The sequence below is a fragment of the Drosophila montana genome, unplaced genomic scaffold (genome assembly GCF_035044405.1).
Source record: "Drosophila montana isolate Dmon_TW-CO22-7 unplaced genomic scaffold, ASM3504440v1 contig_2667_1, whole genome shotgun sequence".
In the NCBI taxonomy this organism is placed as follows: domain Eukaryota; kingdom Metazoa; phylum Arthropoda; class Insecta; order Diptera; family Drosophilidae; genus Drosophila; species Drosophila montana.
Window position 1 is genome coordinate 104285 of NW_026997534.1, and position 69678 is coordinate 173962.

Sequence of the window (69678 nt, forward strand, 5' to 3'; positions counted from 1 at the left end):
TTTCTGTTTGTTTATTTTTCAAGAGTTTTTCTTCTTCAGCAATTCGACAGCATTGGTTGTCGCCGACGACAAAGATAGAAATCGCATGACACGATCTTGTAGCCCGAAACAGGCGCCAGTAACCCAGTTTTCAGGTTTTGGCAACGGCCACAACGACAACGCCAGCAACAATAACAACAACAACAGCAACAACGAGCGACTCCCTTGGCCAAATGAAAATGAAACGTTTTGGGCATAAATAAATAATGACAATACTCGTACTCGTACTCGTACAACAGCCACCAAAACAGGCAACAACAAATGATCGCAGTCTCTCTCCCTCCCTCTCTCTCTCGCTCTCTCTCTCTTTCTCTCGCTCGTATTTGCATTTGTTTTTTTATACCCTAAAAAGGGTATAATATGTTTGTGCTTATGTATGTAACAGGCAGAAGGTTGCAGCTACGACCCCCTAAAGTCTGTCTGTTCTTGATCGGGCTAATGAGCTGACACGAAATATGTCCAGGTCTGTTTGCTCCACTGTGTGAACGCCTTGGTTTCGGCAGCTTCAAAAGCTAGAGACTTTAAATTTGAAATATATATCCATACGCATTTTTATATAATACTCAACAATAAGTTTCTACTTCGAGACAAGGTTCTTTTTAAAGATTATAAGAGCATCATAAAAATAAAATATCTATATATACATATATGTATATACATAGTATTGTATAGTATATAGCATAGTCTATTATAAAATGGTATAGGTAAAAATGTTGTCAGCTATTGGTATCCAAATACCTTCCAGCAATCCCCCAAAATTTGACGAGAAAAACAACAAATTCTTCAAGCTAGAGCAATACGCTTTGGTATATACACAAATTTAAGTGCCATATGTAAATTTCCTGAAAATTTCACCAAGATCGGACTATAAGCGCCGAACTTAAGCAAGAACAGACTTCCCACAGTATAATGAGGGGCACAGGTAAGAAGAAGAAGCACCGCTGCCCCATTAACTGCTCAGTAATATGGTAAAGGGAATCTTGAGTGCTGGTAATTGCAGCTTATGGCTGTATACAGGGCATCTGCTAGTCGTGCGTACGCGACTAGAGCACTCTTACTTGTTTTTGTTATTGTTTGTTGTTGCTGCGGCATTTGCTTGTTTGTTTCAAGTTGTTGTTTGAGCCCAGGCCTAACAAGCCGCACCAACGTCTGCCCATTGTGTGTTTTATTTCATTTTTTTTTGTCTCAACTCTTTTGGCTGGCATTTTTCTAGATTTGCCAACCACCCCCAAAAAACATGCGCTGAACTCTGACATCGCACAAACTAAAAAAAAAAACTGCCAAGCTGCTCCTGTTCCCTGACTGCACACACACACACACAACTGTATGTGTGTGTGTGTGTGTGTGTGTCTACACTGGACAAAATTGACTTGCCTTGAGCCATCCAGTTCGGGTTAGTCGAGCCATTGAGTGGGTGCATTGAACTTCAAAGCCAAGCCCATAAATTGATTGATTTCGCTAACAATGAACACTGATTTATTGCCATCGCCTTTTGCTCAATTCTAAGTTTCACTTTCGTTTGGCAGTTGTCCGTCACCCACTCGGATAGCCATCGGATAGCTGGGAAAGCGTTTTCTGTGCGGATGCACCCTACGCGTCCGCGCCGGTAGCCGACGGACCATCGTCATCGTCAGCGCCGTCGTCGCCGTCAGACGACAGCAGCGATGCCAAAAGTTGCATTTTCTACAACAAATCAAGGTGACTGGACATCAAGATAAAAACATAACAAACGATTTGACTAAGCCAAACAGTAATAGGCAACAGCAACAACAACAGCAACAACAACAACCGCCGACCGTTATTGTTATTGCAATTGCAATTGCTATTGGCCTGGCTTGGCCTGGCCCGGGCTGGCTCTGGCTCTGGCTCGGCCTGGTCTGGCTCCTACTCCTTCTCCTTGAGCCGGGCGCACCAAATTTGGTGCGAAACTGAAGCTGCGTTGTCGCGTTCGCCTATTTTCTTCTCTCCTCCTCCTCCTCGCAGGCTGTCATGGACATCGCACAGTGGTTAACATGCCAAACATTTGCCCAACTGAAGAATATTTCGAGCTGAGCTGAAATCTAAAAACATGAGAAGTACGTCTTGAAACAAGGCTCAATTCCAGTCTAAGCAATGGACTTGAATTTTTTGGGATTTTCTTTGATGGAAATTCGACTTGGTATTGTTTACATCGAATATTCTAAATATAGCTTTGAATTCAACCAAGATGCTTGGAAAATGCTTGAAATGACAACTTATAAGTGAGTAGCATGGACTCAAGCGAAGCAGTTTTTCCTTAGTCGTAATAATATAAACGTTCATTTTTCTAAAACAAGAATGTATCCGGCATAAATAAAGCGCTTACAAAAAATATAACTACTGAAAAATTTGAAAAACAAAAACGTGAAAAATTCCATCCCACTCATATTAGCATTTAGAAAGGGTATCTAAGTAAACATATGCAGATCTTAACTCTATTTAATATAAATATATAAATATAAATATAGTGTTTTATTATGTTTATTAAAATATATATTTATTTATTTATATATATATTTATTTATTATATGGAATTCTGACTCGAATTGCGTCGCATTTATGTCTAATTTGTAAGCCATATTTTCTTCTATATATCTAAGTATAAATAAATATTGTATATGTAATTCCAAGTTTATTAAAAACCAGACAAATTAAATAAGTTGTTTTCTTTTCTTGTATTACACCCCCACAAAGGATTTGTTAAGATGTGTGCACCAGTGTGCCAGAGTCGTGGCTGTCGTCGTCATATTGAAATTGAAAATAAGAATCGTATTTGGTAATTGCAATGAAAGCGAAAGGAGTGAAAACTTTTTTGTAGTAAGTACGCGAGTGCGACTTGGACTATGTGTATACATAGTTTTTTGGTCACAAAGATAGATCACCAAGGATTGTCGCGGCAGCCACTTTCTATACACACAATTAGATGTACGCACACACACACATACACACAGATACAGAGTGCGGTTCAATGACACACGGCAGCAGCAGCAGGGATCAAAGCTGGCAATCTGAAGTGGTCTTGTGCTGTTGGCCCAACACTTATCGCAGCTTAGCCAGGCTAAATAGCAATAACAACAGCGAACGAAAAAATACCAATCGAAACCTTTTGACATTTTTATCACGCACAGCCGCAGCCGAATGCTAATTGACCTTGACATGCGGAAGATTTTGGTCGAATGCGTGCGGCGATGTGCGGCTGATGCACTTCAGAAATAAACGAAAGACTCAGGCAACGAACTTGAGCGCGCTGTTAGCCAAGAGCAGGCCCTGGCTGCACCTGGTAAGTGCCTGTGTGTGCGTGCGTGTGTGTTTTGTTGCAACACAGCGCTAACAAAACGCCGATCACCTAATGTTAATTGCAATTGAATTCAGTGTGACCAGATTGCGCAAAGCGGCCAGCCAAAAAGGCAACTTTTACATTTTCCATCGCGTTGTTTCGTTTTAATTTCTTGGGTTAATTCCCATTAACAACAGACAAACAAATTTATCGATCATAAGTAGCTGTTAATTTGAGCCATAATTAAACGGGATGGGTTGTTTTCATTCCTCTTGTTAATTATAGTTTTTAGCTTGTGTTTTTTTTGTTTATGAGCGTGCGGTCACACTAATTAACATATACAAAAAAAAAACAAATCTTTGACAAGTGCATATTAAAAATGTGTTAAATAAACAAAATTGTAAAAGTGCAGCGCGTCGGAAGGCGGCGGTAGGCGGGGCCATAAAAATGACACCAGTCGGCGCGGCAGGCGCTCAAGAGGCGACACTTCACCTTGAGCAGCGGCGTGGCAAGTTGTAGTTGTTGCTGTTGTTGTTGATTTTACTTTATCGCCTTTCGGCTACAACTTTATTTTGTTTGCCGACTTTGAATGTCTGGCACTATAAAATGAAATTTTACACACTACGACGCGGCATTTAAGTGAAATACAAACAAAACTGCAGCCAAGGTTGCCACAAACTTGCCACAACTAGCATCCCCCCTCCCATCCCCTGGACACTCTCCCACTCCGTGTGGATTGTGTCCAATTTGGCGACACATTGTGACACATTGGCACTAAAATTGATAACTCTATTGGCCATTTTGGTGCCGGCGGGCGCCCGTCAATTGCTCACCTGTTGATTGATTTCGCTGATTGCCAACAAGTTTTCCATTTGCATTTCACGTGCCGCATGCAGCACATACATACACATGCATGCATTTATGGCGGCCAATTATAATTAATTTCCATGCTTCATTCGGTGCCAACGGCTCTGGCTGCGGCTCTCACCTGCCGCCTGTCGCAGCATCACAGAATGCGCTGCATTTTGTCAACATGCATGCAAATAACAAAACGACCAAAAAAGAAAACGAAAGTCAATTGACCAACTGACTGACAGCAGCCGCTCTCACAAAAGACCAAACAACGCGGCCTGTTTTACTGTTTGTTGTCCAATAAACGACCCCGACCCAGACCCAGACTCCGACTCCGACTCAGAGCCAGGCCCACAACAAGTGCGTCCGCTTAACCCATCAACGGGCTTTAAACGTTAAGTGTTGCGAAATTTCTATGCAGCTGTTTAAAAACCTACAATTTAACAATGATTATTTGTTTCATTTATGTAAAGAAGTTCCAATGCGTTGCATGAAGCTTTGTATCACTGTCTACAAAATTAAACAACACTTTAAAGTGTTGGAAAATTTAAATGTATCAGTTTTAATCAAAAAAGATCAAATTAATTGAAATATAGAAATATAACAACACTATAAAGTGTTGGATAAGACTAATCTAACGTGAAAATTAAATAAATAAAAATATAGAATTTTGACAACACTGTAAAATGTTCAAACATTTTAATGTATCAATTTTAGTCAGTTTATATATATTTTTACTGCACTGTCAAAGTTTCTTTAAAGAATTAACATAAGCTATATCAGCAAAACTAATGTACTTTTTTACTTTTACAACATTGGTCGTAGTCAGAATATCTTAAAAACACATTAAAGCTTCAAAGTAACTTTTTGCATTACGCTAAAAGTTTTTAACTGGCCTTTGAGCTTGTCCCGTTAAAGGCTGGCAGCATTAGATAAAAGAAATCATATTCCTGTGAGTTTAATTCTAAGTTCTGCCTCGATCAGGTTTAGATTTTAACTTAAAGCTTAGACATTATCGCACAAAGCATTCACCTAATGGGTTAAGTTTGAAGCTCTTTGTGTTGGAGCTGCCACAAATATTTTCGCACGCTCCGAAGAACTTTCAATTGCAGTGAAAAGCAAACAACAACGGGCCAAGTCGCGACGCAGACCTTGTCCGTCAATCTACAGTTGGCTGCAGTGAATGTGATTGGATGCGAGTCCGATCAAATTGGCAGGAGACTGGAACGCAAAGGTCGCCACATTTTGCGTAGCTATTGCATTTGCAAATTGCAATTTACAATTTAAATGCGTTGTTGTCTATCGGATTTGTATTATGAAAGTTGCAAGTTATCAATGAAACAAATGTTGTTTTTAGTTGAGACTCGAAGTCTCGTGCATGTTGCTGGCAATTGAATTAAAACCCTTTTCATGTTGCCACAACATTTGTTTGGCTCTAAGAAATCAGCAACAACAACAATTGCTTTTGGCGGCGCTTTGGCTTTGTACTTGTCTCTGCTGCAGTTTTTGTTGTTGTTGCTTGTTTGTCTGTTTGTTGTTGCTGTTGTTGCTTTAGTTGTTTCCTATTAACGATAAAATCACATGACACGAACTGGTTGGCGATTTGGCCTCGACTGCAGCAACGTCTGTTTGCTTATTTTGTATTTATTTTGTTTTTTATATCGATTTTGGCGCCGGCGCCACTAACCCACTTAAGTCCTCCGCGCAGATTTGCGTTGGCCAATTATGCCACATTAAGCGCAGTCGCCTCTTATCGCACAGGATAAGCGTGGCCAAAGGGGTCGAGGCATCGAAGGGGGGGGGGGAGTTTGAGGTTCATTCAGGCTGCTGCACATTACGCAACGCCAGCGTCAATTAAATCAGTTTTACTCCAAATATTTTATGGCAATGTCAACATAAAGGATGCAGTTAAACGGTCCCCAACATACAATATATACATATATCTGCCTCAATATATTGACAGGGGCCGCCCGCCTTTGGCCGGCCACGCCTGATTGAATTTATGGCTGCCCTGCATTGCACTCCAATTGTTTACACAAAACTTTCACAAATTAACCCAAGCCCAAAAAACCTGTGAACTAAAATAAAAGGCTAAAAAAAAACAACCTCCGTCATGCTGCATCGGCGACTCGATTAAAATGCTGCACATTTAATTGGAAGCAAACGGGTCGCGTATTCTGGGTGGCCGAACAGTGGAACACTTTGCAGTTGCGCTGCTCAAAAAGTTCAACTGAAATTCGAATATTAACAACTTTTCATATCAACTACAGAGAACAAGATATGATCTCTTAATCAGAAAAGTTTTACAGTCTGATCTCTGAAGCAGACACGTTTTGGATTCTGTTTTAGTTAACAGCAATGAATTCTAAAGGGAATTGTTTATTGGAATAGCACCTAAAAACTTAGCAAGAAAAAACGAAGCCAGCTTTCGACTTCATATATGACATATACGAAGTATTGCTCAATTGAAAAGTTTCAAAGATTGTTTGAAAAAAAGATTGTAAATGTCAAACGCAATCTTTAAAGGAATATTTATAGTGTATAGATATAAATATATTCACAAGTCAAACAGAATCAAAAGCTCATTTAGACAATATAAATGGAAAATGTAATTTTAACCCCAACATTTACCCACATTCCATAGACTAAAGCATAAATAGACAATATAAAAAGCAAAATCCCAGATTCTAAGTAATTTTTTCTTTATAACTATTAATTAGTATAGCTTTTAACCTATATTCCCCATATGTTATTTTTGCCAATAATTAGTCAATCCGTCCCACTGTGCAGTGTTTCAAATTGGTTTTTCGCCGATCGGTCAAGTGCAAGTGGTAATTTAAAGAATCGGTTGAAGAGCGTCGCATCGAGTGTCCAATGTTGGCGCCCCCATATGCGCATAATTTCGATTGCCTGTCCAGTCGCAGGTTTTTTTCTTCTGTTTTTTTTGTTTTCTGCTTTTTGTTTTTGGGGAAGAAAGTTGAGCGACAGTGGCAGCAACAGCGACAGAAACAGAGGCTGCGGCAGTGTTTCATGTGCTGTTAAGTGAAATGAAAAGTGCATAAATAAATCTGCCGCCTCGCGTTGCAGGCGCAGCTTCAACAACAGCAGCGGCGGCAGCATTCACTGCGCTTGCAACGCGACGATGCGACGATGCGACGACGCGACGATAAGAATCGAAGCTGGCCAAAAAGCAATGCAACACACAAAAGAACTTTCGCTTTCGATTGGGGCACCTTTTGGTTATTTGCTTGGCAGCAAGTAAAAGTGCGAGTGCATTATTTAAGCCAAGTTTGGTTATGGAAATGCAACCGGTCGCCCATGTGAAAATTGTCAGGCAGCCCGGACAGAGGCTACATACATACATATTTCTCTATCTATATATGTGAGTGTGTGTGTGTGTGTGTGTGTATGTGTGTACCTACAAGCATTTAACAACAATTATGTGCAGTTTAATGAGCCGCTGAAGTTGCCCGTCATGCGGTTGACTGATGTGATTGCATAAGCTGCGCACAAGGCACAACAATGTCAACATTGTCCGGGACCCCACACACCCCCTCCCATTCCCCCCCCCCCCTTGCCATAACCCAATCACGATCGCTTTCACTGTAGAATCGCTTAGAAGTGCAGGCTGGAATGATATTCGCTTGTTAGGTTTATGTGCGCGCTCGTTTGTGGGGCGCAGGCGACGAGTGATAGTAAAAGTGATAGTCGTTTTTCAATACCAGATTATTATGGCTTAAATATTTTACGACTTATATAACCACACACAAACGCACACACAACCACACACAAACACCTGGGCACATCCCATCCAGTTACACACGCAGTCACACACGTCAAAGCAATTAAGCTACCAAAACACACACACACTCTCACACGCACACGCAGACGCAGGCACTTTTCTAATTAATTTCGAAATAAAAAAAAATCTCAATAAAATTTCATTTTCATTGACAGCCGCTTTTCAACTGCACTCGCCTGATGAGGCCTCAACGACAGCAACAACAACAACAACTTTGGTACACTTAATTGACAAGTGTGAAACTTTCGATTTCTATGTACACCCATTGACATACAAAACAAGTAAGAGTGCTCTAGTCGGGCGTGCCCGACTAACAGATACCCTCAACCTAACGCCGCGCTGCAGTTAGAAGCTGACTTCTTTACATATATTCACAAAATAGTCACACATATACTGAGCTGTTTATGCGGCACCTGTGCCTCTTCTTTCTTTGGCCCCAGACCATGCATGGGTTGATTAACTTTATTAACTCGGTACTTAGAGTCCGATCTCTGTTAAATTATCAGATCTTAAATGTAGAAAAGTGTGCGCATATCAAAGCGAAAAGTTCTAACTTTAAATTTTGGGGATAAGCAGATAGTTATCAAAACAGAATTAAATATTCTTTATCTGTATATAATATATAAGAATCTACGTACCAGGTCTACCTCGTTTATTCTTTGTTTTTGATCATAGTCGATATTGACTGTTATTATGCGAATGGAAGGAACTATCGAGCAAAGATGACAAACTCCTTCTGTATCAACCGAGTATTAACCAAAGTATTCAATACATAAGAATAGAAATATTAAAAGCTAAAATTCTAATCAGAACACAAAAATTTCCAGCATAATGGACTTTTTTAATTGATCATCCGGACAGCTATGCTCCATTTCAAAGCTTATCTGTTAGTAATGTTTGATATATGTGTGAAGATATATTTCAAACATGAAGTCTCTAGCTTCTATAGTACCCAAGATGGACACAGAAGAACAAACAGACATACTGTCAAAGCTGGATCAACTCAGTTCTTCAATCTGACACAGACTATATTTATCTTGGATTTAGAAAAACTTTTCTGCTGTCTGTTACACACATTTGGACAAAAACCTTATGCCCCTATACCCCTTTTCTCAATTTTTACAGGGTATTTAAATACCAAGCAGAGCGGCAACAACAACTACAGCCAAGTGCCTAATGATGCCCGCCTGCTATGATTTGTTGTGTCTAAATGTCACAATTTTCCAAAATGACGGCTTGGCACAAACACACACACAAGCACACACACAGACACGCACACTGAAGAAAAATAGCGTTAGGCAGCGGGCGGGCGGTTGGCTACTTGCAACAAGGTGTGCTGCCTGCCTGGCTGCCACACTGACTCGCTGGCTGGCTGGCTCTGCTATCTGCTATCGGCTCGTCTGATGGCTTTGCTGATAATTATTGATATGGCTGGAACGGGTGTTAAACTGGCTGCTCCCGCAGCTGCCGAATCTCCGAATCGGACTTGACAAAAAGCCGGCGTGCGCGCAATGAAATTAAATGATTAACTAACATTGCCGCGACGAGGTCTCTCGTTTTGGTTACGGCTTTGGCTTTGGCTCTTTGGCTCTTTGGCTATTTGGGCTGCTGTTTGCTTTGCCGCCGTGGAACGTGCAAAATGGGTGAAATTTCTGACTATATGTCGCGCCCGGCTTTAGTCTCGTGTCGTGCTCGAGTGTGGCTCTGGCGTGATTTTTATGCTACTACAAAATATATGTTTCAATTATCGCTGGCGGCGGCACAAAATGCTTTTGAAAATGAAAGTTGCCATATTTCAATTGAACAGCTTAATTGTGACCGAGCAGCTGTCTCTCCTCGGTCTTCGTATCCATTAAATATGAAGAACTATGGGAAATTTGTTAAATAAGACTTTGTCGGTCTCTGGACCCATTAAATATGAAGAACTATGGGAAATTTGGTAGATAAGACTATGTCGGTAAATATGAAGAACTATGGGAAATTTGGTAGATAAGTCTCTCTCGGTCTTAGTGCTCATTAAATATGAAGAACGATGAGAAATTAATTAGATAGACCTAGTTATACATTTTATAATTATTATCATTTTTCAAATAAAAGACTCTTTGGAACTACCTTAAAAGGGAAAATATATGTACAAGCAGCAGATAAATAAATATTCCAACTAAAGAAATTTCTTTGTTCTGTAAAAATGTGTATTAAATTTTAAGAATTCATCATCAATTGATCTAGTCTTTTTAAAAATACTTGCGACTTTTACACATCTTTGTCTTTTTCTCGCCAATTTTCCACAGTTGTCGGTGGAATTGACATAATTATTGAATCACGTCAACAACTCCTTGTATATAGCTTTGCAAATAAGCTTGAAACCAATCGGAGAAATATTTGAATGTAAGATTATAACATTTCATTTTCAGAATTAAAAAGAGAAGGTCTTTCATTTTATTTGGGGAAGCTACACGTAGCTTTAATTGACGCTTCAATCGAGATAAATAAAAATCCCCTTGATATTACATTCGGTTCATATATAAAGCCACAATATTTTAACTACACCTCCACAACTCCTTTATATATATCTTTATTTATCCTTTATTATATCTTACTACTTTATATACACAAGAAATTTCCCATCAACAAAATGTATATATATTCCGGATATCATTAGAAGACACGCGATTTAAAGCCTGTCAGATCTACCTAAAGCCTCTTTAGAATATTTCTATTCATATTTGGGATGAGAAAACGATTTGCGTCTTTTGTTTTTATTGTCTACTCAAGCGAACAGCGCACAGCTTGCGAATATGCTCAAGGATTGATTTCCCAGAAATGAGAACAGCAACTCGTTTATATTTCATCTTTTGACAAGCCATAATTAAAAATCAATTTGGCGCGCTTAGAAGCGGCTCATGTCAGCCGCAAACAAACACACAAAGCGTGTATTATGCAACAGTTGACAGGCAAGCAAGATTAATAAAAAAAAAAACTAAGAAAGAACGGCTAGCCGAAGTGTAGATACCCTAGAATACAGATATGTGGGAAGAACTGTGTAGAAATAACCGACTTTTGGCTAAGATATGTTGAACAATGGGGAAATATTGACTAAAATTATGAGCGATCGTTCCTATGGCAGATATATGTTGTAGGATTCCGTTCAGAATGATTCCGAAACAGCTTGCAACAGAAAAGACCGACAGCTTAACAATCGAAAGACAAGTTTGCACAGATGGACAAGCCAAAGCGGACATTGATGCTGATCAGGAATATATATACTTTATAGGGTCGAACTTATTTCCCTTTGTGCATTACAAGTTGCATGCCAAAATTTGAGTACTCTCCACAAGGGTAAAACAATATATATACAAAATAATAATAATCGAGTTCGTTGCCTGAGTCTTTTGTTTTGTCAAAGGTGCAGGCAAGATGCCTAGCAGTCGCATCAGCGTGAGCTGAACATATCAAGCCAAATATCTCAAACATACACAAACATGCATAAAGCACACACATATCTATATATATATATATATTTATATTCGCTTAGCTAGTCTGTCGTATGTGCGGAGTTCACGCTATGTCAAGCATGATTTTGTTGCTGCTTCGGGGCTGAGTGGTTAAGTGCAGCTGCCGTCGCCTCCCAACTGCCATAGAAACTCATTAATGAGCCCGCAAACTGGCATTTGACAGATTTTTTAATTAAAGCATACAAATTGCAATTTCTCATGGTTTTCAGCTGAAGACTGCTGACGGCACAAAATAGTTTTGCTTGCCATTTCATATTTATAATCGCAACGCGAGCAGGCATCTGCCCTATTTAACCTTAAAATGTTATGCTAACCAAATGTTATTCATTTTATGCTTAATTAATGTTCAATATGCATAAGCATTAGCTGAATATAAGCAAAAGCTCAGGCGAGCTTTTAGTGTGCATGCGTAAAGGTCACGTTAATCTTGAATCTATCAACTTACAGCGAATTCTGTTTTCGCTTTATACTCAATTCAATTGTTTATAATTGTTTGCTTAATTAAAGTTTAATATGCATATATATTAGCTAAATATCAGCTAAATCTCATCTCATCATTCAGCCTACATTTAAAAGAAATATCAGTTTCTTTCTGCTTCCATTTAAGATTAGAACCTTACGCCCAGCAAATGTTATTAATTTTATTATTAATGATTGGCAAATATGCATACACCTTAGAAAAAGCTCATGCAAGCTTTTAGATTTTACTATTTTAGCTTAAAGCTTAACAACTTTAAGTTTGTTTTGCTTAAAAAGCAGCATTGCTTTCTGTCTAAATATGACATCAAAAGCTTCCGACAGCTTTCAATTAATCATCTTAAAGCTCACTTAAAACTTAAAGCTCTATCATTTACCTTTTAATATCTATGTTTATATAGATAAACTCAATTTAAGAGCTCACGAAAGCTTTCAATTTGCATGCTTAAAGATCACTTAAAGCTCTGCTGTATGTATTTCTCTCTCCCCAAAAGACTTAAAGCTGTTCTGTGGACTCTTAATGATTACTTGTTACTTTTTTAATAGTTGCATCGATTGTCAAGGATGGAGTCCCGCTTGGTAGTAAAAAAATATTTACACACGCATCCAGCTAATGAATTACGCTATATTTACATAATCATCATCATTATTATTATCATTATTATCATCATGATTGCATCCAGGCTGTGTTGCTCCTTTCACTTTCTGCACAGCGACTGCCTAATTATTCCTAGCCGCCTACACAGCTCCTATGCCCCCCCCCCCTCCCATTCCCCGCCAACCCCCTGCCCACATGCATTGTCTAGCTGAGATTTCGCACATAATTAAATTGCGCAAAAATTTACATGAAATTAATCGTTTTATTGTTGTGTCTCGCTGGCATGTGCCATGCGGAAGCGGCGCCCTACCAAAAATGGCAAAAAATAAAATAAAATAAAAAATAAAAAAGAAACAGTAGCCAATGTCCAACTTCAGCTCCTCCAGCAGCAGCAAAAAGCCAAACACGCAAGATTTATGCGCTGGCAGCGACCAATTGCCAGTGGAGCCGAAATTATTGAGGAATTTGCGCAAAAAGCGATAGAAAGAAAAGAAAAACCAAAACGAAAAAAATTCATTAGATTTCTGGCTTGCCACATTTCACTTTCGCGGCCAATTACATCACCCGCAGATAGACGCAGAAGTTGAGCCACAAATTAGTCGCCCCACCGAAGTGTGCTCAGTGGGAGCACGAAGTAAAGGGATCGAAGCAAATAAACATATTATTAATATATGCAGTGCTTCAAATGTGGAACAGTCACAAATTATAATTAGCTTAAGCTGCGCGGCGCACAGGTCGAAAGTTGAAATTCTGCAGACTGTTCTGCCAGTTGCTCAGCGAAAGTCGCGCGACGAGGATCGACCATGCTTCGCAGTGGACTACTTGGCATCTGTGTGCTGCTCTTGCGGCTGCCTGGCGGCACAGCTCAGCACTACACCGACACGGGCACACACTTTGTGGACATGCCATACGGGCGGGTAACACCATCCGGACTGGGCAACATCTCCAGTAATCCGCACATCAATGCCATTGAGAATCTGGAGGAGCCGCCGACGCGCATTGTGAACGGCATACGCATACCCTGCGAGCGTGCACCCTACCAGGTGGCGCTGCGCTATGAGGGTCGGTTCATATGCGGCGGCAGCATATTGTCCCGCTATTGGGTACTCACGGCCGCCCACTGTGTCGTCGGCTACAGGGGCAAATATCGGGTGCGTGTTGGCTCCGCGCTGCAGCCAAGCGGCGGCCAGTTGCATCGGGTCGTATTTGCTGTGCCGCATCGCCGTTACAACAAGAAGACCATGCAGAACGATCTGGCGCTGTTGCGTCTGGCCACGCCCCTGCGCTATGAGCGCTGCGTGCAGCCGGCGCGCCTGCCTAGCAGCAGCCGGGAAAAGCAGTCGCCGCCGCCGCGCTGTTTCATGGTCAGCGGCTGGGGTTTGCGCAAGGCGTCGGCACAGAATGTCCAGCGGCATCTGCGCGCCACTGTCGTGTGCAGGGTAGCAGAAAGTCGGTGTCGCAGCATGTACAAAAAGGGCGGCGTACGCATCTACAGCCAAATGCTGTGCGCCCAGCGCCTGGGCCACGACAGCTGCTCCGGCGACTCGGGCGGACCGCTGGCATTTGGACGCACGCTCTACGGCGTCGTCTCCTTTGGCATTGGCTGTGCCAACAAAAACTATCCGGGCGTGTATGTAAATGTCAGGCGATTCAGGGGCTGGATACGCTATGTCACTGAGAGCTTCTCTTAATATTTAGGTACGTTTGAACAGGAAAAATAAAATACGCTTGCAAAACTCATAAATGATTTTCACTTAAGATATAACTCGGAAATAGAGAGAGGAGGAGAGATGAGAGAAACAATGTAAAACCCGGCGGATGAGAAGTCGAAGTGACGCGGTCAGCGAAAATCCGGGTTCGAATCCCAGACTCTGGTATTATCTTAGCCTAAGTTCTTATGATCAGTGCTATTTATAAAAAGTTAGGCTTAGTTTGTAACTATATCCTATAATGTTTGTAACAAAAACATCTTATACGTTGTTTTATGGGACTTGCTATAAAGTCCTAACAATCAAACATTTCAACTCGCTGAAGCCTAAGGTTCAAATCCACGCCCCTCTTTTTCAGTTGGCTGCTCTAAATTTAACAACTTGATTTAACTATTTGCTGCTATTTACAAATCTTATAAAATTAATAAAAAAGTATAAACCAACCTTTTTTTATTCGATTGGTTTACGGCTAAGATATATGGTCAAAATGCATGTGAAAATGGTACCTTCAAGTATCCCAAGTGGACACAGGTCAAAATTTCCCACCCCCATAACTCGGCCAAAACTCAACCAATTTTCATAAGGTTTTCTTTTTTGTTCATTATTTGGTCTCTAGAATAATCTGGCATCTAAATCTGGCAACATTATTTTTTGTCGAAATTCATGAGAAAATGGTACCCTCAAATACCCTGTATAGTCATAGGTGGAAATTTCCCACCCCATAGCTCAGTCAAATCTCATCCGATTTTCACGAGGTTTGGCTTTTTGTTCATGGTTTGGCGTCTAGAATAATTTGTCATCTAAATGTGGCAACATTATTTTTGGTCAAAATGCATGTACAAATAGTACCCTTAAATATCTTATATACACATAAGTCGAAATTTCCCAGCCCCATAACTCGGTCAAAACTCAAGTGATTTTCATAAGGTTTGGATTTTTGTTCATGGTTTAGCCTCTTAATAAATTTGGCATCTAAATCTGGCAACATTATTTTTGGTCAAATTTCATGTGAAAATGGTACCCTCAATGGTACCCAAAATGCCTCTAGATCAATTTGGCATCTAAATCTGGCAACATTATTTTTGTATATTTATATATTCAGAATCAATAAGTAGAGATTTGTGACATATATATATTCAGAATCAGTTAGTAGAGATTTCGGACGTATATATATTCAGAATCAGTAACAAGTCTCTTCATTTGAAAGCTTTGCTTACAGAAGGGACTCATGTTTTTGTTGTAGGCAGTGCATATTTAGGACTCGGGTAAATATACTAGGCCGATCCCATTATAAAGCTGCCATAGATATGATTGGTCAATAAAAAAGTGCCTTCTAACATATGAGCCAATTCTTAGGAAAATCAAACAATATATATTTATATTTGTACAGAAAAATTATATAAAAAATTGATCGTCCTTTTACTGGAAGGGTATTTCATGTTCGAAATACCCAAGTAAGTTATTTATACACGTTTTTAGACTTAAGAGTTATAAAACAGTTATAAAACTTACCCTCTTTGATGTTGTCATCTTCCTTCCTTGATCTAACATCAATATTCGGCAACTCCGCAGATATTTTGTGTTGTCTTAGGTTTTCTCCCCTCTCACACTTGTAAAGCTGCTGTTGCAAATTTGTGTAAATTATGTATTTGTGCACTTTTGATTTCATTTAAACGAAGTTTCCTGATGGCCCCCAGCGCATGTCAAATATCAAAACCAAATCGCGTCGGGCAGCCACTTGCGCAACACCACATCCACATCCACATTCACGTACCATCCCATCCCAGACCAGGCTGGCCAAATATCACTGCCATATGCGGTGGGCGTGCTCCGTTAATGCTGCTGCTGCTGCTGCTGCGACTGCGACTGCAGCTGCCTGTCGCCTGTTGCCCCCTCTCATGAAATTAACATAATCGTGCTCAGCCTCTGCCCATTGCCGCCCGCCTCCCGCCTCCCCCTCCACAAACACACACAACAAAGTGTTGAGAGCTAGCGCTGGCTGTCAAGTGGTGGCTGCCGGGCATACGAGATGAGGGTGAGGTGGCTGCGCCGGAGGATCGTTTAGCACTTTATTCGTCCCACTGTGTTGTGCAATGCGAGCATCCAAAATTGTAGGATTTGCGGTTTGTTGTGTTTCGTTTTGTTTTTGTTGTTACAATAAAGTGTTTAATTTTATGAAAATATGCTTTAAAATTTTACTTGTTTTAGCACGTGTATATATGTATATGTATATATGTATGTGTGTGTGAGTTGTGTATGTTTAGCTATATATAAATATATATATATATAGATATATATGCGTGTGTAAATCTCTTAAGCCTTTCCACATCAGTTTGATTTTTGTTTTTTTTTTTTATATTTGTTTATCATTAAGTTACGCTTATACAATTTTTACGTATTCTAACCTAAATGTATACCATTCTCTTTTAGCTGTTTGTTTAATAATAATAATAATAATAATAATATTTTGTTTATGTTTTGTAAATTTTAAACTATGCGCTATAAAAATGTTCAACAGCAAAAATTATATGCATTGCATTTGGTTTTTTTTTTTGTTTTTTTTTTTTATCGAAAGGTGGCCCAAAACACACACAAAACGCACATAAATTCTATTTTGAAAAATTCCATAAAAAATGTGTTTTAAAAAATTATTATTATTATTAATTTTTGTTAGCGTTTTTTTTTTGCTGCTGTGCACGCCACAAGAAACAAGTATCGCAAAAAACGTAAATAAAAATTTTAAAAAAATTTACAATTACAAAGCACATACACAAAAAATGTTTGTTGTTGTTGTTGTTAAATGTGAATATCTCCTTCTCTAGACAATGCACAGATTTTTAAAGCTATATAACAATTCAATTTTCTTATCGCACTGCGCTGCATTTACAATTTAGTTTTTGTATTTTGTATTGAACCTTTGAATCTTTAAATATTGTTTCGTTTTCTTTTCTTCTCTTTTCTTTTCTGTTGTTTTTGGTTTCTACAACAACGTTTAACAGCTATGAATTAACTTAAATGTGGGCTGCCAATTTGATTAGTTGGGCATTTGACTTGCGTCTCAACTTGAATGCGTTTCGTTCGCAGTTGAGCTCAGGCTGCAGACCCTCAGTGCTGTTAATGCTCGTATTATTATGATTAACTATACATTTGGAGCTGTGTTTTTTGTTTTTTTCGAAGAGCTATTACAATTAAAAAACCTTTTAAAACTGTTGAAGCCTACACATTGCACGTAACATTGTTTAAACTTTGTGTTTTAGTTTCTGCTGCAGCTGTTGTTGTTGTTGTTGTTGTTGGTTGGTTGTTGCTCAATCATACAACACATCACATATTTTACAGTTTAATAATACTTTCTTACACATAATTTTGTTATCAATTAATTCATATTTTCAGTTTTGTTGTTGTTGCTGTTGTATTTGTTGCTGCTGCGGCTGCTCTCAGCTATTTGTTATTGTTGTTGTCGCTCGATGCACCACCCCGTCAATGTGTTGTTGTTGTTGCTGTTGTTGTTATTTTTAGCTGCTGCTGCTGATTGATTGGTTGATTGATTGACTCCTTATGACAAAAACGGATTTGTAGCTGCCGCCTCCGGCTTTATCCACGGCATGTTGTTGTTTTGCTGCAAGTATTCAATATGAAAACATTAGTTTAAACAAATTCCCAAAATTATTTGCACATTGGAGCTAAATTAAGCAAAACTATCTACATGCAGTTTCTAGCAGCTACATTTGTTAATGTTTAATAATTAGTTTGTTAGCTTTAGTGGGCATATAAATATATATATGTATATAAGATTGTGGCTAGGTTCTAGGAGTTATATTAAATGGATAGCAGAGCATGCACATTCGAAAAAAACATTTTACCCATTTGCATTGTATTTTGCATATTTGTATGTGTTTTATTTAAGCGTCCAAGCCTCCATTGTTGGCTACAATTAGAAAATATTATGATCAACTGTGTTTGGCAACGAGCAGCTGCTTGTTAACATGAGTACGTTATTATTAGGCGCATTTAAGAGTAGCAGGGAATGAAACCGTATAGTTAGAAATTAAAAGAAATAGAATTTATAAAGAAAATGTATTAATAAAGCTTGAGTGTCAGAAATATCTATCAGTAACCATCAAGTTGAGAAGTCGTTTCTGTTTAGTTATGGAAAAAAGTGAGCTTTAACTATTGAGGATGATTATAGTCAGCAATATTGGTATGATTTTTGGAATATAGTCAGCATTTTTGGTTTAAAAAAACTGTTGTTCAGATTAATGAAAAAATCATCTAGGTGATCCGATTTTGTTTCTTGTTTCTTGGTTAAGTTCATTCATAGTCAAAATTTACGGCAAGAGTTTTGATAATAAAAATATATATAGTCAAATTTGAATGTGGAGTTAATCTAGAGATTAACCGAAATAGCACATTTCCTGAGAATCAAATCAGTTTGAAAAAGGTATGGAATTTGAAATTTAGAAGGAGCTTTTACTATGGATCTAAAATTTAATCTAGAGGGTCAACCATGGCCAAAATGGTTTTCATAAAAATCGGTTAAAACATGACAAAATAACGGAAGTTTTAAGTCTACAGAGAGGTTTTACTATGGAACAGGGATTTCCTCTTATGAATATTGACAAATCAAACTATGTAAGACTTAATCCGGTTTCATTCCCTGTGGAGCAATGTAGCACTTGCTGGCTTTAAAATCATACAAGGTTAAACGAAAAATTAATAAAAAAAATCAATAAACAAACAAACAAACTAGCTAAAAACTCAAGCAAAGCAACAACAAATCACAAATCTGTTTCTGGCAATAACAACAGCAGCAGCAGCAAATAATTAACAGCAACAAGGACAACAGGAGAACGACGAGCGACAGGATTCGAGCGGCTGCTCCTCAGTTTGCACTCACTTCCAGTTTGCAGTAGTGGCCAGCGGATGCGCTGGAATTGCCGTAGAAGCTGCCAGTTGGAGTTGCCGCAATGTTGCTATCGTAGCCCAATGGTGAAATGCTGATGCCCGGCGTATCGGCCAGGGAATCGGACAGGGCGCTGCTGTAGCACTGCGTGTAGTTGGAATAGCCCGGAGTGCTGTAATTGCTATATGGGCCAGCGGGTGCCGAGGGGCTGGGGAAATAGGAACGCGGCTGTGGCTGCGCCTCGCTCATGATATCCAAGTTGCGTATGTTGTCAATGGACGGACTATTATTGTAGCTCTGGCTGATGCCATAGCTATAAATGTTGTTGTTGTTCTCGCTCAGCGGATTGTTGAAGACCTGCTGCGTGCTCGGCTGTGGACGGGACAGGACGGGTTTATTGAAGGCGCCCAACAGATCAAAGTCGTCGATCAGCTTCAGGCTGGTCGGACGCAGCGGTTTCAGCGGCTTTGGCTAGGTTTGCGGTTACGAATGTCGATTTGGATTTCGATTTGGATTTGGATGTTGCATGCAACAGTTGCTCAAAATGTAAGGTAACGACAATAAGGCAAAGCAAATAGAGGGAAACAAAATGCAATGTTCAGAATGGAAACGATAAAGTAAAATAAAGAGTACCAATACAAATTATTAGAGAGATCAGAGGTAACCTCAAACAATAGAAATTTATATATGCATTATATATATGGTAATATATAGTAAGTAAAAGTATGAGAGAATTTGTTTTCAATTAAATACCTAAACGTACTCCGCCCAGACAAACGATAAAAAAAAAAACAAGAAAGAATGACTAACTGCGGCACGCCGAAGTTTGAATACCCTTATAGAAGTACAATTTTGATATGATGTGATATGTGCGGCAAATAAAGAAGCTCTGGCAATTGCTGTGTTTGTTTAAGATGTCTTGCAATAGCTCTTTTAGAGATATATAGAAAAGTGTCTTGAAATACAAAACGTTATTCATACAATAACTTTACTTTCAACTAACTATTTCTATGACACATAAATGATATAGTAATTCGATCTGGTCGGCTGCGAAATATATACTGCCGGCAACAGCAAGACAAACCTATGCGAAGTTTCATGATAAAAGCTTTAAAGCTGAGTGAAAACTTTGCATTGAAACAGACGGACGGATGGCTTATAGACTCGACTGTTGATACTAATCAGCAATATATATACTTTTTGGGCTCTTTAGCTTCTAGGTATTACACATTTCATGATAATTACAATACTCTCTATAAGGGTATACAAACACTGTCCGCTGCACACACACATGAACACACCTTACACACACTCACACTCACCTGAGAGGCTGCACTGACGCCGCCGCTGGCAGGCGCCCAGGGATCCTGATTCATGTTGACGGGGAAGGGCGGCTGCTGTTTCAACTGATTGATGGACGGCACCTGAGCGAAAAATGCAACAGCAACAGTTAAACAAATTAAACAACTATATATTATACAATCCAGTACTCACGGCTGGCTGCTGCTGCTGGAATAGATTCGTTTTGGGTGGCATCACATTGTCCGCAAACGGATTGTAGGCCGGCACAAGGCCAGACTGTGTCTGCGGCGTATTTGGCTTAATTAAATTATCCAAATTGACCAACGCCGAATTCTCGCCGAGGAATGCAAGCGGATCCCGATAGGGCTTCTTGGTGGTGGCACCCGTCGACGGATGCACCGAGCCGCCGCTGTTGCCGTAATTCGTCGAAAGCGGATCCATATCGTCCAGCAGCGAAGCTATCGGCAAGATAAAACTAATTAATAAAAAACGCAGCAAACACTTGGACGCACTCGGTCTGCTCACCATTGTTGTTGTTATTGGAGGCATTGGAATTGTTCTGTTCGGCGCTTTTATTGCGATTGGTTATCAAATCGAACTCATCAAATTCGGGCGATTGTTTCTGCAAGCGCAAGAGATTAGCTTCAAGAGCTCATTTGTTTTTAATTGTTATTAGACACTCACCTTGATGGCGCCTGTATGCATTGCCTTCCAGGGATCATCTAGCGCTCCGGTGCTCGGCTGCGCTGCTGCCCAGGGATCTGCCGGAGCGGCTGCCGCTGCTGCGCTGGCTGCTGGCTGCGCTTCCGCGAGCCAAGGATCGGCTGAGCTGCCATTGCTGGCCGCGTATTTCGTAGGAGGTGCTGCCAGGGCGGCGCTTGCTGTTGATTTCGTCAGCCAGGCATCGACGGGCGCAGGGGCGGCCATACGGCCATTTTGGCTGGCATTGCCGTTGGTTTGCAGCCAGCCCTCGTTGGAGGAGCCCGATGCGACGGATGGCGACTGTGTACGCAGACCCCAGGCATCGCCTGGTGCCGCCAAAGGCTGAGCCTGGGCAGCAGCTGCGCCCAGCGGCACACCGGCGCTCATAATAGTACGCGGCGCGGCCGAGGGATGCCAGGGATCTACATGCGGCGAGGCGGCGCCTGCCCACGGATCCGATAGCTGACTAGCTGCACGGCTAGACGGCGTAGCCCAGGGATCAACAACAGCAGCGGGAGCACCGCCTGCAGCGCCCAACGGTGGACTTGAAATGCTGGTCGCGCCCAGCGAGATATCCAGCAGGTCCAGCAAATGGCTCTGTTGCTCTTCCTTTTTGGGCGCCGCAATGGGTCGTCCACTGGTGTCCCTGTCATTGCAGGGTCTAATTTAGAAATAGAGGTAGCTGTACTTTAATTGCGAGCACTCACTTGAAGTCCTGTTCGCTCTGGCTGAGCGCTAATTGGAGACGCACATCGTCGCTGCGCCGCTTGGCCTCCTCCTGTTCGGCCTCCTCGCGCGACATGGCCATGGCCAGCTGCAGCTGTAGCTCCTCCTCGCCGGCGGTTTGCGGCCGCACCATTTCCAGCTCGGAGGCGTTTTTGGGCGGCTCCTCTTGCCAGCCCGGCGGCATGTCGCGCTGTGAGGGCCCATCGATGTAGCCATCGCTGCCAAAGCCGCTCGGATGCAGTGCGAAACGCTCTTTGGCTTTTAGCGCCTTCACGCGCTCATTCCTGAGGCGCTCGTCGTCCTTGAGCAGATTGACCAGCTGTTTGGCCTTTTCGCGCACATGAGTGCCCTGATCCTTGCCCTCCTCGAAGTAGACAAACTCGCGCAGCGTTTGTATGGCAAAAATATTCTCCTTGCATTGCTGGGCGACCTTTTCGGTGCCTGTCTTAATCAGATACTCGAGCAATATGAGCGCCTTGTAGACATGACGCCAGTTCTTGCCGTGATCGTTGAGACGTTTCCATATCATTTGCATTATCTCCGAGAAGGCAACCACATTGTACGTTAGATCGGCTATTTCGGCCATAATTGTGGCCGATGGCCCCCATGGATCATTGGAAGTAGCCTCGCGCACCTTGACCTGCAAATTTAAAGAGGAGATGTGAGGCAGATTATGGATATTATATACTGGACGTGGGTTTACCTGTGCATCGGAATAGTTGTGCGCGAGATTCTTGATGTTTCTGCGTAGTCCGGCGACATTGACCTGCATATCGTCTTTTTGTTTTCTCACTGTGTGACGAGAAGAGTGAAGAGAGGTGTTAACATGGCTAGAACTAAGTTGAATTAGCTGCGACTACAGATTATGTTTGTAATTTAATATATCTGTTCTATATATCTTCGGTTTCTTTATCTTATTCCGATTAACTGAAATTTTTGATTGTTTTAATTTTGTCTTTACGTTAAACGCTACCAAAACAAAATGAATTCTGTGTTGAAATGAATGTCACGTTACAATATATATACATATATATATATATATAAATTTGTATATATATAAATGTTTAGAAGGAAAAATAATCAACACAAACACGAGAACACAAATAAATTCCAATATATCGCACAGGGGCGCATCCGATTTCCGAGACTGTGCTTATTTCAATATTTTGATAAACTATTACGTGTGTGTTTGTATGTGTGAGAGTGTGGGTGTATCTGTATCTGTGTGTTGTGTTGTGTTCAAAACTCAAAAACAAATGCGTGTTGTTTTTACTTTTCAAAACAAGGCAAATACTTGGCTACTTTTGTATATTATTGCATGTGACTTGAGTCTAAAGATTAAGCTTAAAGCTCTGCTTAAAGTTCCATGGAAATGCGTGCCATTCGAGCTTTTTGCGTGAATCTTCTGCTTGAACAGGCACTTGAATTAAGTGCCTGTGAGCTTAAAGCTTCTTCAGACTCGTCGCATAAGCTTCTGCTTGAACAGACACTTCAATTTAGTGTCTTTCAGCTTAAAGCTTCTTTAGACTCGTCGCATACAAAACATAACAAGCCACGTTCACATTAATTCAGTGTCATTTTACAAGTAGTTTATTAATATGTATACAATTAATCATAGGCGGTGTATTTTTTAGTAAATGATTATGCAAAGAAAACATTAAGACTTACTTTTCGGTTTGTTTTTTGTTTTTTATTGCGTTTGACTTATACAAGTAGATTTGTTTTCGGTAAATATTTTGCTTTGCTTTCTCTATATGCTATATATAGAAGGTGTTTTTTTTTAATTGCTTGAATTTGTTCTTTAGCTTTATATTTTGTTTTTGGTTTTAGTTTTGTTTTGCTGTTTAAGTGCTCCAAAGCAAGCTAAGTATGAGATACAAGATAATACAGTCAAAATACGTAGTATAAAAGTACATATGTATATATAGTTATGTATATATAAGATAAATATTTTGTTGTTGTGGTTAAATATACATATGTGCACTAGTAAAGCACACCAAAAGATAAGTTAGAAATATATTTCAACTGTGCAACAAAAAGATAAATATTTAAAAAATTATTAATAACGAAACCAAACAGAGCCCGCCGTAGGATCCAAGTTCGAGTCTGGGACAGACCTCAACAGAGCGAGAAGAAGACTTTTACTAGGCAGAATAGAGGAGGAACTTGTAATTCAATTTGCAAGGAAAATGAAGGAAACAAGTAAGATGGGCAAATTTAGAAAAGCTGCGAAAAAGGTCGCATCTGAAATACTCTGCACACTGATAGATAAAATCTGACTGATATGCTGCACTAGCCTACAAGAGAAGAGTCGTATAAAAAGGAGAATGAAAAGATAAATATCTGCCAGCTGATTAAATATTTAAGTAAACACACTTCTAGAACTCACGACCCTGCTAATATGCGATTTCCCTATGCCTCCGGCTATGCAAATTTCTAAGAAGCCACAAAAATGCCACGAGCAGACTGCAACAATGGGGAAGGGTATTTTTAAGTACCGGAAATAATGGAAAAACATGTTTGGAATAGGCAAAATTGCAGCTAAGCGTCGTTATGCAAAATGCAAAATTATAATAATTGCACTTTTAATAAGTGAAAGAGGAAGAAACTATGCAGAAGGCCTTCAACTTTTAATCAATGCAAGAACCAAATAAAAAAATCAAAGTCCAACAAAAAGTTCTAATTGGGAATACATTTTAAAAAGTTTCCAATCGGGAATGTTTTTGAAGAACAGTAAAAAAAAAACAGCTCAAGCTAATCGAAAATTATGTACGTCACAAATCTGCAAATCTGAAAAACACACACACCCACACACACGCACAGTCTTTATGGCGTAGCTCACTTTAAGCTGATAAGATATCAGCGAGCATTAAGAGTTTATTTTATTTATTTCACTCGCAGTCAGGTAAACACTGATATTTCAACATTGAGATTCTAGAACGAGTTGGAATGCGTAGTTGCCACCGAAGTGTGAGGAACGCACTTGACACATATTAAAGCCGGCTTGAAAAGAAACTACGTGCAGAACTCGAACTCGAACTCGAGCTCGAAAAGCTCAGTTCGAAACTAGTCGAACGGGTATTCGTATATGTATATGCACAGTTGTATGTGTTTGTGTTTTTGTGAATGCTGCGGGATTCATTGACCGCTGCCGAGTTGTAATAATGGGCCGTGCGTGAAGATCAGAGAGAGCGAGCTTTAAATGCGGGCCGGTCGTTAACGGTTTGTTTGTTTTGTTTGTGGTTTGCTCTCAGTCTCCGGCTCTCTGCTTACTGCAGCAGAAATAGATGTAAAAGGTAACACGAATAATTCAATTAAATGTCGCACAAGGAAAACAAGCAAGTGAAGTTAAAGGAACTGAAAATGAGGGGGAGGTGCATTGGCCCGAACTTGAGCAATTGAATGCCAGACGCAAACAAGCAATAAACTAGAAAGAGAGAGCAAGCGTTACGAATCTGTATGGTGGCAACGACGCGCACTTTCTTTGTTGTGGCGCTTTATTTTTGCACTTGACTTTTCAGCGACGGCGACGTTTTTATTGCCAAAAATATATTAGTGTATACGTGTTTGTGTGTGTGTGTGGATAAACTGAACGGCTTGTGTTGTACTTTCTGCCAAGGAGAGCCTTGAATTTAACGTCAAGTTCAATGAACGTAGACTAAAAAACAATTCGCGCAGCGGAAGCACACTGCAGCAGCGGACGCGAGCTTTGCCGAGATCGAGATCACAAGCGAGACTGAGCGAGCGACTGAGTGCGTGATGCGAATTGATACGAATGTGATTTAAATGGCGTTCAGCAACAACAACAGCAACAACAACAACCACTTGCACACATTAGAACAAATTATTATTATGTGCTCTTTGTTTGTGTTGTGAGCTGTGTGCTGTGTGTTGTCTAATGCTATTAGGAACCCCCTTTGTCTGTGCGGTTTGTCCGTTTTATCGTTTAGCGCAACGTTGCGAATGTGTGGAATCGATAATGGGGGAATGTCTAGTCGAAGGTCAGCGCATTTGCATAGCGCACAGCCCACTGTGCAGGCCTCTGATCTTGCGCGCGCTCTCTCTCACTCTCTCTCTCGCTCTGTCTCTCTCGCATCTTCAATTCTAATGTTGCATTTTGGTGCATGCAGGCGTACAATTTGGGGCGTGTGCATTCTGTGTGTGTGTGTGTGTTGCTGCGAGCGTGTGTGCGTGCGTGTGCCTATTTGATAACAAATCGAAAGGAAAAATGCGATTAGATTTCATAACTACTTATTTGTGCGCATATTTGTATACATTTCCATGTTGGTATGCACTGACAACTGATATATGCGACACCTTCATTCATTAGTCACTTCTAATACGGCGAAATGGGCAACATAAACCAGTTCCAAATGGCCCGGCTATGACTAAGCCGCGGCGCGGCGGAACGGCGAAACGAGCCGGCGAAAATACAGCAGCAACTGTTATCAACAAAATGATAAATACGAAAAGAAAGAAATAGAACTACAACTACTACAACTACAACTAATAAACCCACAGTTTATATATTTTTATATACAAATAATAACAACTTCCGTTTAGTGAAGTATAGTATAAGATGACGTACACACACATACACATACACATATGTATATGTACAATATGCTTGGCATACGCTGCCAAATGCATAAACAAATGGCAACTATTTCGAAATCAGTAATAACAAAATAAAAACACAAAAAAATAGTTGCTGCCAGTTGCCAGCAGCAAATACAAATGAAAGAAAACTAAAGAGAAATGCTCGCCCCAAACGCTGCCCACGTCCGCTTACCTGCTGCAATACTTCTGACTTCTCTCCGCACTGCGCGTTGTGTTGCCTGCAGTTAGCTAGTCCGTGTATATGTTTGTGGTGTGCGTGAATGTATGTCTATGTGTAGGTGTGTATGTGTATGTGCATGTGTGTGTGTGTGTGTGGTGTGATGTGTGTGGGGCTCCAAGAAACAACGACAACTACTCCTCCCAGCTAGTTTTATATTTTTACGACTTTCTTTTTAAATATGCCCGACAGTCACAAGACGATGACAACAACGGCGACGTCAACAGAATTGCAGTGGAAACTAATTGTATATGTCGAAGTGCACGCGGGGGCGTTATTTACACTTTTTGCACGGAACACGAATATTAGCCAAATATAATATGAAACAGAGCAATGATTTTCTTGTTTTGTATGGCTTTTGCGTTTGCTTTCTTTTTCTGCTGCTGTTTTGCTCCGTCTCCACTCGCTGACGATGGTATTACTAAAACAAAAGGTAAAGAAACGATACATCGATATAAAGTCGAGTAGCAACTACGTGTTGCCAGCTATCGATTGCAAAGCATGGCTGAATTGTCGATTAAATAAAGCTAAAATGATAATTGGCCAAAAAAATATAGCTAAAAATAGTGCTATATTTTTACTAGTATTTTATATAAGTTTTGTTATTAGGACAAGTTAAAACTTGACCAAAATATAAGATGTAATTATTTCAACGACTGCAGTTAGATAACAGCGTGAAAGGCATGTTGTACATCTATAACGTTATGCATTAACATACCTCTGCTATAACGATAACATCAATAAGTCGATTTACTTTACTCTGTGCATTTTTAACACTACTTTTATTTCGATTCGATTTGAAGGCGGTAAGATTTGAAATATGAATCAGCCTTTAGTAAATAAACATAAGCTATATTGGAATTTCGAACCGATGTTATTCTGTTTATTTACGACTTTATTTAGAATACCATTTTCATTTTTTTGTTTATATAATTACGTGCTACAAACTAAATTCATTTGTTAACCAACTGATAACAATATATATTTTTCTTTCGTGTGTATGTGCGTTGCTACGTTTGTGTGAGTGTATGTGTGTCTGTGTTTTGCTCGTTCTTTAACATTAACTCGATGTTTGTTTTCTGTTTATATATATTTTTTTTTGTTGTTTTCGCTTTTTCTTTTTTTGTTTAATTCTAAGTACCTACTTGTAAACTTTTCAACGTACATATGGTGTATACAGTTATTAAATATTTATATTCGCTTTCACTTACTGGCCAGACAAGCTGCCCCCGCGCCCCCTCACTATTCCCCCCACACCCGCCCAGCAATCAACTTAAAACTTAAGCCTGTCCCCGGTCGCCGTTCGTCGATCTGTCCTTGGGTCCACGTAAATTGCAAACGAATTTTCCGATTTTTCTTTCGTTTTCGTTTTTCGTTCTGTTTTGCTACTTTTGAAAACGGAAACGCTCGAAACGCTTAAATCGAAAATCATAGAAACTAAATTAACTTAAAACATACAATCCAAATTGTTCGTTACGCTGCTCGATGCATGCCACGCCCCCACACCCTACGCCCACGCCTGCCAGCGCCTATTTCATTTAAATAATTGTTGTGCGTGCTTTTTTTCTGTTTTTTTTTTCATTTTTTTTTTGTTTTTGTTTTTTTGGCACACTCTCCGCTCCGCTCACTCCTCCGGCGGCTCCTCGGGTATTTGGAGATTCTGTGCCGCATGCTCCGAGTCGCCGAGCAGAACCGACGGATACTCCTCGTGCACCGAATTGGACTGCGAATCGGCGAGCTCCTCGAGCAGATTCGATTTGCTCGTCGGCGGCGGCGTCGTCGTCGCCAGCAGCACATTCGGTATATACTCGACTGTCTCATACTCTGTTTTGGCCACCGTATCGGCGACGCGCTGCTCGTGCTGCTCGGAAACGACAGCCGGCATCAGCGGCGGCTGCAGCTGCTCCTGCGCCTGCTCCAACTGCTTCTGCTTCTGCTTCTGCTTATGCTCCTCCAACTGGTCCAGTGTGCCGGGCAAATCGCCGCCTGTGGCATTCATGTGTCCCGGCTTAACGGATGCCTTCAGATTGGGCTCCTCTATGTCCAGGACGACGGGCAGCGTATCGTTTGGTTGCGGCGTCGTTGTGCTCGTCGTGGTCGTGGTCGGCGCTGTGGTGGTCACCATTTCCGGCGTTGCCAGTGGCTGACCTATGGGCGCAGGCGTTGTCGCCGGACTGATTACGGGCGGATTCGTTGTCGTCGTCGTTGTTGTTGATGTGCTTGTCGTGGTGTTGTCCAGCTCCAAGTGCAGCACCGGCACCGGCACCGGCGGCGTCGGGGTGGCCAGCAGCAGCGGCGGCGGCGGCTGGGCAGCTATTATGACCGGATTGATCAGCGGCTGGCCCAGCGTCGCAATTAACGGCGGCAGCAGCTCATCGTTGTTCTTGATCAGGATGGGCGAGGGCACCAGCATCTGGACCAGCGGCTTGGCGTCCTCGGCATCGCCGATCTTCAGGTTGGTCACCAGCAGCGGCAGATCGAAATTGTACAGCATTGGCAGCACCGTGCACACCTCCTGGTCGTTCTCGAAGCACTGCGAGCGGCCGCGGATGCGCGCATCCTGCGCGGCCATCAAACGACACAGCTCGTTCAGGCGCACATCACACATGATGGGATTGTCTGAGCGAAAATAGTACAACACGATATAATTTATAAATTAAATATAATAATTATACAAATATTATTAATTACGTTTCTAACTTGGTGTCCCTCGCTCTTTTAGTTCCCGAGATATGCCCAAGAAACCTTTTTACAAACTCGATATTTATCGATGTTACGAACACGGGCGTGTAAATAAGAAAAGATATACGCATTCTGCCTATGGAAATGAATTATATTTAATTCAAGCAGTTCTCGGTGGATTATTTCACCAAACGACTCTCATTTGGGCAACATATTAAGAAGAATCCCGGTTCGAATCCAGCGCATGGGCCAGAACCAGGCATTCTCTTAGCCAAAGGCCTCAGTAGTCAGCTCTATTTACGTTCCTGATGATAGTATGGAACCAGATCTATGCTTCTTATAATCATAATAATAATATTCCAAATTCAGGACTTCAGCTCTTATAGGGTCTTATATTGATATATCCTGTATATCCTATATATACGTGCCTCGATACCTTTGTTTAAAGTGGCTTGTTCCTCATTTGGCATTTCATCCATCATACATAAGCCCAATAGATAAAGGCAGGAACTACTACATAGTCAAGCGAATTCCACACACGATACTCCCACAATGGGGCCTACCTCAATGGGCAGTTTTTGAGAAGTGCTCATCTCGTGGTACCGACTAAGGGAATTGGCTGGCCTATTTAATCGAATTTGAACACGGATTTGGAGTAACAGTAAAATGTTTCTCTTAGTCGCCTAGTAAAACAAGTCGTGGACATACTGTGGAGGTATTCCAGTATCCGCCAACCACACGGCTGGGACAGACAGACATGGCCACATTGACTCAGCTCATCTACCTGATCAGGAATATGTATATATATACAAACTGGTATTGAAGATGATATCTGAATACCTTAATACTGTTTTTTTACTCTTTTTCCTAAACATTTTCTATGAGTAGAAGGCATAAAATTTATGTTGACAATTTTTGTTTGGTTTAAAAAACTGTGGATTCTTTCGAAATTTCCTACTGCAATTTTTTTAAATACACTTAGGAAAAATTCTAGAATTTAGTACCAAAATCATAAAAACCCCGATTTGAAAATGTAGCTTAACTAAATTGAAGTATAAAATGCTTATTTTAAGTACAATTTGGTTTAGTACGAATAAACTTGAACTATTGTTGTTTTTCCTCGAACATGTTTTTAAAAAATTGAATTAATATAAAATATAATTGCAAGTAAAATGCATTTTTTACTTGATTAAATCATTTCAGACTTATAAGGATATAGGACTTATTTAGATTGAGAATAAGACCATTTAGAATTAATCTTAAATAACCTACGTTTTATACTTAAATCGCAAGCTTTTATCTTGATTTTTGCATAACTAATAAAGTACACAAAAGTTTGTACCTTGGTTTTCTCTCAGTGTATTTGGGGTACTCACCATCGAGATGTATCTCCAGTTTGCCGGGCACATTGTGATTCTTGCAGCGCGTGTTGGTGACGAGTTCGCTGGAGATGGTCGAGATTTGATTGTTGGTCAAGTTGACCTGGCAGAGCACGGGCAGCCCATAAAAGTCGTGCTCCAGCTTGCTGATATTGTTGTAGGCCACCTTCAGGATCTTCAAGTTGGGCAGCAGAGTCTGCGAAAATAAACGAAACGTTGGTTGTGGCTAAATTCAAAAGGAAGTTCAGAGTTTTGACCTACCGTTTCCAGCTGCTTCAGTTCCACCAGTTGATTGCTAGTCAAGTCGAGAATCTCTAGGCGATTCATGCCGTTCAGGTCGCCCGGCATAATGTACTCGATGCGATTCTCCGGCAGGCTGAGTATGCGCAGATTGCTCAAACCGGCCAACGCCGAGTCGAGGGTAACAATCTGATTGTGATCGAGACGCAGATCGATCAGCGGCAGCTCCGGCATGTGCTTGTGGCCGGGCAGAAGGCGTTTAATGCGATTGTGGGAGAGATCGAGTATCTTGAGGGAGCGCAGGCCGTGCAGCTCCTCCATGGAGAACTCGTCAATGTCGTTGAACGAAAAGTTGCCAATCTTCAGCTTGGTCATGGGATGCAGCGAGGAGTTCAGCGAGCGTATATGATTGCAGGCCAGATTGAGGGTCTCCATCTGGCGACACGCCTGAAAGTCATCCTGCGCCAGAAACTCCAGCTCATTATTATACGCAAACAGTTCGTTCAGATACTGCGCATTCCTCAGCACGCGATCGAACGATCTCAGCCGATTGAAGTGCAGATGTATCGTCTCCAGGTCGTTCATGCTGGCCATGTTGAGGGGCAGCCGTTCCAGCCGATTGTTGTGCGCCATCAGCAGACGCAGCTTGCTGTTATCCGGCAGCTCTCCGTCCAGATCGCTGATGTTGTTCGCATTGATGAAGAGCGACTGCAGCTTGGTCAGTTCGTGGAGCGATCCGTTCAGCGATTCGATTTGATTCCGGCCCAAATGCAAGATGAGCAGGCTGAGCGGAAAGGCGCCACGATCCAGCCGGGTTATATTATTGCTGGGCAAGATCAGATTCGTTACCATTTGGATGCCCTTCAGATCGTCCTGCTGCACGGCTCGTATGTTACAACGGCCGATGTCCACGGTCTGGAGCAGCGGCATGTGATTCAAGACGTGCTTCGGAATCTCGTCGAGTTCGTTGTCGCCGACGCTTAAGTAGGTGACATTCGATAACCCGCGAAATGGCAGCTCTGGCAGCGATCTAAAAATAGCATCAAAAATAAATAATAACAGAAAATAGAATAATTAAATGCCATTACCAAAAATTAGATTCGGAAATAACAAAAAGACATCATCTATAAGTGGCTGTAACTAGATTCGAGTGGGATGGAATTGAACTTTTAGATTTCATACTTCATACTTTATCAGCATTGAGTTAGGGAAAAATCTCTTCAAATCTAATCTTCAAATTTTCTATTGCATACTTTTTGGCTCGCAAGTACCAATGACACTGGCTGAAAGCGGAAATTATGCATGAGGATGCGATTTTAAAAAAATATACTGGGTTTAACAATACATTAGAGCTTTGGCAGAGCTTTGAGCTTTAAGGGAACTCAACTGTGTTTACTTTACTTAAAATTCTTTTAACTTCCACAGAGCTTTAAGTTGTTACCACTATTTTAGCGATAAAACAGACTACTTATAAAAACACATTGGAGAGCTTTTGCAGAGCTTTAAGAGCTTTAAGAAAAATGAAGTGTGTGTTACTTTATTCACAATTCCTTTACTTCCACAGAGCTTTAAGCTGTAAGTTGTAACCACTATTACGGCGATAAAACAGACAACTTAGTAACAACACATTGGAGAGGTTTTGCAGAGATTTGAGAGCTTTAAGATAAATAAACTAAAATTACTTTAATTGCAAATGCTTTACTTACACAGAACTGTAAGCTTTAAGTAATTGCAACAATTTTAGTGATACAACAACCAGCTTATAAACAACACATTTAATAAAGCTTTTGCAAAGCTTTGGAGCTTAAGATTCATTAATTGTATAAATAAAATTTTTAAAAATTTAGGTCACTTTAAAAAAATACATTTAAGTGATTTCCAATAAACAAAATTGTGGAGCTTTTGTTGGAGTTTGAGCTTTAAACGAAATTAATTGTATTGATTTACTGTTCTTAAAAAGTTTTTGGAAACTCAAAGCTTTTTTAAGTATGTGTAACAGGAATTCAATATTTTCACTTTCTCTATTTTGAGGAAAGAAAATAAAGGTATCATTATATAAACCTTTTTCCTGATATGCCTGTAAATGTATCTGTAAATGAATCTGTAAATGCATCTGTATCTGTATCTGTATCTGTATCTGTATCTGTATCTGTATCTGTATCTGTATCTGTATCTGTATCTGTATCTGTATCTGTATCTGTATCTGTATCTGTATCTGTATCTGTATCTGTACTGATCTGTATCTGTATCTGTATCTGTATCTGTATCTGTATCTGTATCTGTATCTGTATCTGTATCTGTATCTGTATCTGTATCTGTATCTGTATCTGTATCTGTATCTGTATCTGTATCTGTATCTGTATCTGTATCTGTATCTGTATCTGTATCTGTATCTGTATCTGTATCTGTATCTGTATCTGTATCTGTATCTGTATCTGTATCTGTATCTGTATCTGTATCTGTATCTGTATCTGTATCTGTATCTGTATCTGTATCTGTATCTGTATCTGTATCTGTATCTGTATCTGTATCTGTATCTGTATCTGTATCTGTATCTGTATCTGTATCTGTATCTGTATCTGTATCTGTATCTGTATCTGTATCTGTATCTGTATCTGTATCTGTATCTGTATCTGTATCTGTATCTGTATCTGTATCTGTATCTGTATCTGTATCTGTATCTGTATCTGTATCTGTATCTGTATCTGTATCTGTATCTGTATCTGTATCTGTATCTGTATCTGTATCTGTATCTGTATCTGTATCTGTATCTGTATCTGTATCTGTATCTGTATCTGTATCTGTATCTGTATCTGTATCTGTATCTGTATCTGTATCTGTATCTGTATCTGTATCTGTATCTGTATCTGTATCTGTATCTGTATCTGTATCTGTATCTGTATCTGTATTGTATCTGTATCTGTATCTGTATCTGTATCTGTATCTGTATCTGTATCTGTATCTGTATCTGTATCTGTATCTGTATCTGTATCTGTATCTGTATCTGTATCTGTATCTGTATCTGTATCTGTATCTGTATCTGTATCTGTATCTGTATCTGTATCTGTATCTGTATCTGTATCTGTATCTGTATCTGTATCTGTATCTGTATCTGTATCTGTATCTGTATCTGTATCTGTATCTGTATCTGTATCTGTATCTGTATCTGTATCTGTATCTGTATCTGTATCTGTATCTGTATCTGTATCTGTATCTGTATCTGTATCTGTATCTGTATCTGTATCTGTATCTGTATCTGTATCTGTATCTGTATCTGTATCTGTATCTGTATCTGTATCTGTATCTGTATCTGTATCTGTATCTGTATCTGTATCTGTATCTGTATCTGTATCTGTATCTGTATCTGTATCTGTATATGTATCTGTATCTGTATCTGTATCTGTATCTGTATCTGTATCTGTATCTGTATCTGTATCTGTATCTGTATCCGTTTCTGTACCTATATCTGTATCACATTCTGTATATGTATCTGTATATGTATCTCTTGTATTTACCTATGTCTGAACCTGTATCTAGATATGTATCTGTATCGGAATCTGCACCTGTATCCGTATCTGAATCTATATCTGTAAGTGAATAGGATTCTGTAAGTGATTCGGTATCTGTATCTGAATCGTTTTCTGTACCTGTATCTCTCCCCGTGCCCCTCTAATTCTATTCGTGTTTGTATATCTTTATCGATGGCTGCAAGCGGCTATTAAGTTGTCGCCGTCGGGGCGCCAAATGGTCGCATTATTCATGATGGGAACTGGGCTGGGAACTGGCTGCTGGTGCCGCTGCTGGCCGGCTGGCTGGCTGGGATGATGGCGTGCAAATTGCCCATTGGCATCCAGTGGACATCCTTGGCGCCGTTATTGGCAGCAGCCTCCAATAGCCTCCTGCACTGATTGGCAGTCATCTATTTATAGAAGCGCCTGAGCGTTCCGAGACACTTGATCTTGATTGATTGCCCGCGGCGCGGAGCGAGTTGCTTGTCAAGCGTTGATTATGTAATGAGGAAAAACAGACTCAACGATTGCAAGGATGATGCATGTACGATATACCCAGCCGGCTGCAATAGATACCGAGTATATTGTATCTATAATGAGTGGATGCAGAGCGCGCGTTGAACTTGAGCGCGTATCAAACGAGATACACATGGAGCTATATATATATAAACGATATATATATATATATGTGATGTGATATACATACGGACAATTCCTTAACGTCAGTCATATAATTGTCACACGACCTAACTTGGCCTCTTGATCATTGATTGAACGTAATAATAAAATTCAATTAGGTCTCTCTCGCGCTCGCTCTCTCTCTCTCTTTTGCTCTCGCTGTCGCTGTCTCCTTCCCGCTCATTTTTCACAAACTGAGCTGACCCCAGGGAGACCAAACAAAAAAAAACAATAATAACAATAACAATTACAAATAACAATAACAGAAACAACGGAACATTCCATTTCTAAGTATTCATTAGGTCTCAATTTTTTTTTCACTTTTTCAGCTAAATGAGAAGAAAACATTAACGAAAATAAAGAACCAAGTTAGGGTAAACTTTCTTGTTGATTGTTTACTTTCTTAAAGCAAAACATTGCGCAGCATATTCATAAGTATATATATATATATATATTATATACACTCGACTGAAGTAGTTGGTTGTAGTTGTTATCACTTGGCCGGTTTGTACTTGGAATATTCCATAATAAATTATGTAGCTATCGTACTCAACACTTTTCGCACTTTTGTCAGGGCTGCACTCATTGAACTACTCCTCAACTGTATAATCAGACACACACACACATATATATATATATATATATATATATATGCAATTTGATGAGCTCTCTACACATCAAGACATTGCCATGTCGCATGGCTCGCGGCTTATCAGCCTGAGAAAACAAAACAAAAGTAATCAATGCATCAATCGCACAATCCACACATCCCATCCAATTTGCAGTCTCTGGACCCGACTTAAGAGCACGCTTAACTATTTCTATCTATTCCGTTAGAAAACCCCAGAACAAATAAAAAATATTGTTGACAAAAATGGAAACATTTTTGAGAATTCAAGTCGCATTGTGATCAGTCGGCGATCGTAAAAATGATCATTAAAATCACATTATAAAGTTGGCGCCAGTCATAAACTTATGACGAGCTCGTCGAATCGTTAAAACAGCTGCTCTTATCACAGCCAATTCACATACTTGCATATAAAAATACAACTCTCACACACACGAAAGACCACAAATACGCTGCCATTCGGTTTTTTTTAGCCGATAGGTAAAAGTCTAAAATGCGCTTAGGGCAGCTAATTTTGTGGATTTCGTAAACTTGAATTGGAATCTATAAATTCTTCTGCTTATGCTGGTAGAAGAGGATTTATTGAAAGAGAAGTCAGATCCACAGGATCTAAATGCCAGGATTAGAAAAATATTTAAAATAAAATAAATTCTTGAACTAAATATATCTTAAGTTTTACAACTGAAGAGTTTTACCTGCTTTTAAATATTGATAAGCTGTTATTTTAAAATATATCGTTATTATTTATTTTTAATGTCAGATAACATTTATAATTAAAGCCAACAATTTTCTTTAATTTTTTTTATACATAATTTGGCCTTGAGTCGGCCAATATTTTGGGCAATATTTTGACTTTGTCAAATGGACAAAGCTTCATAAAGTCCCATAATCAAAAATGTTTTGATTATATTATATTCTGTTGTATTTAATACTAAGGTTGACACTTGTTTTGTCGAGTATTAATAAAAAAAATAATGTAAAAAATCTATTCATATATATTAAAGAATTTTACTGACTGACTTAGTCAAAGCATTAAGCATAGGTCATATAGCAATAGAAAATTGCTGAAATTTGTGAATGAAATTGAATATTGAACAGCTTGCTTGAAAAACATCAAAAACTAATTCAAAGTGAGCTTTTCAAGCGTTGCGTTTTGAGACTGCGTGATGTCTGACTAATAAGCAGCAGGTCGCCAGTTCAAATCCAGCAGCAATTCGCAAGTTATATGTATATTTGATTTGATTAAAATTGAAGTTGTTCGTTGTACAAAATGAATTGGTTAACTGTTAACAAAGATGGGCTGATGGATAGTAACTTGTTTATCCTACATTATAAATTTAAGTAAAATATATATTTATAATAATTCTAGTATCAATAAGAATAGGAAGTACAATCTTTCTAAAATTCTGGGGAATAATGTTTGATCACGCGAATCGCAGACAGTTTGGAAAGGCTACGCGCTGTTGATACGGACTCATAAGCATATCACACACACACACACACTCAGTACACACACACACACACACACACAGGCACACACACTCACTTGCAGCAGAGCGTTTATTTTCCTGGCTGACTCGCTGAAGTGGCCTGGCCTGTGGCATGATTTGGTCAGAGCGCGATATTAAGGCAATAGGTCAATTATATTAAATTGACATCAATGTAAAAAGTTTTCACTGGGCAGCGGCAGCGGCAGCGGCAGAGACAGCGGCAGCACGCGCTCGCGCCGCGGGCAATCGAATCGAACCGAATTGGCGTTGCATATGCGCTACACTCAAAAAAACGAATAAGTGAGTTGTCAAAAATAAACAAATATAAATGATTATACAAGCTCTGATATATGTTGGTATTAGGAAATTTGATCAAATACCTTTTAAGCTTATTTTAAGTATAATAAATATTATTGCAATAAATTATTCACGCTTAAAACAAGTAAGTTTTTGCTAGAAAGAAATTAAATAAATTTAAAATCAACCATATTAATAATAAAAAAAAATAATGTAGAAAATCATGCTAACGAAAACGTGCTAGAAATTTAAGAAAAATCTTTTTAGATCATAAGCTGAATTATTTTTGCAGCACGGCATAATTTCTTTGAGTGTACCTAATATGTATGTAGGCATATATAGCACTGATTCGATTAGGTTCTAGTAATTAAATCATTTTCCATTTTCTGTTTTCAAATTGCAACTGTTGGCTGACGTTTGACAAATGGATGCGGCCCGCTGATAAAGCGGTTGTCAGGCGAAATTGTATAACCCGGTGCCAGTTAACTGGCAGTTAAATAATTTTTGAGAAATTTCTTTGCACATATCTGGCAATAATTGTTTTGAATGTTTATTGCTGTCATTGTTGTTGTTGTTGTTGCTGTTGTTGTAGATATTTTATTGTATTTATTGTTTTTGATTTTGCGGCTGATTAAGAGACAAAAGTCAAATATCAATGAACCCCGCTTATGAAATAGGCCTGCATATTAAATGTGCACATATGTATATAAATATTCTTTCATTGTGTGTCAATATTTATTTATATTTGCTATTTTTAATGCGAGTGTGTGCGAGTGTGTGCATTAAATTGAAATTCATTCAGAGTCGCAGCCAACGGAGAAAACGTGCAAGTCGCGCTCGCTCCAAGCCCGAATCGAATAAAAATTGCAATTATCAGTTTTTGCATACGCATTAAGTATACGTCGGATGTCTCTGGGGAATTACTATATATACCCATTAGCTCAGCTATGTATGAGTGAGAATGAATGAGCGACTGTCGAAGAGAGAGAACGGGAGCCTACGTATTTTTATAGAAAATTGATAAGACACTGTCCACTGGCTATTTCAATTATCAATAAAATAAAATCAAACGAAGACAGAAAAAAAAACAAAAAAATAATAATCGAAGCACGAAGCGAAATGTTTGTGTTTGGCTTCGTCTAGATCTTCTAATCTGCGAGAACTTGGAAACTTTAGGAAACTTTGGTAGACGCGTGTCGCAATGCCACAAAACTAGTTGTAATTCGTCTCAATTGCATGCGGCATGGATCCCAGAGGCCGGGCACTTGCCTAATTGAAAAATTAAATCATTTACTTTCAGGCCAGGTCATAATTAGACGCCTGCGCGCGCGCGCGCCCAGAGCCCAGCTCTCAATTGAGACCCAATTTAAGTCCAGTTTGCTAATTGTTTTAGTATCCATATATGCCAAAGAAATTGGCTGTCAACACGTGAAGCGCATTTTCTTTAAATTTGTATTTATTGTATTTAAGTACATTGTACTCGTATTTTGTTGTTGTTCTTATTTTCGAGTTGTTTTCTTTTTTGATTGGGTTTAAGGAACCTAAATTGATAGACAGCGAGCGGAAAATTCTGTACGCCCAGATATGGGGAAAGGCCTGGCCTTGAAATCTAGCCGATAATTGGGTTGAGGGGGGGGGGGGGGGGCGAAAAAAGGGGGCATCTCTATAGGAAAAGAATCGGAGTAATCGAACGGAACTTACCTGAGTCCGTTCCATTGCATGCGCAGCTTATACAGATTAAAGTTCATATCCCGAAATGATCTCATCTCCAGATCGTCCAGTTGCGAATGGGTTATCTTCAGATCGATGCTCACGTCGGGATTCAGCTTATTGGCCAGGCTATCGACGACCGCATTGAAGGACTCCAGCTTCTCGCAGGAGAGCTCCACGTGATTGAAGGCCTTGCCCGTTTCGCAGGTGCACGGCGATATCTCCGGCCGTACCGAGCATTGCAGCGTTGCAATATGAAATACGGCGTACACCAGGGAAGTCATTTTGTTGGTTGCTCGGAAAAACGAACCGTACTCAAAGAACTTTGCACAATTTCAATTTCAATATTATTAGAATTTTCCTTTCGATTCGATAGGGCTGACAGGACTTTTGGGCTGGACCAACTTGCAGCAGCAGGCGGTCGGAAAAATGTTTTGGTTATTTAGTTTTTCCGTGTGCGTGGGAAAACTGTCAGCGCGTTGCGAACATATGTGCGGGAGTTTCCATGCTTATGTATGTGGTTTTTTTCCCACTCCTTCTCTCTCTCTCTCTCCCTCTCCCTCTCACGCTGGCTCGCTTGATTTTTGACTGCGAGATTCTTTTGAAATTTCAATCACTTTTCAGGCTGTAGGCGGCATCGGATTTCACTCAAAAACGCGCTTTAAAAAACCCGCACACTGTTCAGATTGTACAGATGTGTGATGAATATGTTGTTTTTTTTTTGTATATTTTTTTTGTGGGGACTGCACTCTCGCCTCGCGCTCGCTCAATCGTTTGGGTGACCTCTTAATCTTCTAAGAACAAAACAAAAAAAAACAATTTAACACACACACATGCACGCACCGTATTGTTGTTGTTGTTGTGTTATTTTTTTTTTCAATATTATTTTATTTTTTATTTTAATTATTTTTGTTTTTTTTTTTTTTTTGAAAAAACCGCGAGTTTTGAGCGAGATTGTGAGTGTAAAGTGTGGAGTCGATTTCTATATAGTATTATTTATTGTATGTGGTATATTATATTCGTTTATTAATTGTATTTGTTTTTGATTTTTGTTGCTTCTCTTTAGCACTAGCGATTTCTAGACCCGATGTTCACGTCTTTAGCCCAACACGGTCCGTTTGCGACTGGGAAAAATAATGAAAACGCTGAGGATCCGTATGCTGGCTGCGTCGGCAGCGGCGACAGCGACAGCGACGTCGACGTCGACGCCAGCTGCTGCTGCTGTTGCTGTTATTTGCTGCTGCTGCTGCTGCTGACGACAACTTCGCTGCTGCTGCTGCTGTAGAACTTTGAGCGCGTTTTTTAATGCAAAAGTTGGCTCTTTCTTTGCTTTGCTTTGCCTTTCTTTTGGTATTGCCACAAAATGTTGCTGCTGCTGCTGCTGCTGCTGCTGCTGTTACCTATGTAATTGACCAGCGCCAACACTCAATTAGATGTGTTCCTGTGTGCGGCGCCAGGCGTCAATCTCAATCTCAAGTCGGCGCCGGCGCCGCTGTCTGTTTGGTGCGTGTTTTAGTTGCCCCCTTTGAGCGGTTGTTGTTGTTGTTGCTGCCGTTGGGTGTTGCAGCCACATGTGCATGTTGTAAGTTGAGTTGTGCGAGCTGCTGCGTTGATTTCTCAGGAACCTAGGCAACAGGCCATGCATTGGTGCGCCTACTCGTATATCTATGTATGGGGCATCATTATCATCATCATGTGTTTACATCTGTTGCTGTTGTTCTTGTTGTTGTTGCTGTTGTTGTTGGCTTCTACTCTTACGCACTGCTGTTAAATTGTCCTGTGCACGCACACGCACGCACACGCACGCACACGCACGCACACATGCTAACGGCTGCCACATGCGTTTTAAAAATCAGCGCTACGCACTCTGTTCCATTCGTATCTACATACATATGTTTACGCAGTATCTTTATCTTTCGCATCTTTGAGTAATGTTTTCAATTATGACGTTCCAACTGCACAAAAAAACACACACACAAACACAAGCTTGAAGTGCTTCAAGCACGTCAACTGAATGAGCCGGCTTGTTATGATTTGTTGTTCCCGTTGTTCTTGTTGTTGTTGTTGCTGCTGTGCCGCCTCATCGATGATAATCACGCGTAAAGATTCTGCACATTTGGCAGACCAATTAAATACCCTGCATAGATGTATATGCTTGCATAAAATGGCAGTTGCTCTCGTCTACCTCAACTGGAAAATCAATCTAAACAGTGATTATTTTTCTTTTTAAATTAAATTAAATTAACTTTTAGAGTTATATCGAATTTATAATAGCCTTTGACCATATCAATTTAAATTTATAAGCTGAGCTTAAATAAATAGGGAATGCTTATAGTTGCGGACAGCGTGATAGATAAAACGCATAGCCTTTAGATTTCAATTATTAGTTAACTTTCAACATATCTCTTACGTTAAACTTGCCCACCAATTCCAGGGTATTTTAAAAGCATGCAAGGTTTTGACTATTTTCTAAACATATGCAAAACTGCATTAACGGTGCATAGTTTGCCATTTTGAGCTGAATATCGATTATCGATAAGCCGAGCTTAGTATTTAATTTGGTATTTAATTGCAGCTGCAATGGCAGCCGAAAAATTTCAACTTGCTCGTAAATAAATCAACAATAATTGCCCACTGTCAGCTACTGTGGCAACTGGCGCCACCTCATTGCAGTTCGCCAGGCGCCACATTAAAACGAGAGAAGCAAGAGGCAGGCTGCAGCAGCAGCATGCACCATGCATCAAAGTCCGCAGCCTTAATTTATTTTGAAGTTCTGGCCGTTGCCATTGCTGGGCACAGCGCATACATAATTAACCAAAGCCCCCTTAAAAAATGCCGTCTGTCGCCGCGAATTCCTCACCAAATTCCTACGGCTGCAATGCGCGTGCCAACGCAGGCAGGCAGCCAGGCTGCCCACCCCTGCGCCGCCCTTGCCCACCGCTCTCTCTTCTGCTGCTGTTGCTGTTGCAATTAATCATTGGCTGCCGGCAAGTGGCAATTTTCTTGTGGCTTGTTGCAAGAGTGCCACTCGGACTCGATCTCGGTCTCGGCTTGATGACACACACACACGCACACCGGCGTAGGGGCAAATATGGACAGGCGACGCACGGTTATTTTTAGTGTGACCGTTACACGCCCCCTTGCGACAACTAGATGTATATATATATGTATATGTATAATCGATTAATCGTATTCGTATTAAAAATACACAACGATTGCGTAGATGGGCTATTTTTAAATTTCAATCATGCCTAAGTATTAAAGACGAAAATATTTAAAGAGCCAACAAAATCAACAACAAATATTAATTATTACTTATTCATATTTTTGTGCCTGCCACATAAATTATTTCAACATTTTTATGTGACAAATTTTTCGTGTTCCTTTTTTTTTTTTATTTAAAATTCAATGGAAACGTCAAGTTGTGCCGTTATGGCCAGATGCCGTAGCATTATCAAGTCATGTGGCATGAATTTTTGATATATTTTTGTGATAGTTGTTGTAATATGAATGGACAATTTACGGCGCATTCCTCGTTTAGCCACTCGAGCAAGATGCTGCAAATTCCAGAGATCAACAACGGAAATGATCATGTGGCAAAGCCCCGTATCTGGCCAATCCGTGCACGTCAATGGGGCCTGGCCGCGTTAATTGCGGCTAAAATATTTGGCTGGAATTTGTTTGTCGTCACGGCTTTGTCTGCTGGCCAGTGTGGCCCACTGCGTCATCCGACACGGGGACGCCATCGATCAATTGAGCCAATTGCCATACAGCTAGATATGGGAGCAGTGTTGCCAACTATCTTTACAAAAAAAAATGGCTAAAAATAGCTATGTTAGCTTATTGGATACAAATTGGCAATAAAAAAAGGTTTGCTAGTCATTAAGATGCCAAAAGTAGCTAAATCAGCTTGAAACTGTTTAACTGTTTACGGCTAATAAAAATAGCCAAAAGAGCTGAGCTGTTCGTTAATTAACTTAGTTTGTGGCTTAATTTAATTATGTAGTTTTATTTAGCTTTCTTCTTTAATGCAGAGTTGTCCTAAAATTGTTTCGACCTTCAATTTCGCAAAGTTTTGCAGTTAATTATGTATGTGTATGTGTAATATATAGTAATATATTATATATGTATATATATACATATATATATATATATATTGAAGCAGCATCCGCTTCCCGAGCACTTCATGTGACTTCGTGGACCGCCTATTGGTCAGGCTGCAATCGAGCCGCTTTTAAACAGAACTTATCCAATTAACTAAATTAAATACAATATTTTAGTTAAAGTAACATTTACAATAAAGCACTAAGCACTAATCGCCCGCCTACCCGCCAACTACTTCTGTTCAGTGAACTTGGCGATCTGCGGATATTTGCCCGGCTTGTAATCGATGTCCTGTTTAAGGCGTTCCCTGGCATTGTTGCGCACGGCCTCTGTGTAGGATGCCTGAACCACAGCGTCATGTGCAATGGCATTGATCACAACATCCGGATTGACAGCCGTATTGACGCCGGGTCCGTTCGGTCCGCTCAGACCGGTGCTCTGTAAGGCACGCTGCACTCCGCTGGCGATCAGACACTCAACATTTGGCGGCTTTTCCGACTGGATGATCTTGCGGCGCTTGGCAGACATGCCCGATATGTAGGCATCGGAGTACGGTGGCTGTGGCCGGTTTTGCTGCAATGCCAGGAGAGGATTGATTAAGCGAATCGCATGTCAATGGGCTGCGCCACTCACCTCCGCCTGGGTCTGCAGATCCCGCGTTATCACAGGCAGCCAGTCATTGGGAAAATTGTTGTGCCAGGGCTCGGAGCCGACTGTCACGGCGGGCAATGGTGGCTCCAGTTCTGTGGCGCTGCTGCTGCTGGCCACCTCGGCCATTTCAATGTCGCTATCGAGCGATTGCCTTGCCGACGGCGACTGCTGCTGCTGCAGCGGCTGTGGATGAAATGCAAGCGGTGGCGGCGCCACAAAAGGCTGCTATTAGTCGCGAGTAAGACTCAACCCCCCAACACTTCCCCTCCCCCTCCGACTTACATCTAAGGGCAGCGACGACTGTGAGTCGCGCAGCACCAGGAACTGTTGGGCATCGGCGGTGTCCGTGTGCGCCGGTATTGTCGGATCAATGTAGATGCATAGAAACTGCAAGGCTTCGTTGCGGAAATCTGTAGAGGATCAGGCACAATTAGTTGGGTGTTTAAACAGCTTCCAAAGAGCTCACTCACTTGAGCGCAGTGGCACGCAGAGCAGGCGCATCAGCTGGCGCCAATAGAGCTCCGCATTGACGCTGCCGAGGCACAGGAAGAGCACACTGTACAGGCGCTTGCGGAACTGCTCGCAGATCTGTTTGAGCTGCTGCTCGAAGTGGCTGCCGCAGCTGTTGGATCTGTAGCACAGCTCGATGACCAGGCGCAGGCTCTGGCGCAGCGTGTTGCACACCGAGTCGCGCGAATTGTATTCCGGCCGCTCGTATTGCGGCAAATAGAGCAAGCTGTCGCCGAACCAGTCCAGGGCGCGGCCAATGGCCGAGGGCATCGTCTCCTCGTTAATGGGCGCACCCTCGAAGACGCTGTGATTCAGAAAGCTGCGCAGCTGGGCACGCAAATCGCTAGACTGATCCCTGACCACCACAGCTGCTCCTGCTCCTCCAGCGCCACCTGCTCCCGCTGCTGCTGGCACGGCTGATGTGACTGGGCCGATGCTGGTCACGCTGTTGCCGGCTATCGGTGTGCTGGCTGCCAGGCCAGCGCCTGCGATGGCGGCCTCCACAGCTGCTGCTGCGGATAAGGATACGCTGGGATTGGCTCCCGCAGTGTTGCCGGCGGCGTTGTTGCTGGCGGCCCCATTGCCGGCCAAAGCTGTTTGCGCATGATTTCTCATATTAGTTACCAAAAAATTGTCAAACATAGCGGATATAAGTCTGGATATGGTTCTTTGCATGGGCCGTACGTTCGGCGGGAGAGCACGGCGATTGAGCGTGTAGCTCGCATTGCTGTTCACAGCTGCACCGCTGCTCCCACCACCGCCGCCGCCACCACCACCACCACCGCCACCTCCTCCACCACCACCAGCATTAGCAACGGTTGCCATTCCCGGCACGCTTCCGCTTCGGTTCTCACGGCTGATAGCGGCACGCCGACGCGACGACAATGGACGCGAGAGGCTCGTGCCGCTCTGGCTACGCGGCGGCAAGCGACTAGCGATGACTATGATGACACGGATAGAATGCAAATTAGATGTCAGAGATGCAAACCGGCGCGCGAACTCCTATGAATCCTAGCTGTGTGTGGGTGAGTGTCATGGTGACTGTGTTTGTGACTGTGAGTGTGTGTATGTGTGTGCTACTCGGTTACTTTTGGGTTCGTTGAAGTGGCCAAAGCTCCACTGAATCATTCATATTTACATTTTCGGGTTTCCATCTGCATTTCAATATCTTTTTAAAAGTTTGAGAAAAGGCTATCAGACGTATCTTGGCTATGTTCCATCAAGATATCTTTAAGACTGTGAGACTAGTTTGTGTGGGCACGGACATTATCCTTATGGCTATAAAGAGTCGGCTGCTGATGTTGATGGACTAATATATTGATTAGCTAATTGATTAACGAATATTCTGTTCTTAGCTTCCATCCGATCCCTTCTTTAGGACTTTATATTCAATGATGAATTATTTGTTTCCTCAATGATTTAAAATATTTAAAGAGAAAGAGAACTTCGCTTCCAGAATACAAATTTGTGTATATATAAAGCTGGTTGTCCTGATTGGCTGATTGACTGACTGAAACATTGATTGACGCACAGTACAAGCCGCAATTGCGGGAGAAACTTAATTTTTCACAGTAGTTTTCAGGAATTTCGTCAAAAAGGGTGAAAAATAAGTGGAAAACTATTGAACTAAGTTTATTGTTTGTTAAATCTTTTTAAAAGATGTTTCTTTAAGTTCAAATATTAAAATATATGAATTCGAAATTTTTGCCAACAGGGATGAAAATTAGGGGGAAAACTATTGAAATAAGTTTTTTGTTTGTTAATCTTTTTTTTTTTACAGATTTTTCCTCATATTCATTTTAGAATAGTAAAATATATGATTACGCAATTAATCGATATTTGATAAAATGAAAGAAAAACTGATTATCGATAAATACTTTGCCCGGGAGTAGCCGGGTAATTTGATACACACAACAATTTTATATTCAGAATCGTTTAAAACTGATGATTAGTTGAATTTCTGCACTTTTTCTTTCTTTCTAGAAGTTCTAACTGTCGACCGTCCACTGTATTTTATTATGTTTATATTATATTTATTGATTTAATACTGAGGAGTTGAAAAATGAAGATCAGGTGTCGTTGGTTCTAATGAAATGTGTTGCTAATCGCTTTGTTTTGGACTTGTTTTCTTTGTTTGTCTGGGTCCAATAAAAACCCGGTTTACATCTCTGGTGAATGATGTTAGGATGAGGAGGAAAGCAAACAACGTGGCGAGGCGAAGCCGTGCAGTGCCCGAGACATAACTACTGCTCTCTCTCTCTATATATATATATATATATATATAGTTACATTCTTATTCGTACTATGACTAAGCGAAATAGGTTCTAGGCTAGGGCATAAGACTCACCCGCTGCATTGCCGGCTGCTGCATTGGCCGATCTTCGATTGCTGTTCGTGTTGATGTTGTTGCTGTTGTTGATGTTATTGTTGTTGTTGTGCTGGATCAGCGTTTCGGGCTCGCGAATATGATGGCTGTTGCACGGCAAGAAGCGATCGAAGGCTGTGTGCGTGGGCGCAATGCGTCCGGCCCAGTTGTTGTTGCCGCCAATCTGTATCTGCGGCCGGGACGTCGAGCGTGTCTGCGTGGCCGTTGTGGGCAATGTATTTGCGCGCTGCTCGCCGCTGCGTGTGCCGCTCGATGTGGATGCGGCGCCTCCAGCAGCAGCCGCTCCCCCAGCCGCAGCTCCGCCAGCAGCAGCAGCAGCTGCAGCAGCTGATGTTGCACCGGCAGCTGTTGCTGCATTCGCATCGCCAGTTCCAGTGCTGTCGGTGGCAGCTGCTGGGCGTCCCTGTGGATGCACAGCAGCGGTCATCACATGCACCGGCAAATTGATGGACATCACGTTGGGCACATTGAACTCCAGACGCAGATCCGAATCGTTTGTGGCGCTGTTCACCACGGCCTGTATCAAGCGAGCCATCTGCACGTGCGGATCTGCAAGCGAGCGAAGCGAAGGAGTTAGAAAATGGAATTCAATTAAAACAAAAGCTAACTGCGCAGCAAGGAGGTCAATAGGTGCTCCAGGAGGCATTTAGTAGAGCAACAACAAGAGGAACACAACAAATTAGAGCTTTAGGAATGCGCTCGATAATTATTTTCAGTTAGATGCAGTTGCGGGAAATGGAAGCAGGATTAGAAATCAAACAGAAAGGGGAGATGGAACCTACTGGGCGGTGGCATTGGCACGGGCATATACAGGCGAAACCTTGGCCTGGCTGCTGCATCGCCCTCAGCTAAATACTGCTCGTGCTCATCTGGAGAAAATCGACAGGGGATTAGTTAAGGGAGGTTTTCTTTTTGTGTAATCTGTGCAGTTGCTTTTGCATCTATTCATAATTGGCCACTCACCCATTTCGCCCATTTCTGGACGCGGCTGCGGCAGGACGCCAGCGACTGCGGCGGCATTTGTTGGTGCCACCATGGGCTCATCCACGGGATCTTCGACATTGTCGTTGTTGCGCGTCAAGAGTCCAGAGACGACAGCAGCTGCAGCATCTGCCTCGGCAACGCCAGCTGCCATTGAGTCATCGCTAGCATTAGGTTCCGGATCAGTTTCTACTCTTCCAAACTCCTCCCTTTGCCTAGCAAAGCCGGTGGCAGGACGGACCGGAGATTCTCCTCTTCCAAACTCCTCCCTTTGCCTAGCAAAGTCGGTGGCCATGGCGCGTGCATAGAGCTCATCCATTCGCTGCTGTTCGTTTGGCGGGTTCTGCGGCTGATCCGGAGCGGTGGCTGCTGCTGCTGCTGCATTGCCGGCCACGACGGCAGCAGGTGGCACTGGAACGCCCGCTCGGACGGCACGTGCATATGTGTCCAGTTCTAGCTGTTGTTCCATGCTCAGCTGCTCCGGCTGCTGTGTGGCAACTGCAGCTGTGGCCGCAGTCGAAGCGGCGCCGGCGCCAGCACCTTGTTGCGGCACAGCCGTCGGCGGCACCTGGGCGATGAGCTCGGCCAGCGGCGTGGCCACCAGATTGGGCGTGAATATGTTATTGGAGCGTATGTAGCCGCTCTGCTCCACGAGTATGGGCCGGCAGGTGAGCACGCGCGGGCCGGGCTGCGAGAGGTCCAGCATCAGATCCGAGATGGCGTGCTGTGCATGGGACAGATAGTGCAGGGCTTCCGAGACGCGATCGTAGATGCGTTGGGCATTCTCGCGACTAGCCGTGTCCTGCTCCGCGAAGTTGGGATCCAGCTGCAGTATATCATAGTAGCGATCCAGGAAGGGCGACAAGCGCGTCTCCACGCTGCGATAGCGCTGGAAGACACTCGCCAGCACCTGGGGACGGGTCCGGCGTCGCGGACCAATCCCAGCCGCCGCCGCCGCTGCATTGGTTGCATTGTCCTCGGCAGCTCCTGCAGCTGCTGCTGCTGATCCTGCTGCTGCTCCATCAGTTGCTTGTGGCGAGTTGGAACGCTCGTCCTCGCCTGGCGGCGTGGCGCCACCCTCAGCAGCCTCGTCGTCCGTCTCGATCACATCCTCAATGATGACCGCAGCAGCGGCTGTGGTCTCCTCTCCGCTGGTATCGCTGCCGGCCACAGCGGCGGTGCCTTCGCTGCTGCCGCTGGCCTGGGTCGAGCGCTGCTGCTGCTGCTCGCCCTCCTCGTTGGTGTAGACCGTGGGCAGCTGCACCACGGTGTAGTTGCGGCCGGGCGTGTTGCGCGAGAGTGCCGCGGTGACAGCATCCTGTACCATGTCGATGATGTTATTGTTGCGCGGCATGTCCGTCGAGGAGACGCCGACCTCAACCACAGTGGACTCCATGGTCCAGTGACCGCGTTGCAGTATATCCAACGGCTGATTGTTTAGACCGATCTCCGGATTCTCCAGATAGGCGGCTATATTGTTGGCACAGTCGATCATGTGCTGGGCAACGGTAATGCGATTAATGCAAAAGGACGACGAGTTCGGAAAGCGATTCGGTGGTGTCCGGGTCTGCAAGGGATTGCAAAAGAGATAAGACAAGGAAACTAGGGAATGAGGGCTGCGACTTACCCCGGCGGCGGTCAAGGGGCCGTTGTTAACTGGTATGGCCATGGTGCCCACCAGCATGCCGTCGAGTGCCCGGAAGTATGGTGCATTGCGCAAGTTGCGCGGCGTTGGGCGGCCGGGCATGCCGCGAAAGCCGCGCATCGGCTCATCGTTGTTGGTGGCGTTGGCGCCGCGCTGCGAGAACGGCGGACGCTCGGCGACGTGCAGCACCTTGCCGTCGACATCTGGCAGAGGGTGGAAGAGGTATTGAGTGTGACGAAAGCTGTGTGTGCAGACCATCTGGTCATGACTCACCGTATTCCTTGACCTGCTTGTCATCCGCCAGCACGCGACCCTGGTAGATGATGCGCTGGTTCTCCGCGGCGATGTTCGTCTTCTCCGCAATCTGGTCCTTGAACTGGCGTATGGTTAACTGCAAAAATGGCCAAAGAAAAGCGGGTTTGGAAGCTTCTGGTCATACCACAACCTCAAAAAAAAAAAAGTACCCCACACACACACACACTCACACATGCACACACTTACCTCATTGTCGATGCTGAAGTCGTGTGTGCGAGCATCTAAAGTTTTCACCTTTAGGTTTATTAACATTTTTTCGGCCGTCTGTATCGTAATTAGCCCGTTGTGTCAATTGCGGCGTAAATGCTGTTAAATTAGTTTCTTTTGACTGCAAAAACTTAAAACAGACGGCTGGCTAGCTGCTGGCTGCCAACGGGAACGGCGCGGGTGGAAGAAGAAAATCGGTGCCGTGCCGATGTGCGATGGCTATCGTTGTGTCGTTTCTGCCAATCGAATCGCATTCGCATTCGGATTCGGATTCGCTTTTGCTCTCACTCTCACTCTCTTTTTGCGCTGTGTTTTCCAATCCGGTGTAGCCAAGTGTGCGTTTTCTTTTTTCTACTTGTTTTATTTTATTTTTATATTTTTGTTGCGATTGCGAATCGTCAAAGCCGCTTTGTCGCAATTGCACCGTATGCCAGGCGATTTCCAAGCAACTAATTCGAAATATATATCAGGTTAATTTTGACAAACAATTACACAAAAATAGCTAGCGGCTGCGACTGAGAATTCTTAACTTCTGCTTTTATCAAATATACTGTATACAATTTGTTTGAAATTTACAAAGTTGGTATTAAAAAGTAAAAACAATACGGGCACACTACAAAAATGTTGCACAGCAAACAATACATCGACTTGCTGCCAACTATCGTTTGCTCGTTTAAATAATAATCTGGCAAGGCTTTCATTGCACAGCAGCCCTGTTATGCTGACACTTGGCGCGAATATTTGAAAATATATTCAGAGCAACTAGAAAGTTTCCAATCATCTGGCAGGCCTGTCGTTGTGCTGCAGCCCTAGCATGCTGCCACTTGGCGCGTATTTGAAAGCACAACCAGCGCATTCGCGTGCATTATTCATTTACTTCGCATGGGCACAAGTAAAATGTTTACTTGCACGTCCATAAAAACACTTGACGTGCTCACCGCATATATTAACCCACCCGCGGGCCAAAGGTAACCCGCCCTGGCCCCTTTGCGTCGCCGGCTTTGAGTTGCATCCTGTGGGAATTTTTTTTGGGCGCTGCACACACACACACACAAGAAAAAAAGCCGCCGTATGAATAATAAGAAATAAACCAGGCAAAGCAAAAGGTGTAGAACAACTTTTTGCTTTGAATATTTAAGTGGCAGAGCCGCAGCGGCAAAGGGAGTTGAGCTGCGGCTAACACAATTTTTCTTATACCCCAAGAAATGTGCGGAAATGTGATTTAATGTCGGCGATTGTGAGTTCTACGGGTTCTCGAAATGATTGCCGAATATTTTTGGTTGCGGCTTTTGTTAAAGGCGGATAAATTGTGTGCGCCTGTATAAAGATTAAATGCTTAAGTAATAACACTTTAATATTTGTATAATTCTTTTGTAGAATAAATAAATATTATTATTTTTGTACCTTTAATCAGGGGAAAATTTAATAATTTGTACACTTTACTTAACGCCTTGCAATTTACAAATTGCTTTTAAATGGGCTGTAAAAAAGTTTTAATGAGTTTTTCGACACTTTACGCCACGCCCTCTAAACAGCCTCCCCCCTCCCCCCTTTTGCCCAACAGCCGCCTTCCCCAACTCTGTTTATGCATTTTCATTTTCATTATCTTTTCTTTTTTTTTTCTATTTGTTATGAATATATTTTCGTGTTTTTTTCTACACAGTTCCCTTTCCGAAAAACTTGGTCCTGCCAGTGTTGCAAATGGCGCCAAGTGTGGGCGTGACGCCTTCGCTGACATTTCCCTGAGAATGTCACGGAGCAAAAAAAAAAAGAAATATGAATAACAGCAATAATTGCTTGGCAGTTGGTTTTTTTGGGGGACTTAATGAAATTATATCAATCGGGAGATCAGGCAGCCACCCTCCAAATGGATATTATTGTTGTTGTTGTTGTTGTCGTGCGTCTGGCAGCTGGCAAATGACTTTTACGTTTGTTATTGTTAATATTTTCATTACGAAATTTGAATTTCAACACATTGAATGTAAGTTGTAATCATTGCTTGGCCAACTTTTTCAACTTTTTCGATTTGCCCCGGACGCTTTTCTGGCATTTTCTCATTTCACGTGGCGGTCAAGAAATGGGAAGTGCAGCTCCAAAGTCTCACGTCAAATTAAATCAAGCTATAATATAAAGAAAATTGAAGCCAACTCCCTTTTGTGCCATAACACACACAGCCAAAGCCATGGGCAATGGGCGGGGGGCGGGGGGAGTGGCAAATAGGGCTGGCGCAGGGGTTGGCTTGTGTCTAGGGCCAAGACAGAGGGCAGCTGATTGGCAATATAACACCCGGGAAACCAAAAGCGGCATTAACCCCTAAGTGAACGGCTTTTTCTGCTGGGAAAGTTTTTTTCTTAAACAAGTTTTTGTATTGTATAATTAACTTGTTGAGAATTGCAACGGATCAATCAACGTGATTGAGCAAAGTGAGCAAAACCAAAGTTAGATGTTAAATGGTGTTAAATAAAGACACAAGGTTCACATAAGGGTTAAGATGAAGGCCCTTTGCAAGGCTAAATTATAAGTGTTCGTGTGCGTGTGTGTGCATGTGTATGTGTGCATGTGTGTGGTTGGCTAGTTGGTTGGCTGCAATATGCTTTACGGCTCATACTTGTAATTGCTGGTAAATAATTTCCAGTTGCAAGTGGCAATTGCATTGGCCTCATAAATATCGCCAACTTGGGCGAGAACTAAAAGCCGAACCACAAAATTTATAGTCAACACTTAATCTAAGCTGTCAATGCGCCCGCAACAGCAACAACAACAACAACAATAGAAACAATGGCAACTAACGTAATTGCTGCACATTACGCCACTACGTAAAAATGGCACAGTTGTTGACCAACACACACACACACACACATAGAGTCGCACATGTGTGCGCGCAGAGAAGTCGTAAAGTTTTAGTTGCATTCAGCCTTCCCACAATTTCGTCTTCGTTTTCGTTTTCGTCTTTGACTTTTAATTTATGTTTCAATTCCAATTAGCAGACGAGGCGCGTGGAGCTTTTATGCGAGTCCCGTTAATTGACTTTCGGCCTGGCGCTGGCGCGTCATTTGTAATTGTATACGATAGAGAGAGCAAAAGAGAGAGTGAGAGAGCGCTGCAGTGTGAGCGCTTGAGAGAGTGGGCGAGATCGGGAGAGTGAGGTTAAGTGGCACGTTTATTAGCCCGGCCAATGCAGCTAATTGAAGTTCAAATTGTGCTCGGGCATTGAGTAAGGCGCTTAGCCAAGGAAACCGTTCAAATGTAAGCACTTGCACACACACACGCACACGCACGCACACACACATGACTGAGTGTGACCAGGCGAAGAAAATGGCAGACGAAGACGAATTCACAGCAAATTCACTTAAGCGACGTAAAAGCAACTAAAGCCAATTTAACAGTCAATACAAAGGGACACACACACACGCACACGCACACTCGCACACACATGCACACTAAGGCAGTTAAGCGCCCACACAAACGCATGGCAATTGTAAGGCAAACGGAAATAAAATCAAGCATAAATGCAATAATACAATTTATGTGCCAAATTTCATAAGAGCCATAATGGACTCACACACACACACACACACACTCGCACACTCGCACACTCGCACACACACACACAAATCAAGCAAAAGTCATCAACAAACAAAGGTGACTCCTTGCCGAAGTTGAACGTAATCGTAATCACGTTTGTGTGTCCCAAGATCCTGAATGTTGATGCTATTTATGTGTCATTCTCATTGCGCAAAACTTTTTGCAGACGGTCAAGGCAACAATGTTCCCGAATTTCTACTTGAAAACGGACTATGCTTCTTTATACTTCTCTGCTTTCCCCTTCCCCTTTCCCCTCCCCTTTCCACTACTCGCTGTCTTTCGCAAGTTAACAGCATTTGCTTTACGTTTGCCAATTGCATTATAACTCAATTGTAGTTGAGCGATTTTTATGGTATCGAATGGAAGTATCGAATGGACTCCTTTACTATTCGAGTGCCGGGCTATTGAGTAGGCAACAAAAGCAAAAACTTGACTTCAGCTGCGGCAAGGGTAACAACACGAAACTATACGAAGTGCTTATACCCTGCAAAATGTTGTATGGAGAATAAAGATAATATGTTGTAAGTGCTTTATATGTTAAAATAAGTAAGTTGAAGCTTAAAATGTTGTAACAATTGTAATCCCAATTCCCCATAAAGACAGGCAATAGACAATTGCTACTGCTTCATTTGAGCCAGCGACTTCTCCGTCGTTAGTTCGACTCTTCAAAACCTAAGCTAAGGCTTACTATAAAAAAGACATCTATACAAAAAAGTAGAAAAATGTTATTGCTCCATTTGAGCCAGCGACCTCTCGCTTACTAGTTCAACGCTCAGAAACCCATAAACCTAAGGCTATATGAGTTATACATATAAGTATGCCTCCTTTATGTTTTAGCCGAGATATTCCAATTATTATCGAAGATTGGACTTCATTTAATCGAGTTAAAGCCAAGTTAAAGCTTTTTGAACCTATACGAAGGGGGTATATCGATTCCATTTTAGAGGTTAGTCAGTGTCTAATAGGAAAAAATAAAATACTTACTCCCAATAAGATGTCCAAATGTTGCCAATAAGAACGTTTTAGCAAATTCCTTAATATGATGCAAGCTGATAAAAATAAATGTGCTGCTCTCACTGAAAGGGAATTTGGCTTGTGAATCCATTGTTATGAAGCTTTGCCCGAGATATCCGCATTCCGGAGTAAGTACCCATTCGAATGCAAAGACATATCAAAGCAGTTGAACTTGTGCATTAACAATTTGCCAACCTTAATGCATCTCCAATGGGCCATAAATTGTGCTGGCTCTTATATGTTATTTTTGGGCATGGTCAGCGCTTGAGGGCACTTCAGGGGCAGATAGCGAGAGAAATGTGGAACAGGTGAGCTGAACAATTGTTGGTTATGCAATGGGCATAAGTGATCCGGCGACACGCCCTCCATTTGGCTGTCACATTGTGTTGGGTAAATTGATTTGCCACGATCTCGAGATAGAAATGGATTTATGAAAGTCACGCCAAAAACTGGGCCAACACATGAGTAATTGACCGGGCCACAGTGCGCGAAGTGCGTGCAGCTATTTATAAGACCTGGCTGAAGCTAGAAAATAGCAACAGTTGATCGACTTCCCGCACAGCTTCAACATGGCACACCCAATCCTGGCCCTGAGCGCAACTCTGCTGCTGCAGCTGCTCCTTCTCTCGCCCGCCTGGGCGGGCATTAGCTATCTGGACGATGAGCATGCCGTGGCGCATACACAGCAGAATGTGGTCAGGAGCTACGATGGCACCGTCTCGCACTATGCCAAGTCCCTGGCCACGCCCTACTCCCAGGTGCACAAGCAGGACACGCGCATCAGCAACAATGTCTACCAGCCGGCCATTGCCAAGACCATCAGCTATGCCGCTCCAGCGCCGGTCTATGCACAGCATCAGCAGCAGCAGCAGCCCACGCTCTTCACCCAGGCAGCTCCAGTGGCTCCCGTCTACCATCAGCAGCAGCTGCAGCACATTCCAGCTGGCCATGCTAGCTATGCCAGCCAGCAGCCCGTCGTGGTCCATTACTCGCCCGCGGAGACCGTTTCCCACATGAGCTTCGATGGATTCGGCACTCACTGGGGCTACTAGGCTATTTTTAACTATTTGTTCAACTATATTTAAGTGTTTGCATTCAATAAAAAGTATTTTTAATATATGAGCAGAAGTAACTTGGGACTTTTGAAGTTGCGGGTTGCCGGTTCGAGTCACTAGTAAAAAAAATATAATCCTCTTTGAGCAGACGGTCTCATACCCTTCTTAGCTTTAGTCTAATAAGTTTTGCTCTCTCTATTAATAAATAAATCTGCGATCTCTGCTTGTTATGAAAGACGAGGTTCCAGTCTAGTCGGACTTTCAACTTTTTTTTTTATACCCTGAACCCATTGAAAATGGGTAAAAAGGGTATAATGTATTTGTGCAAATGTATGTAACAGGCAGAAGGAAGCATCTCCGACCCCATAAAGTATATATATTCTTGATCAGCATCAACAGCCGAGTCGAGCTAGCCCCGTCCGTCTGTCTGTCCGTCCGTCCGTATGTATGCACGCAAGGATCTCAGAACCTATAGGAGCTAGAGGCTTGAAATTTTAGCTGTAGGTCCTCCTAGTGCCCGGGCAGATAGAGTTTGTTTCCGATATTCGATAACTTGCCCCGTTTCCAAGTAATCGATAAAAATCGATATCGAAATCCTGTTTTTAAAGCAATTATGGTAAATAATATGAGCTAGAGTCACCAAAATTGACATCTAGCTTCTAGAATAGTAAATATATATAAAGTATCTTTCATTTTATACTTATCGCTGGTTGGAAGAAGAGGGTTCAGGGTATCCCCTAGTCGGGAGATCCCGACTAGAACCCCTTACTTGTTTCATCATTTTGCGGGTCAAGAGAGATATTTGGCATTATTACGGATTTTTTTTAGCTTTATAGATCGTTTTCTAAGTTTTCTAGATTTCAAGAGCCAGAGAAACCCTCCCATCCCATAGAAAATCTAATAATAATGTTGTATATTTAATTTCCCGTAAGCCAGCCTTAATCTGAGTTCATAGTTTCCTCACATTGCGCTCACGTCTTCGTGTTGGTGGCTAAGCAAATCATAAAAATCCGCACAAAGTGCACTACAAATAGCCTCAAGTAGGACATTAGACTGTTGTTGTGTTAATGCCACGCCCCCTCCCCCCCCCCCCCTCGACGCCCACACTCTAAGTGGAATGGTCGGGTTACGTGATTTGTGCAGCGCAAACTTAAAAATCGGACATGAACGCTACGTGACTCGCATAGGAAGTGCCCAAGGAGCGGCAAACGGAAGCCAAAGGACACAGCATCAACTGAACTAATCGGATTTTTATATTTGATTTCTCTCTTTTTTTTTCTTTGTGTTCAACTCATAGTCAGTAGCTTGGTCGTTATAAATTATGCACATTGACAATTGCATGGAGCCAACCTGGAGCTCTTGAGGGTCATAATCTATAAATTGAAATCACATTTTTGCTAGCTCATTAATTTTGCAACTCAGAATGGAAAAACTTGAGGCAAACGGGCCAAAAGTCAATTTCGGCATCAAGCTCTTTTCAGCTCATCAGTTGGCCGTAAATGATAGCTCCATTAGATGGCAATCAGCTGAAAAGGACTGCAAATTGTTCAATTGAAAAGTGCCCGCAGGCTAATACGCAAAAACTATGCGAATAAATTTATGTTTAAATTGCCAGAAACTGTGTGCAACAAATTGCAAAGAGAAGCTGGTTAAAAATACCTGGTTAAAAGTACCTGGCAAATAGTAACTGGTAAAATGTTGCTGTCAACAATTTGCAGCCAATATTTCGGCAAGCCCAAAACTTAAACTCTTCTGAGGATAAATTAATATATAAATAGCCACAAACTGTGTGAAACATATTGAAAAGAGTAGCTGGTAAAAAGTAAGCAGGCAAAAAGTAGCTGGCAAAATGTAACTGGCAATAAGCAGCTGGCAAAAATGTAACTGTCAAAAATTAGCTGCTAAAAAGTAGCTGGAAAATAGTAGCTGCCAAAAAATATCTGCTGAAATGTTGCAAAAAGTAGCTGGTAAAAAGTAGATGGTAAAAAGTAGATGGTAAAAAGAAGATGGTAAAATGTAGCTGGTGCGGCACGCCGAAAACTAAATACCCTTTTTCGATCAAATTAACATTTGATTAGCCAAAAATATCACGTAAAACAACAAAGTTTTTCGTAAAAGAACTTAATTTTCGACCTATCATTCCTATGGCAGCTATATAATATAGTGGTCCGATTTGGACAAGATTTCCTCATACGTAACAAGTACATAAAATCTTATAAATGCCGAGCTTGGTAAAGATATAATTTTATACTAACGACCGATCGTTCCTAAGACAGCTATAAGATATAGTGCTTCGATTCCGGCCGACTTCCACACACATGCTGCCTGTAACAGAGAGACGGATCAAGAATATATATATATATATATATATCATCGGTCATCGGAGACGTCTCTTTCTTCACCTTGCACATTTATAATACCCTCCACAAAAAAATAGCAAAATGTTGCCATAAACTGAGCTTAAATGCAACAGTCAGCGGCTGCGAGTTGAGCGGCCTCCAGCAGCAGCAGCAGCAGCAGAAGGAGCAGCAGGAGCGGAAGCAGGAGCAGCAGCTGGTCCTGCCTCTGGCTGAGGTCCTGCCTCGCCACTTGACTGCGAAAAGGCGCAATGATAAAATATTTGCGCCGCCAAGTAAATTGTTGGCTGAAACTTGGCTGGCAAAAAAATGAAATGAAGAAAGGCCAAAGTGTGGTTGCTGTTGTTGTTGTTGCTGCTGTTGTTGTTGCTGCTGTTGTTTTGGCCATGTTGTTGTTTTGCTGTTGCGGCCAAAGTTGAGTGGCAACAACAGCCCCGTGCTCGTCCTTAGCCACATGGCCCTTGCCCAGCGCTGCCGTCGTCAAAAGGAAGTTGGAAAAAAGTTAAAAAAAAAAAACAAAAAAAAAAAACAAATAGCAAAAAGAAAATAAAAATGCAAAATGCCCAGTAAGACGTATTTATCAACATAATTACATTTTTTAATGGCTTTTTAAACCGCAAAATGGCCAAAGCCGTAAACTGAGATAAAAGTAGAGCATAAAACTAGAAGATATAGTGGCAAGTCGCTTTATAAGCTTTGTTGTTGCTGCTTTTCCGACCGCTTTCCACGTCTTGGCCAGTTGTGCAGCCCGTGAAAAATGTTTGAAATGTGCCAACGTTAACTCAATTAGCCGTTTCAGCGAATTGCAATAGCTTGTTGCCCAGACGGAAGACTGAAAAAGCTGGACTCCAGCATAGAGCTAATAAGGACACATGCATGAAAGGTAAGTAAACCACAAATGTGTTTGTAGGAAGCTGGTTCGAGCCCTGAAAAACCCTGCCATGAAAGCTAAGTTAGGCATGATCTATAATTCAGTAACTCATAATATACAATTTTTTAAATATTCAAAAATGAATATAACCAAGGCTGCAAGCCGATTTTGAACCGAATCGATTCGAGTCCAAAATTCCAATCAATTTTCTTTTTAACATGAATCGAAGCAATTGTCCAAGAGCGAAAACCAAATCAAGTATACTTAATTTGTTCAAAAACGGATTGGCTTAAATGAAAAACTTTTAATGAATATTCAGAAGCAAAGCATTGATAACTTTGGCCCCAAACATTGAATTTATCTGACCAAATAAAATAGAGGCAAATGTTGGTCAGATAACAAATTTAGCCCGCCTTTTTTGTATATGAAAATATTTACGGATCGCAATATTTGCAGTACAATGGGGCATTTGTTAAAAACAAATTTAAATTTTTTAAATTTTCATATACAAATTTTGAATAACAATTTGCATATAATATATGAAAAACTAAGGTTTGAACCAGAAACTTGGTTCTAGCTTGTGGAAAGCCAGCCAAAAGCCTGGGAGTTGCTTCAAGCCGTGAACAGAACCAGCAACTACTTTTATTGTGGTTTGCAGCCTTGATTATGTCATGCTCACCACACAAGACATTTTACCCGCTAGATGTCTTGAGTACGGGGTATTTAATCAAAAACGCAAAGTGCAATGCCGGGAAATACCCAGACAATGAATTGTATCTATAGGCAACAAGTGTGGCACGCACTTACTCTGCATAAACACGAGTATATGAATTGTTTAGAGCTTTTGCAACTCATGCAACCAAGGCAACAGCACAATAACAAATTATAAGAGTGGGCGAGGGAAAGAAGGGGAGAGAGAGAGAGGGCAATTTGGCATGAAAAAAATAAGTAGTAAGAGAGAGTGGAATTAATTTTGATGTATTACCCAATATATAAAGCATTTTAATAATATTATCGCAAATATTATTATTGATAAGAAAGGGCATCCAAGCTATGTCCGCAGCAAATACATATGTATGTGTATGGTTCTCAGCTAGACAGAGCATAAGCAGCAAGAGAGCGGGCGGGAGAGAGCGAGAGAGTCATAGATAAAAGATGAGAGAGATAGAGATGGAGAGAAAGAGAGAGCTGTCGAACTGCTGATCGCGTGGATTGTAAACAGAACATCGAATCGACAGAACTCAGTCGTTGTTTGTCATTTAGAGAGAACGGTTTGTTGCACCAAAAACCGCAAAGTTCGCGTTAGCGAAACGGGTTTATTTATTTTCGTCAGGCAAGGGCGCGCACACACACACACACGCACATATATAGGCACATGACATGTGCGTGCCGTATGTGACGTCATGAATGCATTCCCATTGGCTACGCGAAGCTTTTTCGAATGGCGATTAGTTTGGCGCGCAAATGTGTAAAATGCGAAGAATCGATAACACGCTGCTTTTCGCTCTGTGCGCGCTTATCGTATCGATAGCTCAGTTTGATCGATCGCTGGCCTTTGGCGCCTCGCGTCTGGAGGCGTTCAAGCAGCGGCTGCGCAGTCGTCGTCATGCGGCCGCGCCGCACGCTTTGAACACCGACGAGTACCTCAGCTACGATGGCATGCTGGACTATTTGGAGGAGCTGAGCGGCGCCTACAGCCAGCGCGTTCTGCTGCAAGATGTAGGCGTCACGTATGAGAATCGCACGCTGAAGACCATAACGATTACCAACGGGGATGGACGCACTGGCAAGAAGGCAATCTTTGTGGCGGCCGGCGCACATGCGCGCGAGTGGCTGACGCCGGTGGCTGCCTTGTATACCGTGGAGCAGCTGGTGGTTAACAATGAGCTGCATGCGCACCTGCTGAAGGACTACGATTGGACCATAATGCCACTGGTCAATCCGGATGGTTACACCTATTCCCGGACCGTAGACAAATGGTGGCGGAATACACGTTCGCCAAACGGTGGCAATTGCTTTGGCACCAACATCAATCGCAACTACGACATTGGCTGGCAGCATGGCTATGAGGAGCTAACCGATCCCTGTCACGATCACTATGCCGGCAGGGAGCCCTTCTCGGAGCCAGAGGCGCGAGCGGTGCGCGATATAATGCTCGATCTGGTCCATGCCGGACGCGCTGTCATGTTCATATCATTGCACTCCCATCACACAAGTGTGTTCTATCCTTGGGTCTATAAGGAGTAGGTCTAGTTGCCTTTAAATATCCCCTTCGCTTATCTTAATCTCATGACTGTCTTTCAGCTCGCCAGCTGACAATTCGAAGGAACTACGTGAGGTGGCCCAGTTTGGCGCTAAGGCCATGCGCAAGGCGACGGGCACAGAGTTCACCTACGAACAGGTTGGCCTAACTGATCCATTCGGTGGCACCAGCCTGGACTATGCCTATTCCATAGGCTTTCCGCTCTCCTTTGCGCTGGAATTGTCCGGCGAGCGACGTGGCGACACCTTCGATTTCTGGCCACCCACGGCGCTGCTCAAGGAACTGGCTGATGAGTCGTGGGTGGGCATCAGTGCCATGGCCGAGAAGGCCATTGAACTCTACCCGCTGAGCAGATCAACGTCTGCAGCTAGTCACAGCTCTTCTCCGTTTAGCCTAGCAAATATCATGAAAATTCTATTGCTTTTAACGGCTATCTCTTTATGCTCTCGCTAACACGAGTGTTGGGCAATGCTTTAATGCAAGGCCGTGTTGGTTAAGTAACTTATTTAAGTCTAATAAAACTTACATATTATATGAAATCGATCTTCACTCTAGTATTTGTCTTGGCAAAGAAAAACCAAGCAAATAATCAAACTTTTTTTTGCTAATAAAACAAAGTGCTACTTGATGCAATTATACGAATTTGTATACCTTTATGTGACTTACAAGTGAATCAAAAAATATTTATTCTAAGTTAGAAAATAAATTGTGCAATTAATTTATATTATTTTTTAAAAATAAATATATGTGTCCAAATGTACTTACTCATTTACATATATTTCCACAGTTTTTTCAATTCCATCTGTTAGAGATAGGTTTCCCTATAAGCACTTCACTAAAAGAACAAAAGAAGAATAGAGGCGGTTAGTAAAAGAGCAAAAGAGACAAGAGGATTAAAATGAGAAAAACATAAAGAGAGGCAGAGATATCGAGAGAAAGAAATAGAGAGAGGCAGGGGGACATAGAAAGGTAAAGGTTGAATAAGTACCTGTTTTTCAATGCCCACACACTAAAATTGACGCTGCCTCATCCACCAAAGCCATGGTCACCGTTTCCACCAATTTTAAAACCGTCGCCTCCTTCGTAGCTGATGACGCAGCCTCCTCGATAGTTCAAGGAGCCGTGGAGGAGCCACAGTTGAAGTCGCTACTTCCTCCTATACTCAAGCTGCCTTTTCCTCCCTTGCTCAAGCTGCCGCCTCCTCTATACTTGAAGCCGCCGTTTCCTCCATTGTTGAAGCCGCTTCCTCCTATATTAGAGCCGCCGCCTCCTCTACTATAGAAGTGAAGTCTGTGCGACCTACTTGAATTATTGAGAATCGCATAGAAGGGAAATTGTAAAAAGACGTTTTTTTTTAAATTTCAGTGGAAAGTAAATTTGATCTTTATGTAATCTTTACATAAATACATAAATCAATACATAAACATATATATACATACATACATACATACATACATATATACATACATACATACATACATACATACATACATACATATATACATACATACATACATACATACACACATACAAACATACATACATGCATACAAACTTACAAACATACAAACATACAAACATACATACATACATACATAATACATATTTACAAACATACATACATACATACATACATATATACATTCATGCATACATATATTCATATATACATACATGCATACATATATACATACATACATACGTACATACGTACATACATACATACATACATACATACATACATACATACATACATACATACATACATACATACATACATACATATACACATACACATACACATACACATACACATACACATACACATACACATACACATACATACATACACATACACATACATACATACATACATATGTACATACATGCATACATATATACATACATACATACATACATACATACATACATACATACATACATACATACATACATACATACATACATACATACATACATACATATACACATACACATACACATACACATACACATACACATACACATACACATACATACATACACATACACATACATACATACATACATATGTACATACATGCATACATATATACATACATACATACATACATACATACATACATACATACATACATACATACATACATACATAAATACATGCACACATACATATATACATATACACATACATACGCACACAGAATTCTCCTTTACTTAGGCTGCCGCCTCCTCCATTGTTGCCGTCTCCTCCAATGTTGAAGCCGCTTCCTCCTATGTTAGAGCCGCCGCCGCCTCCTGCACTATAGAAGTTAAGCCTATGTGACCTACTTGAATTCATGAGAATCGCGTAGTAGAGCGCTATTTACATATACCTTTCAGTTAATATGCAGCGTGGCGAAAAGTCAACTGCGCCTAATAAAGAGATATAGAAGAGATATAGAATACATACATACGAACAGACATTCATATATACATACATGCATTCACATTGACATGCATACATGCATACACATGCATATGTACAGGCATACATAAATAGATATGCCCATAAAGGAAGACGCTTTGCAGCCTTTATAATATAATATTTCCTTTAAAACAAAGACTGCTAATCCTCAAAATTGATAAAGCATCGATAATCTTTACTTGTTTAATATACTATTTTTGTATTAAATACCCCAACACAATCTCCAGCTTAAAGTTAAGGCTTCGACTTTAATAGGTTTTTTATATTTTGAATTCGCAGTTTGAGCGCTCGATGCGCCATTTATATCAATTTCTGAACAGTTGGCGCCTTAACCGAAATATCAGTTGTCTCGCATTTAAAAATAATTTAAAATCCGCAACAAAACGAGGCTCGAACTGTAGTTGCTCACGTGTCGGCACACACAAACACACACACACACACACCCCCTCACATACACGCACACTCGTCCACAGACAATCGGACTCACTCGTATTACTCATACGCCGCGTTGTCCGCTTGTTCGCTTGTTCGCGTGCGGGCGGCTATCAACGTGACTTGGCCGCATCGAAGCTGAAACTCTGGGCGGTCTCTGGGCTTCTGGCCGTGCTATCGCTGGGATTGTCTGATACATTTCACATGCTGCAATTAACGCAACAAATTGCATTTTTAATATGCAGAAATTAATGTGGAAAATCTTCCTCTTTTTTTTCACTTCTCTTTTCTCTAGCCGCACCGAGTTTTATTTATAACAGTCATTGTGAAAATTGAAAATGCACAATTAAAAGTACGTTTATGTGGCAGATATGTGTATATATATGTGTATATATAGATATCTATCTGTAGCTGTTTTTGTGTTCAGCTGCTGACCCTTTTGCCATTTAAAATAATATGATAAAATGCCATTACAAAGTCAAAGTTGCTCGGCGCTCCGCCGGCTCCAGGAAGCAACTGTTAATTAGTTTTTTCGAGTGCAGCTCTCTCGGACTTGCCACGGCCCGGCTCTGAACCGACCCGCCGCCGGCGGCTTGGCAGCTATCCATCCCCAGAGCTCACCGGCGAGCTCTGCAAATGTTTTAATTTCCGCACGAATGTATCTAACGGAAATTACTTCAAAAAAAAACAAAAAACAAAAAGTTTACCCAGCGCCAGCGATGACTCAATGCTGGATCCCCCCGTCAACGTTAGTGTATTCGAAACAATTAACATACTCGTTTGTTCTCGATACGATTCATTTGTTGCCAAAAGAATAACACTCAGTACGTGCTAATCGCCGAATTAACGCACAAGTGTTCGGCCCCGTTCCGGTTGGCGGAGTGTGTGGGAGTGGCAGTGGGTGGTGGAGGGTCCGCTGCAGCGGGCGTAATTAGCCCGCAATAGATGATTAGATAAGCAGCTCGTACTTTAGCCGGCGCCTATGCATTCCCGGATTAGTAGTACAGCCGGAGCCAGTTCATATGGCAAAATGCTGCTGATCGTTATAGTCGTGTTTCTGCTGACGGCCGCCTTTTGCTTTCACCGGAGCCAGGGGGCGCGTCGGGCGGCGGTCGCCAATCTGCCCGGTCCCTACTGCCCGCCCGTCATCGGAGCTGTGCATCGCATGATCAAACTGAATCCAAAGAGTACGTATTAGCCGCAGCTGATGTGACAGTGAAACTCTGATAAATTTAATAACAAAAATAAAAACAAAAAAACTAAAAACTAAAAGTTCTACAACGCATTTGCAAAACTTGGCAACAGCTAATATAATTATAATTACAATAATAATTCGACAATTAATTGTTAAAAAAAAAATTGTCAAAAAATCTAATCAAAGTTCACTATACTATAACAATTGAATAATCAGTTGTTTATAAACTTTTAATCTCAGTGGAACTAAACAAAAATTGTAGCTATGCATGGATCTATAATAATATTTTATAGTTCCAGTTAATCTTGTTTTTGTTCTACAAAGAAGTTAAATTTAGCAAAAGCTGCGGTCATATTAATATAAATTTGAATTTTAATTAGCCAAAGTAAGTCGCGGGTCAGAAGCTTCGAGCAACTGGCTCAAAGTAGTTTTTGTAAACAATTTTTTACAATATTTTTTAATTAACCAATTGTTCTAGAGAGTTGAAGGTTTACACCTTTGCGCACTCAGCTTTTAATAATATGATAATATTATTGTTTTATGTGCATAAAAACAAGTCGAGTGATCTAGGTCGGAGTGCACGACTGGAAGAAAGTCGAACTTTTTAGCTTACTTTTATACAAACATGCACTAAAGTTCACACAGACATAGAAGATTTAATGTTAAGAAGATTTAGATTATATGAATAATTAAAATTAATAGTACGTTAAAAAGTCAAGAGAAAGACAATTTAACAAATTTAACTACAGATAATGCAAATATTTTTTTGCATTTACTCGATTAATAAATCATTAATCAACTTACATAATTTAACCTAAAAAGAAACAAGCTGAGATAAGTTAAGTATTTATGCCCCCAGGAAAGTGAAGAAATGTTCCTTCAATGAAGTCTTATCAAAAATACCATTCATTACTGGACCTATTTATAAGTGTTATCGCGTTGCATTGTTGTTTTGCATGCCAATTAAAATTGTTTATAAACAAACAGTTGAAGCACTTATGAATTGTGCAAAGTACGCTGTCGCTTTGGATTGTTATCGTTATCGTTATCGTCATCGCTGGTGCATGTATTTTACGGTTTTATTAGCTAACGGTAGCAATCAATATGACTTAGCTTAATAGTCTTGGCTTACCGCAGCTTTTATAAGGGAGTCGCGCAAGCAAGTGGAGAAACATGGAAACTTGCAACGCGTCTGGATCCTAAATCGTCTGCTGATCACCAGCAGCGATACGGAGTTCAATGAGCAGCTGCTCTCCAGCCAGGAGCACCTGGTCAAGCATCAGCTGTACCAGCTGCTGGGCCAGTGGCTGGGCAACGGCCTCCTGCTCAGCCATGGCAGAGTGTGGCATCAGCGGCGCAAGATAATCACGCCCACCTTTCACTTCTCGATACTGGAGCAGTTCGTGGAGGTCTTTGACCAGCAGTCGAGCATCTGCATTCAGCGGCTGGAGCAGCGTGCCGATGGCCAAACGTGCTTCGATGTCTATCCCTTCATCTGCCTGGCCGCCTTGGACATCATTGCCGAGACAGCGATGGGCACCAAGGTGAATGCCCAACTGGCGGAGACCACGCCCTATGCGAATGCTGTGAACGAGTGAGTGTCGAGTATTTTGGGATATTTATGCAAATTTAAAGAAATATTTAGAGGTTCGATCGGTTCAGATTTCGATTCGCAGTTTAAAAAATTGGAGTTCCAAGTGAATACTGTCGGTTCACTTTTCGAAGCAATGGTTCGTGAATCCAATATTCTACATCAATGAGTCAAAGTTTTGGTTGGAACCTTAGATTTGGACTGCTTCTTAAATTGTTATATTGATTCGGGTAACTGGTTCGGTTCAGATTTCGATTCATAGCTTAAAAAATTTGATTTCCAGGTTCGAACCAACTGGCAAACCAAGAGAATATTGTCGGTGATTCGGTTCAGTTTGCGAATCAATGGTTCGTGAACCCAATTTTCTTGTTCAATGAACTCATTTTTCGGTTAGAGCCTTCGATTTCACCTTCGGCTCAAATTGTTACATTACAAAAGTGAAATTTTAGCTTTATATTAAAATTAAAATGTAACTAAAAAGTCGAATAATTTTTCATCCGATTCGTATCAATACCTTTTTTTAAAGATCCGACAATATCAATATTATATTTTATTCGCACGAGGCAATTCATATTTGAGAATTCGTTAGGTTTTGCTGTTTTGATTCAAGGTTCGGTTCACAGTCAAAAGGATCGAGTTGCTGGTTCGCACCGGATTGATTTATGCTCCTTTCGCAGCCTAGCATGCTTTCCTACTTACCCTTTATTTAGATTACCCACCATTTTATGACTTTCTCAACAGATGCACTGCGCTGATGGCCTGGCGCTTCATGTCCATCTATCTGCAGAACGAGCTGCTCTTCACGCTGACGCATCCGCATCTGAAGTGGCGTCAAACGCAGCTGATACGCACCATGCACGAATTTACCATCGGGGTAATCGAGCAGCGTCGCCAGGCTCTGGAGCAGGCGCAGCAGCTGGGCGGCGGCGGCCCACAGCGCGAGGATGAGGTGGGCAGCAAGCGGCGCATGGCGCTGCTGGATGTGCTGCTGCAGGCCAGCGTGAATGGACGGCCGTTGAGGAACGAGGAGATACGCGAGGAGGTGGACACGTTCATGTTCGAGGGCCACGATACCACGACCAGCGCCATATCCTTTTGCCTGTGGTGCATCTCGCGGCATGCCGATGTCCAGGCCAAGCTGCTGGCCGAGATTTTGCAGGTGCTGGGCACGGATCGCAGCCGGGCGATCAATACGCGTGATCTGGGCGAGCTGAAGTACATGGAGTGCGTCATGAAGGAGTCGCTGCGTCAATATCCGCCCGTGCCGCTGGTCGGACGCACGCTCCAAACGGACTTTAAGTACAGTAAGTGGGCGGAATCAAGAACTGGGATAACAAATGCTAAGATAACACCTTTCGCTTACAGCACATTCGAAGGTGGGCGCAGGTGTCATACCCGCTGGCTCCGAGGTGATCATGGGCATCATTGGCATGCACAATGATCCAGCTTATTTCCCGGAACCGCAGCGCTTCAAGCCGGAGCGCCACGAGAGCGGCGAACGTGCCGCGACCTTTGCCTATGTGCCCTTCAGCGCCGGACCGCGCAACTGCATTGGCCAGAAGTTCGCCCAGCTGGAGATGAAGATGCTGCTGGCCAAGATTGTGCGCGAGTTCGAGCTGCTGCCCCTGGGCGAACCTGTGCAGCCGGTGGTCAACATTGTCCTGCGCTCCGACAACGGCTTCCAGCTGGGCATGCGCAGGCGCAACGACGACAGCAAGCAATAAAAGTCGTATTGTTATTTATATAAATGTTATTAATATGTCGAATTAGTTTGAAGTCGATTATCCAATATTTTATACACCATGAAAGAAACTTTAAGCCGGGTAATTTGGATAGAGAATAGCTACACCTAAGCCTAAAAGCAGTCCTAATTGAATGATAATATTCACAATCCATAATCCAACGTACTTGGGTTCAAAGCTATGCAAAATCAGATTAAGGAACCGAAGCTCAAGACGAGTCTTCGATGAACTGAAAACAAGTAGCTCCTAAAATAGTTATAGGTACTATTGTAGCTTTCTACATCTATAGCGAGGGCTCCCAATCCGGGTTTTTTTGGTGCCCATCTAGGGCGGACTGCAAGCAATAAAAGTATTTCGATAAGTACAAATAGAGTCCGCAGTTTGTTTATAAATTTTACTGCTAAACTATTCAATCGTATTAGTTTCTTCTGCCTCACGTGGCTGCAGCGCCAGCTGGAAGCCGTTGCGTGAGCCGAGCGCCAGTCGCAGATTCGGACGCACTGCGTCGCCGTAGGGCAGCAGCTCGAACTGCAGCAGCAGCGGCGCCAGCAGCGCCTTTAGCAGGCTTAGGCTCAGCTCGCGCGCCGGACAGCTGCGCGGACCCAGGCCAAAGCTGAGCAGTTGCGGTGGCTGCGCCAGGAAGCGCTCCGGCTGGAAAAGATGCGCCTGATTGCCATATTGCTGCTCACAACGCTGCAGCTCGTAGAGATTTATGTAAACCTCTGCGCCGGCGGGCAGAGCGCCATCCCCCACCAACGAGTGAGCTGTGAATGCAATCAAATGTGGCATAAATGTGAAGCTCCTCGGCAATTGCTGCATTCACATACTGTACTTGAAATCCTGGCTTAGCTGTCGCCCCACAATCAGCTGTGGCGGCTGCAGGCGCAGGCTCTCCCTCAGCACCGCATCCAAGTAGGGCAATCTCTGCAGATGCCAATCC

The 69678-nt window shown here is 42.0% G+C and overlaps 8 protein-coding genes across 21 annotated transcripts in view; 4 read left to right on the plus strand and 4 right to left on the minus strand.

Moving 5' to 3' along the window:
• The first annotated feature begins 13381 nt into the window (after positions 1-13381).
• Positions 13382-14269, plus strand: LOC135429461 (trypsin alpha-3-like). The gene has a single exon (XM_064683764.1). It carries the CDS (start codon positions 13382-13384, stop codon positions 14267-14269), a length of 888 nt encoding a protein of 295 aa, XP_064539834.1.
• A 3342-nt stretch (positions 14270-17611) lies between these two features.
• On the minus strand, positions 17612-27170 carry lqf (epsin homolog lqf). 10 transcript variants are annotated; one of them, XM_064683804.1, is made up of 10 exons: positions 26710-27170; positions 23586-23780; positions 22621-22709; positions 21899-22557; positions 21174-21852; positions 21015-21111; positions 20682-20947; positions 20510-20611; positions 19182-19658; positions 17612-17903 (listed from the first exon to the last, which is right to left on the minus strand). In XM_064683804.1, coding segments are annotated over exons 2-10 (2433 nt in total). In that variant the 5' UTR covers positions 23587-23780; positions 26710-27170; the 3' UTR covers positions 17612-17840. The 10 variants fall into 10 exon arrangements, with proteins under 10 accessions (XP_064539874.1, XP_064539875.1, XP_064539873.1 ...); XM_064683805.1 differs by lacking the exon at positions 23586-23780; XM_064683803.1 differs by lacking the exons at positions 23586-23780; positions 26710-27170 and adding an exon at positions 23009-23161 and having other exon boundaries at positions 21174-21828.
• Positions 27171-27628: 458 nt separating this feature from the next.
• ltl (larval translucida) lies at positions 27629-40144 on the minus strand. Its single transcript, XM_064683817.1, has 4 exons — positions 39359-40144; positions 31077-32085; positions 30813-31011; positions 27629-29373 (listed from the first exon to the last, which is right to left on the minus strand). Exons 1-4 carry the CDS (start codon positions 39649-39651, stop codon positions 28379-28381), a joined length of 2496 nt encoding a protein of 831 aa, XP_064539887.1. The 5' UTR covers positions 39652-40144; the 3' UTR covers positions 27629-28378.
• A 3332-nt stretch (positions 40145-43476) lies between these two features.
• On the minus strand, positions 43477-50730 carry LOC135429494 (large proline-rich protein BAG6). 5 transcript variants are annotated; one of them, XM_064683812.1, is made up of 10 exons: positions 50146-50729; positions 49918-50035; positions 49627-49847; positions 47982-49566; positions 46980-47567; positions 44593-45573; positions 44405-44532; positions 44105-44347; positions 43696-44044; positions 43477-43624 (listed from the first exon to the last, which is right to left on the minus strand). In XM_064683812.1, the coding sequence occupies exons 1-9, from the start codon at positions 50209-50211 to the stop codon at positions 43703-43705; spliced, it is 4272 nt and encodes a 1423-aa protein (XP_064539882.1). In that variant the 5' UTR covers positions 50212-50729; the 3' UTR covers positions 43477-43624; positions 43696-43702. The 5 variants fall into 5 exon arrangements, with proteins under 5 accessions (XP_064539882.1, XP_064539883.1, XP_064539881.1 ...); XM_064683813.1 differs by lacking the exon at positions 43477-43624 and having other exon boundaries at positions 43626-44044; positions 44105-44344; positions 50146-50730; XM_064683811.1 differs by lacking the exon at positions 43477-43624 and having other exon boundaries at positions 43626-44044.
• A 4604-nt stretch (positions 50731-55334) lies between these two features.
• Positions 55335-55817, plus strand: LOC135429497 (pupal cuticle protein C1B). The gene has a single exon (XM_064683818.1). It carries the CDS (start codon positions 55335-55337, stop codon positions 55815-55817), a length of 483 nt encoding a protein of 160 aa, XP_064539888.1.
• A 4488-nt stretch (positions 55818-60305) lies between these two features.
• Positions 60306-62087, plus strand: LOC135429471 (carboxypeptidase B1). Its single transcript, XM_064683775.1, has 2 exons — positions 60306-61291; positions 61353-62087. Exons 1-2 carry the CDS (start codon positions 60513-60515, stop codon positions 61762-61764), a joined length of 1191 nt encoding a protein of 396 aa, XP_064539845.1. The 5' UTR covers positions 60306-60512; the 3' UTR covers positions 61765-62087.
• Positions 62088-65080: 2993 nt separating this feature from the next.
• On the plus strand, positions 65081-68808 carry LOC135429464 (cytochrome P450 4d8). Its single transcript, XM_064683767.1, has 4 exons — positions 65081-65397; positions 66543-66999; positions 67738-68300; positions 68362-68808. Exons 1-4 carry the CDS (start codon positions 65193-65195, stop codon positions 68718-68720), a joined length of 1584 nt encoding a protein of 527 aa, XP_064539837.1. The 5' UTR covers positions 65081-65192; the 3' UTR covers positions 68721-68808.
• LOC135429466 (probable cytochrome P450 316a1) overlaps positions 68763-69678 on the minus strand; it is a 3187-nt gene continuing 2271 nt past the window's right edge. Inside the window, exons 3-4 of the mRNA XM_064683768.1 lie at positions 69566-69678; positions 68763-69502 (exon numbers count right to left, since the gene is read on the minus strand). The exon at positions 69566-69678 is cut by the window's right edge and continues 414 nt beyond it. Of these exons, the coding sequence (XP_064539838.1) occupies positions 69144-69502; positions 69566-69678 (472 nt within the window). The 3' untranslated portion in view covers positions 68763-69143. The remainder of the gene's footprint in view (positions 69503-69565) is intronic.

What these genes read in the sequence shown, in the direction of transcription:
- LOC135429461 (XM_064683764.1), top strand. Translation starts at nt 13,382, where the DNA reads ATGCTTCGCAGTGGACTACTTGGCATCTGTGTGCTGCTCTTGCGGCTG.
- lqf (XM_064683801.1), bottom strand. Translation starts at nt 23,051, where the DNA reads ATGCGCCCCTGTGCGATATATTGGAATTTATTTGTGTTCTCGT. An exon ending in CAGAGCGAACAGGACTTCAA is followed by an intron (nt 21,853 to 21,898) that starts GTGAGTGCTCGC and finishes TTTCTAAATTAG; the next exon opens with ACCCTGCAATGACAGGGACA. An exon ending in GCGTCAGTGCAGCCTCTCAG is followed by an intron (nt 19,659 to 20,509) that starts GTGAGTGTGAGT and finishes CCGCAAACCTAG; the next exon opens with CCAAAGCCGCTGAAACCGCT.
- ltl (XM_064683817.1), bottom strand. Translation starts at nt 39,651, where the DNA reads ATGACTTCCCTGGTGTACGCCGTATTTCATATTGCAACGCTGCAATGC. An exon ending in ATGCAATGGAACGGACTCAG is followed by an intron (nt 32,086 to 39,358) that starts GTAAGTTCCGTT and finishes TGCTATTTTTAG; the next exon opens with ATCGCTGCCAGAGCTGCCAT. An exon ending in ACTGGAGATACATCTCGATG is followed by an intron (nt 29,374 to 30,812) that starts GTGAGTACCCCA and finishes ATTTTCGCTCAG; the next exon opens with ACAATCCCATCATGTGTGAT.
- LOC135429494 (XM_064683812.1), bottom strand. Translation starts at nt 50,211, where the DNA reads ATGTTAATAAACCTAAAGGTGAAAACTTTAGATGCTCGCACACACGAC. An exon ending in TCCAGAAATGGGCGAAATGG is followed by an intron (nt 47,568 to 47,981) that starts GTGAGTGGCCAA and finishes GCTCGCTTGCAG; the next exon opens with ATCCGCACGTGCAGATGGCT. An exon ending in AGTCGTCGCTGCCCTTAGAT is followed by an intron (nt 44,348 to 44,404) that starts GTAAGTCGGAGG and finishes CGCGACTAATAG; the next exon opens with CAGCCTTTTGTGGCGCCGCC.
- LOC135429497 (XM_064683818.1), top strand. Translation starts at nt 55,335, where the DNA reads ATGGCACACCCAATCCTGGCCCTGAGCGCAACTCTGCTGCTGCAGCTG.
- LOC135429471 (XM_064683775.1), top strand. Translation starts at nt 60,513, where the DNA reads ATGTGTAAAATGCGAAGAATCGATAACACGCTGCTTTTCGCTCTGTGC. An exon ending in TATCCTTGGGTCTATAAGGA is followed by an intron (nt 61,292 to 61,352) that starts GTAGGTCTAGTT and finishes ACTGTCTTTCAG; the next exon opens with CTCGCCAGCTGACAATTCGA.
- LOC135429464 (XM_064683767.1), top strand. Translation starts at nt 65,193, where the DNA reads ATGCATTCCCGGATTAGTAGTACAGCCGGAGCCAGTTCATATGGCAAA. An exon ending in GATCAAACTGAATCCAAAGA is followed by an intron (nt 65,398 to 66,542) that starts GTACGTATTAGC and finishes GGCTTACCGCAG; the next exon opens with CTTTTATAAGGGAGTCGCGC. An exon ending in CCAAACGGACTTTAAGTACA is followed by an intron (nt 68,301 to 68,361) that starts GTAAGTGGGCGG and finishes TTTCGCTTACAG; the next exon opens with CACATTCGAAGGTGGGCGCA.